This window comes from Triticum aestivum, chromosome 6A, assembly GCF_018294505.1.
Source record: "Triticum aestivum cultivar Chinese Spring chromosome 6A, IWGSC CS RefSeq v2.1, whole genome shotgun sequence".
NCBI lineage: Eukaryota > Viridiplantae > Streptophyta > Magnoliopsida > Poales > Poaceae > Triticum > Triticum aestivum.
The window spans coordinates 28,428,543-28,500,631 of NC_057809.1; the positions used below are offsets into that span (position 1 = coordinate 28,428,543).

Here is a 72,089-nt window from a genome sequence, read left to right on the forward strand (position 1 = left end):
ATTGACCGGAGAACGTCTCGGTCATGTATGCATGGTTCCCGAACCCGTAGGGTCTACACACTTAAGGTTCGATGACGCTAGGGTTATAGGGAATAGATATACGTGGTTACCGAATGTTGTTCGGAGTCCCGGATGAGATCCCAGACGTCACGAGGAGTTCCGGAATGGTACGGAGGTAAAGATTTATATATGGGAAGTCCTGTTTTGGTCGCCGGAAAAGTTTCGGGGTTTATCGGTAACGTACCGGGACCACCGAGAGGGTCCCGGGGGTCCACCAAGTGGGGCCACAAGCCCCGAAGGGCTGCATGGGCCAAGTGTGGGAGGGGACCAGCCCCAGGTGGGCTGGTGCGCCCCCCCACAAGGGCCCAAGGCGCCTAAGGGGAGGAGGGGGGAGGGCAAATCCTAAGGGCAGATGGGCCTTAGGGCCCATGCCTGGTGCGCCTCCCTCTCCCCTCCCCTTGGCCGCCCCACCAGATGGGATCTGGGCTGGCCGCCGCCCCTAGGGTGTAACCCTAGGTGGGGCACACCCCTCCCTATCCCCTATATATACTTGAGCACTTGGGGGGGGGGCTGCCAACACATGAGTTCTTGACCTCTCCCTGGCGCAGCCCTACCTCTCTGTCTCCTCATATCTCGCGGTGCTTGGCGAAGCCCTGCTGGAGTACCATGCTCCTCCACCACCACCACGCTGTCGTGCTGTTGCTGGATGGAGTCTTCCTCAACCTCTCCCTCTCTCCTTGCTGGATCAAGGCATGGGAGACGTCGTCGAGCTGTACGTGTGTTGAACGCGGAGGTGCCGTCCGTTCGGCACTAGGATCTCCGGTGATTTGGATCACGACGAGTACGACTCCTTCAACCCCGTTCTCTTGAATGCTTCCGCTTAGCAATCTACAAGGGTATGTAGATGCACTCTCCTTCCCTCGTTGCTGGTTTCTCCATAGATAGATCTTGGTGACACGTAGGAAAATTTTGAATTTCTGCTACGTTCCCCAACACCTCCTTACAAAGAGTTTTGAGACACTCAAGCTGACTTATCTTGAAACTCTAGCCAAGGCTTACGCTTCTCCTATTATCAATGTTGATGCTTGTACTACTAACTCGTGTAGTGATCTAGCGTCTATTCTTGAGGAGAATCGCTTTCTCAAAGCTCAAATTGAGAAAGGACTCATGACATGTGCTCAAGGGCAAAAGAACCTTAATGAGGTGTTGAGCCAACACAATGAGGTGTTTGCCAAAGAGGGACTCGGGTTTGACCCAAGCACAAGCAAGAAGAAGACGTCCTCTCAAAAGTGCACCACTCCATTAAAAGAAACTTTTGTACGAGAAGGGCACAAGGAGAAAGGTAAGGTTGTTAGTGGGAAGGCCACAAGGGGCATGCCTACTCTCAACAAGCCAAAAGTGTTTATGCCTCCATCCTATGTACTTCGTAAGACTAAGTATGGAGAAGTTTTTGCTAAATTTGTTGGTCCTCGAAATGCATTTCAGTTTTACGCTATTTGGGTCCCTAAGACCCTTGTGACTAACCTGAGAGGTCCCATTGCAAAATGGGTGCCTCTAACCAAGCCATAATTGTGTGTAGGTCGCTTTCTTCGGTGGAGTAAAATGGGTGATCGACAGTGGATGTACCAATCATATGACCGGAGATAGCAAGTTGCTCTACGATTTCATGGAAGCTATTCAACCATTTATGAGCATTATGTTTGGTGGAGGTTCAAAAGGACAGGTACTTGGATTGGGCAAAGTGGCCATCACAAATGACATGTCTCTTGCAAATGTGATGCTTGTCCAATCCCTCAAATACCATTTGCTTTCTGTTCGCCAATTGGCTTCTGTTGGTTATGATACACTTTTTGGACTGACGGATGTGAAAGTCTTTAAGAGAGATACTCTTGAAGTGGCCTTTGTTGGAGAGTTGGATGGCAACCTTTACACGGTTGATTTCTCAAAAGAGAGCACATTCCATGCAACTTGTCTAGTGGCCAAGGCCGACAAGGGGTGGCTATGGCATCGCCGGCTAGCCCATGTCGGCATGAGAAATCTTCAAGATCTCTTAAAGGGTAATCACATCCTTGGACTAAAAAATGTCTCTTTTGAGAAAGATCGTGTGTGTAGTGCATGCATAGCCGGGAAGCAACATCAATCAAAGCACCCACCCAAGAATATTGTAACTACTTCAAGGCCTTTGGAGCTCCTTCATGTGGATCTCTTTGGGCCTCATTCGTGGGATAGTCTTGGTGGAAAAAAAATATGGACTTGTCATTGTGGATGATTAGTCAAGGTATACATGGGTCTTCTTCCTCAAATCCAAGGACGAGACGAAGATCACCTTCATTGACTTTGCAAAGCAAGCACAACTCAAGTTTGACAAAGAAATTCTGGCAATAAGAAGGGATAATGGATCTGAGTTCAAGAACTACACCTTGGAAGAGTTCCTTAGTGATGAAGGGATTGAACATCAATATTCAGCTCCATACACTCCCCAACAAAATGGTGTTGCAGAAAGGAAGAATCGCACTCTTGTGGAGATGGCGTCCATGTTGGATGAATACAAGTCGCCACATAGTTTTTGGGCCGAGGCCGTCAACACTGCATGTCATGCATCAAACCGGCTCTTCCTCCGCACGATATTGGAAAAGACTCCATATGAGCTCCTAACCGGGAACAAGCCTAATGTCAAGTACTTTCTTGTATTTGGGTGTAAATGCTTCATCCTCACCAAAAGAGAGCGGTTAGGAAAATTTCAATCTAAAAACATTGAGGGCATATTTGTTGGCTATGGATCAAACTCTCACGCCTATAGAGTCTACAACAAATCCAATGGATGTGTTGTAGAAACTTGTGACGTGGTGTTTGATGAATTTAATGGCTCCCATGGGGAGCAAGTTGATCTAAATGATGTAGGTGAAGAAGATTCTTCTCAAGATATCTTGACGATGGGTGTGGGTGCACTTCTTCCAATGGAACAAGAACCTCAGGATGATGAAGAAGAAGATGAAGGCCTCACACACCATCAAACTACTTGAACACCCATACCACCACAAGCCCCTATTACTCAATCAATGCCCATAGTCCAAGTACAAGATGATGATCAAGCTCCTCTTCATGATAATCATCAAGAACAAGATTTTCCTCAAGGGCAAGAACAAGAAAGTGCAATCATTGGCAATGAACCTCAACAAATGCAAGAAGAAGAAGAAGATTTTCCACCACACATTAATGATCCATATGTAGACGACGTGGATGATGGACATGAAGTTGAACCTCGCAAAACCCTAACCTCCATCATGCCTCGAGTGGCCGGTCGTGTTGATGTTGATAAGATCCTCACCGGCATATCGGAAGGTAGAGTCACTCGTAAACAATTGACAAACTTTTGTGCTCACTTCTCTTTTGTGTCTAGTGTTGAGCCTCTCAAGGTACAAGATGCGTTGATAGACAACGATTGGCTCATTGGTATGCAGGAAGAGTTGAATAGTTTTGAGCGCAATCAAGTGTGGTCATTAGTCAAGAGGCCAATTATGGAACACAACGTTATTGGTACAAAGTGGATTTTCAAGAACAAGCAAGATGAGAATGGTGTAATCATCCGCAACAAGGCAAGGTTAGTGGCACAAGGGTACTCCCAAGTTGAAGGTTTGGACTTTGGTGAGACCTTTGCCCCCGTTGCCCGTCTTGAATCCATTCGCATCTTACTTTCTTATGCTGCTTTCAATGGCTTTACATTACATCAAATGGATGTGAAGAGTGCTTTTCTTAACGGCCCTCTACAAGAAGAAGTATATGTATCACAACCACCTGGGTTTGTTGACCCCGATCACAAAGACTATGTTGTTGGAAATATGCCCTAGAGGCAATAATAATTTGGTTATTATTATATTATATTTCATTGTTCATGATAATCGTTTATTATCCATGCTAGAATTGTATTGATAGGAAACTCAGATACATGTGTGGATAAATAGACAACACCATGTCCCTAGTAAGCCTCTAGTTGACTAGCTCGTTGATCAATAGATGGTTACGGTTTCGTGACCATGGACATTGGATGTCATTGATAACGGGATCACATCATTAGGAGAATGATGTGATGGACAAGACCCAATCCTAAGCCTAGCACAAGATCGTGTAGTTCGTATGCTAAAGCTTTTCTAATGTCAAGTATCATTTCCTTAGACCATGAGGTTGTGCAACTCCCGGATACCGTAGGAGTGCTTTGGGTGTGCCAAATGTCACAACGTAACTGGGTGGCTATAAAGGTACACTACAGGTATCTCCGAAAGTGTCTGTTGGGTTGGCACGAATCGAGACTGGGATTTGTCACTCCGTGTAACGAAGAGGTATCTCTGGGCCCACTCGGTAGGACATCATCATAATGTGCACAATGTGACCAAGGAGTTGATCACGGGATGATGTGTTACGGAACGAGTAAATAGACTTGCCGGTAACGAGATTGAACAAGGTATCGGGATACCGACGATTGAATCTCGGGCAAGTACAATACCGCTGGACAAAGGGAATTGTATACGGGATTGATTAAATCCTAGACATCATGGTTCATCCGATGAGATCATCGTGGAGCATGTGGGAGCCAACATGGGTATCCAGATCCCGCTGTTGGTTATTGACCGGAGAGTTGTCTCGGCCATGTCTGCATGACTCCCGAACCCGTAGGGTTTACACACTTAAGGTTCGATGATGCTAGGGTTATAGGGAAAGTATGTACGCGGTTACCGAATGTTGTTCAGAGTCCGGGATGAGATCCCGGACGTCACGAGGAGTTCCGGAATGGTCTGGAGGTAAAGATTAATATATAGGAAGTATGGTTTTGGCCACCAGAAGTGTTCCGGGCATCACCGGTAGTGTACCGGGACCACCGGAGGGGTCCGGGGGTCCACCAGGTGGGGCCGCCAGCCCCGAAGGCCTGCATGGGCCAATAGTGGGAAGGGACCAGCCCCTATGTGGGCTGGGGCGCCTCCCACCAAGGCCCAAGGCGCCTCCAAGAGGGGAGGGGGGCAAACCCTAGGGCAGATGGGCCCTAAGGCCCACCTCAGGTGCGCCTCCCCCTCTCCCCCTTGTGGCCGCCACCCTAGATGGGATCTAGGGCTGCCGCCACCCCTAGGGAGGAAACCCTAGGTGGGGGCGCAGCCCTCCCTCTCCCCCTATATATAGTGGAGGCAAAGGGGCAGCCCAACAGATGAAGTTCCTCCCCTGTTGGCGCAGCCCTACCCCTCTCCCTCCTCGTCTCTCGTAGTGCTTGGCGAAGCCCTGCTGGAGTCCCGCACTCCACCACCACCACGCCGTCGTGCTGCTGCTGGATGGAGTCTTCCCCAACCTCTCCTTCTCCCCTTGCTGGATCAAGGCGTAGGAGACGTCACCGGGCTGTACGTGTGTTGAACGCGGAGGTGCCGTCCGTTCGGCACTAGGATCATCGGTGATTTGGATCACGATGAGTACGACTCCATTAACCCTGTTCACTTGAACGCTTCCGCTTAGCAATCTACAAGGGTATGTAGATGCACTCTCCTTCTCCTCGTTGCTAGATTACCCCATAGATTGATCTTGGTGATGCGTAGAAAATTTTAAATTTTTTGCTACGATCCCCAACATATGTGTATAAACTTCATAAGGCGTTGTATGGCCTCAAACAAGCACCTCGTGCTTGGTATGATCATCTTAAGAAGTTTTTACTCGATGATGGCTCTGTGAGAGGGGTGATCGATCCCACTCTTTTTACTAAGAGGGACAAAGGTGATTTGATCCTATGCCAAATCTATGTAGATGATATCATTTTTGGTTCTCCTAACATTCATTTATGCAAGAAGTTTGCGGCATCAATGGCCAAGAATTTTGAAATGTCACTCAATGCGGATTTGAAGTTCTTTCTCAGATTTCAAATTCAACAATTTCAAGAAGGAATTTTCTTGTCTCAAGCAAAATACCTCACAGTCCGTTTGGATGTATATATTGAGCCCCAGAATTAGGATTTGGTATTCGGCAGCCCGAATATCATTGTTTGGATGGTCACGACATTCGGGCGTGGCATTCGAGCCGAATATCTCTCGGCCAGCGATAACACTCGCGCGACCCAATCCTTAATTCAGAGCTGAACCCCTCCGTTTTCCTCTGTATTCGCTCGCCTCACGTAACCCTTCGCTAGCAGGAGTAAACAGAAGCAGATCCTCGACGGCGGCACATGGCAGTGTGTCTCCCGCACTCCTCATTCTCTCCTGTCGACGGCGGCGCGAAGCGAATCCCAGGCCAACAGCTTCTCCGCCAAATTGAGGCCGAGGACAAAGTCTTGGATGGGAAATCGGGGATGGGCGCCGCGGCCCCGCTCCTGCCGCCGGCGCAGCAGTGCTCGACGCTGGAGGACTATGGGCCGAAGGCCTGCTGCTCGTCACATGGAGGCAACGGCCGGCTCCCACGCTGGCGACGAGGAGCGCGGGGGCATAGGTGGAGCGGGGGCCGATCTAGCGCGAACGCGGCGGAGATGTCGGCAGTCGGCGCCGGCGCGGGCCACACATGGAAGCCTGTGTTCGCGGTGAAGATTGCGTTGGTTCTCCTGCTTATCTCTATGCTCGCCTTCGTCTGCGAGCTGCACTACTTCATCGACCCTCCCTCTAGGCATAGATGTGCAAACTGCAATATAATACTTGACCATCCAAACAGGATTTGGCATTGTTGCTCCTCTTGGATTCCAAGTATGAAATACTTAAACATCCAAATACTAATGTTGGCATTGAAGCTCAATATCAATGTCTTGAGTATTTGGCATTGGAGCCAATACAATGCCAAGCCCTTGAATGTCTACATCCAAACAAAGCATCTAGGATATCCTAGCAAAATTTGGCATGACTGATGCCAGCCCATGTAAGACACCCATGCCAACCAAAATTTTACTCACTGAAGACTCAAACGGTATCCCTTTTGACCCATCTAAATATCGCTCTATGATTGGTTCATTGCTTTATCTTTGTGCATCTAGACCAGACATCATGTTTAGTGTATGCATGTGTGCTAGATTTCAAGCTTCCCCTAGGGAAAGCCCTCATAAGGCGGTTAAGCATATTCTTAGATACCTTGTTCACACCCCAAAGTTGGGTCTATGGTACCCCAAGGATGCTAAGTTTGATCTCATTGGGCACACGGATGCGGATTGGGCTGGAGACAAAGTGGATCGTAAGTCCACCTCCGGTGCATGTCAATTTCTTGGACGCTCCTTGGTAAGTTGGTCCTCGAAGAAGCAAAATTGTGTTGCCCTCTCCACAGCCGAAGCTGAATATATTGCAACCGCCAGTTGTGCAACTCAGTTATTATGGATGAGGCAAACTTTGAAGGATTACGGTATCACCTATAGACACGTGCCTCTTCTATGTGATAATGAAAGTGCCATTAATATTGCTGAGAACCCCAAAGATCATACTCGCACCAAGCACATTGACATTAGGTACCACTTCTTGAGAGATCATGTGGAGAAGGGTGATATTGACATTGCTCATGTTGGCACAGATATGCAACTTGCAGATATTTTCACCAAGCCATTGGATGAAGCAAGGTTTTGTCAACTTAGGCGTGAACTTGGTATCTTGGAGCTTGACAACATTATGTGAAATCTAGTACCCATTCATACTTAAACTTATGTCTTGTCTTTATTTAGGCATATATTTAGGGGGAGACACTCAATTCATGAGCACTCTCACCTTATATAATGCATAAATAGAAAAAACACTCTCAAAGTTATCATAGTTTTCGAACTAGGGTACTTTAACATGATGGAGTCGTGACCATGTGCTCAAAGTTTACATCTTTGCGGTACTATGTTCCATATGTTCAAACATGGTGACCTCGATCACCGCTTGTACAATGCTTGTATGGACCTTTCTTTCTTAAATAATGTTTGGATTGTTAATGCATCTTAGTATGGCCTTAGATGTCTCAGGTTTCTCCCCTATTAGTATCATGTAAACTCCTTGGCGGAGTCTATATCAAATTATACCTGTTGGCCCCCTCCTTCACATCTTTCCCTTGCCCTGGTCTTCTATCCAGTGGCTGGACATCTGGGCCTCGGCCGGACATCCGGGCCCTGGGAAAAATACCTTGCCACTCAAAAAGATCATCAACTAATTACAGTGGCTGGACATCCGGGCCCCAGCCGGACATCTGGGCCCTTTCCTCTCGCCGGATATCCGGGGTTACTCCCGGATGTCCGGCCCATTGGCACTGCGTCTTCTGCTCTCTGTTTTCACTTGCCGGATATCCGGGCTTAACCCCGGATGTCCGGCCCATCGCCCGCAGTCGCATATGCCTAGGGAGGGGTGTGGGATTTGGGGGCAGTTCCTCACTTCTTTCGTTCCTCTCCTCATCTCCCCTCACAGCCGCCGCCGCCGGGCCATCACTCCGGTGCTACCCCGGCCATCTCCACCGACCTCCGGCCCCGATCTCCTACTCACGGACACTTCTCCTCCCGATCTACGATTCTATCCAATCCATTTCTTGGGTGTTGTGTGAATCCCTCGGGAGGGACCAGTGTATCGTGGGATTCACCGCCGGAGTTCTTCATGGCTCGCACCAAGAACTGTGGTCCCAAGCGTCCCGAGGTGTCTTCTCAGGGTAAGATTGCTATCTCTCTCCTTTTTCCTCTTGCCAGTGACCAAAAATCTGATTAGGGTTACATTAGTCTTCATGTACATCCTGCCATATCTATCCTCTCACGTTTTGGTCCTATATACCTAAGGCCACAATCACCTCTATATGTACTCAGCTACTCAACTTAACCATGAGCATGTAAAATTTTCTTTTTATCTACCATTTGGACTTGTCCTATGGTCATAATAAAAAAACCATCCCATGGTTTAATTTGGCGTATCCTTGTTCATATCCTTTGGCTTCTCCTTATTGAAATATGTTCATTATCCATTCCAGTTGATCGCCGTCAAGGCTCAACCGACTCTGATGAGCATGCTCGGCCTAAGAAGAAGAAGACCACCACCAAGAAGAAGAAGCGGGCACCTTCCACCAGTCCGTCGGCCTCGGATCCCGATGATGCGGACTATGTTGGAGAGGAAGAGGATGTCAGTGCACCAAGACAGTCTGTTGGACAGTCCAAGCTCGGTACTAGGAGGGCGCCGGTGCCTCAAGTTCGAGGTTCTGCTATGCCCATTCCCCATGGTCGTCGCATCTCCATGGAGCTTCCTGACAGTGGAGGTCGCCCCACTCACGACTTCACAACTGTGGGGGCGGGGCAATATATTCAGTTCCGTCGAGATGTCAACCAATATGAGATGGTGGCTGATGCCGAAGATCCTCGGTTCGGGACTCATATGCAGCAGGGTCTCTATTCCAGTTTTGTCCATGGGCGTGGCCTTGCTCCTCACTCATACTTGGATCTCAACTTCCTACGTGATAATCCTGCCATGTTCCCTAATGATCCGGTCAAGATCATTGATGACACGACTCTTGGTCCCGCAATGACCTTCAGGTGTGATTGGAGTGATGCTGCCATCCTACAGTTCTATGCCACCTGTTTCTTTGGTCCGGACAACACTCTCACTTGGATGACCGATGACACCACATTGAGCATCGCCTATGACAGGTTTGTTCAGATTTTGGGTCTCTCCGGTATTGGCCATTGCATCCACAGTATGGATCCAGAGTACAAGCCCAAAGGAAGTGATGCTTGCTTGCCCCTTGTAAAACCTCCCTCTCAGCTCACTGATGAAGAAAAAGCATATCCAGTCAATGAGGTATCCATCTTTCGTGCTCCTTTCTTCATCCTCTATCAGTGTGTGCTTCGCACTCTCTACCCTAAGAAGGGAGATCGATCGAGGGCTCGCAACTATTGCATTGACTTAATGGTTCGTATGCATGAGAAACCCACTGAGCCTCTGGACACATCCAACTTCATTTGGCATGAGATCCGTCTTTGCAGTTTCATTCAAACGTGCCAGTTCCCTCATGCTCCATTTATTCAGGCTCTGATTGATCACACTGCTCCCTTTGAGGTGGTTAAGCCAACTGTGCACTCCATTTGGAAGCCTCCTCCTCATATGCGCGTGGTAGCTTGTGCTTCTCCTCAGCCTAGGAGGTCTGCTGGTGGGAGGACAGCTGCTCCTACTCAACCCACTGGTTCTTCTGTTCCATCTTCCTCGTCCGCTCCTCGTGGCCGGTTTGCATCATTCCTGGGTAAGGCTCAGTCTGCTATCATGAAGGCGATCACTTTTAGCTGCCAGCAGAATCATGATGTTCAGAAGCGTCTAGTCATCTCCAAGAATCAGCTAAAACAACACCTCCGTGACCGTGGGAGTCCCGTTAGTGATGATGATCCTCTTCCCGCAGCTCCATCCTCGTCCACTTTCGGCTTTCCATCTCGTGCTGAGTACCCCGAGTTCTTTGATGATGATGACATCCACCAGGAGTGATTGAGCCTGTTTAGTTCTTCGCCCCTTTTTTACTTGTTGCTGTCAAAGGGGGAGAAGTAGTATCTTAGTAATATGGTCATGCTATGAGATGTTATTCCAACTTTATGCTGCTACCTATGGTACTTGTTCGTCTGAGACTATGTTATGTTAATGTGTGGCCATGAAATGTTCTCAGTCTATCTGATGAGTTATGATGATTTCATATGTGCTTGTCTCTCACTTTTGTATCTCTTTGTGTTACATATGCTACCTACGAATTTTTGTGTTGGTCATTCTAATATACTCATCGCATGCACACAATGAGGGGGAGCTAAAAGCAAATTGTAACTATTTTGTATCCTTTTTGCTCTCATGATTGTCATTGCTAAGATTATTAATTACATTTATGATACTACATGTATGATTGTCATCAACAAACAAAAAGGGGGAGATTGAAAGTGCAATCATGCTCTTATATTATGTTTTGATGTTAATGACAATCTACATGTAGGGGACTAACAATGGTTGTCAAGTGAATCTCAGGTGTTGGTCCCCGGTTCGTCAAATTGTGCGTGGATCGAGAGCATACGAAGTGGGTTCTCTCAAGGATGAAGTGTTAAAATAATGTTACATCTTGTTTCCTTGAGTATAGGATCCCGCACTATTAAGAGGGGATCAATTGGGTTCGTAACAGACTTGCTCGAGTAAAAGAAATACTCCTTTCCATAGTTCTTTTTATCCCCTCTTTACTTCTAATCTTTCTGTCTCTAGGAGTGCCGGATGTCCGGGCCTCGTGCCGGATGTTCGGGCTGCTCCCTGGATATCCGGGCCTCTCGCCGGATATCCGGGCCTAGCCATTCCAGAATGCACTTTTGTGCAGTGTTGCTATCGGATGTCCGGCCCTCTACGCCGGATGTTCGGGCTCCCAGTGCTTGCCGGATGTCCGGGCTCCTTGCCGGATATCCGGGCATAGGTGTCCAGAGGATGTTTTTATGCTGGGCTGCGCGCCAGATGTCCGGCCACCTGCTGGATGTCCGGGCCTCCCTGTTATGTCGGATGTCCGGGCTTGAACCCCGGATGTCCGGCCCCTCTGTTTCCTGCTATGTTTTCTGCCTTGCTCTTTAAGTGGCTTGCCAGGCCGGATGTCCGGCCCCTAGCCCGGATGTCCGGCCTGCCCGTTCACTTGCACTACAACGGCGATATTTGAGCTCACACTATATATAGCCCTTCTCCCCCATGGGAGAGGGTCGACCATTCACTCTTGAAAAACCCTAGAACACATCTCACTCTCTCTCTTACACCTCCACACCAAATCTTAGATCCCCAAGGGATTTGAGAGCATTCGAGAGAAGTTGTCCAATCAAGTGATAGATCCACTCCTTCTCCATCTTTGCACCAAAGGAATTTGTGATTTGAGCAAGTCTTGAGCTTTTCCCCATCGATCTTGTTACTCTTGGAGGTTGGAGACTCCTAGGCGGTAGGAGTCTTTCGGAGAGGAATCGAGCTTTGTGATTACCCCCGAAAAGTTTGTGAGGGTTTGGAGACCACCCCAAGGTCTACCACTAGTGGTTGAGAAACGCCTTCGTGGTGTTGTCTCAAAGGGAGAATAGGGCGAGCCTTCGTGGCGTTGGTGTGCCTTCGTGGTAACATCCACCTCTCTAACGGTGACGTAGCTTCCCTCCAAGGAAGTGAACATCGTCATACATCCTCGTCTCCCGGAGTTGCGGTTATCCCTAACCCTAACTCTCTACTTGTGGTTACTTGTCTCTTAGCACTTACTTCATCACTTTGTATTTGCCTAGTTACTACTTGTGTTACCTGCTTAGTACTTAGTACTTCACCTACAATTGTTAGGCTTACTTTCACATTCCGCATTATTGCCTAAAAATTGTTAAGTAACAATTGAAAATTTCACTACAACAAAAACCCACCTATAACAACGCATATCTAGCAACGAAAGTCGAGATGCGTTGAGTTAAACAAACCTCCCACCTCCCCACAAAGGATAACCTCCCTGTATCCACCTCGGTCCAAATATCACGCAACCAACACGCAGCCAAGCAGGAAAAAAAGAACCCAATCTCTTATCTCCCCACCACCTCTCTCCCCGATTCACATCTCCCACACGAGCTCCACCACAACGCCGCTGCCGCCGCCGCCTCTGATTCGAGGAAACTCCGGTGCTCCCCTTCACCACGCCTCACCAGCTCGTCCCCCCTCTTGTTCTCCTCTGGCCCCGCCCCCAACCCCCACCGCCACGACGTCCTCCACGCCTCTGCACGGCGCGACGGTTCATTGTTGTAGCTCATGTGCTCGGCCCCGCAATCCCACTTCCACACGCGATCGGCTACCGGCTAGGCTCGATGGCGCTGTTCCACCTTGGCTACCTCGACTCCGATGTGACAGTTCAGTAAGGCACCGGCCCCTCCCCTCTGCTCTTGCCCTGCCACTGCTTTGTGGCATGGCATCTTGCCATGGATAATTCTTTGCCGGCCATTACGACAATGATTAATGCTGCCTTATCACTTGCCTGATCCGCCTTTGTGGGCGCTGGCTTGCACCGACAGCCACACCACTCCGTGGTTTGTATTCCTCACTATTCTCATATGTGCACAGAAATACTGCTACCTAGGGGTAATCCAGTCATCTGGGTGTACGCATACAAGTGATTCACCACATGGCTGTATGTGTTGATTCAGGAAAATGTGTGCGTTCTCTTTTTCTAAATAGTTCTATCTTGCGATACATTAGATTTTAATTTTTCATGTAGCTATGTGTGTGTGGATAATTAATTAATATATCCATGAAGATGATTAGACTGTCAATTGAATAAGTTGATAGTATCTCTGGATATCCTAGCTGTTAGTTTCTGACTATTTATCAAAACCATTCCTTCTAGTATCATTTAATAGGTGACCACTATTATGTACAACATCATGATTTTTTTCGAGAAAGAAAACAAATATCTTCTTATCGGTGTTATGAAACCTTACTGATTTCCTTGTAATAATCTATGAATAAGCCCCACATGCATCTCTACGTCCTATTATTTCTCTTTATCTTTATTTCATAATCCTTAATTTCATCTCTCCTTGCTAGTTCTGAAATTGACTTCGCATCAGCCAACATTTGTCTGTTTATTCTTTCTCTTAACACGTAAATCCTCAGGTTCAGAATGATGATACTAGCTAGTGCTTATGGTATGACTTATGATCCACTGATTTAGATATGTAAAACTTAAATGTTCTTGCAAGTACTTATGAAGCGAATCCATCATTCTTTGCAGTGCCAAAATTTCTTACATATTCATCTTTGGGAGAAAGATCAAGGCATATAGTGGGCTACTTCTGCAAAAGGAGGTACGACAGCATGATTCCAGCTGGGTAGTAAACGTGTAGGTGATTTACATGACATTATCTGCAATGTAATTTAAAAACCGAGGTTGAAAAAGTTTGTGTATTCATAATTCAGATTTGTCTTATTCCCAAGCATCTATATAAATTAAAATCATGTGAAAACATACTTGTTATCATTTAATAGAACCACCTAATTTAGCTTTGTGGGAACTATGTTCTCTCAACCTAAAAAGCACGGACACGGGGACGGAAAGACGGGGATACGCATACAAGGACACGGGATACATCATATTTCAAAAACAGTCATTCGGGGATACGGTGAGTATATATAAAATAAATAAGAAATATACAGAGTCAAAACAGAAAAAAACAATGAGACACTGCTGGGTCTGGATCCCACAGAGGATAGTTCGTATCTACGAACACCAGGGACCAGGCTGTCCTTTGATCTCACCCACGGACGGGTGGCCCCGGGGGTGGCGCTCCCGGATGCCATGCTCCCTAGAAACAAGTAGAAATCATTCAAGCGAGCACAACATGGGGAAGCAATTAGCAGCCTCTCAATTGAAGGAAATCATGTCACAAAGATGAAGAGGTTGAGGAGAGGCTGCTGGCCTTGGGGTTACCTGCTCGAGTGTGGTTGCCTTCGGGAGGAGAAGCTGCTGGGGGCGGTGGTCGAGTCCAGGTGGCGGCGGCGCGTTCGCTGCTGGTTAGCAGCAGGTCCTTCGTTATGTGGCGTGCGTGCGTACGAGAGTTTGTATTGTGCCGAGGCTATTATTGGGCCTCCCGAGTCCCTCAACGTATCCCAGCCGTATCGATGCTTTTTTCTATTTTTTTAATTCAGGAATCATGGGATGCTGCGGGATACGTGTATCCCAGCTTATCCAGGCGTGTCGCCGTATCCCGCTGTACTAGGACATCAAATCGGCAGATTTTGCAGTATCCATGCTTTGTAGCTCTCAACTTCAAGTACTTCTGGAAATTTGAAAATCTCTACATTTATATGTATTGTTTTGAGAACTGCAGATCTTTGTTTGCAATCAAGGATGCTATATTTGTCGATGTACATAGTTTTTGGCATGTACCTCACTGTATCTTCATTATATTCTTTGTAAGGTGTTTAACTCGTTTAACATAAGGACGCTCTTTTCAAAAGGCCCTCTTTTCTCCGTCTATATAGCATAGTGCTATGGCTGGGACTGTAAAAAGTGATCAAATTATGATATTTCATAGCTCTTTAGAGGTGATGGTATATGTTGGATGACGAAACAAGGATATTGTTCTGGTGCTTGCTTCGACTTGGGTGTTCAGAGAAGTGAAACTTTAACTAATCTGTTCAGGGAAGCAACATATTGCATTTAAAGTGAAGCTTCCTCTATGATATGGAGATGCAATCATCCATCTAAAGACAAGGTATGCTCATTTCTCTATTGTGTGAATTCAACATGGCTGAGCAACAATTTATTTGCTCATACTTTTTTCAATATTAATGCTTATTGCAGTTCCTGCTTAGCTTGGGAAATCCAAAGAAGAATGTTGCCCTTGCTACACTCCAGAGTACTGACCTATAATATAAAACAAAAAACTATGGGTGTTGACTTGGTACTCCCTCCGGGAGTAACTGTTTCTTGGTTGACATAACCACTAAAACAAAATTATTAGTCATATAGTAAGATTAACTATCACATGTCCTCCAACCTTTATATGTTGCTCTTTTGTTTAAATTTTACTTCCCTGTTAATTGATTTTCTTTGATGGTACCTTGCTATTCTCATTTCTTTGTTGTTGTAGATTGCCAAGATAAATCGATGATGCATGGCTCAGAAGTTGATTACAAGATCGAGAAGGTGGCTACTACTAGATAGTTTCAGATTATGTTTTGGAATGTAATTTTTAGGGTCAATGTTTCAAACACTATGTGTTTAGATGGCTGAGTCGTTCAGTGCAAGGTTGAGAATCAGACTATTACTAGATAGTTTCACATATTGTAATCTGTGTATCATGTTCTTTGTAAAGCAATCAAGTTGATTTAATATATGTGACCTTTCTTATTGTTATGTTTGTGTCTCCTATGCATTATCAACATTAATGCAATAAGTTCTGGATGCTAATATACAAAATACCATTAATTGTCCAAGCAATACGATAATTCTTCTAGGCATTACAATGGTCATTTTCTAGGGTAGCCACCAACGCATATGAAGTGTTGTTGTGCTCTAGCTCTATATGTTGCTATCTTACAACACTTATTTATGCCGTTTACCAACGCATGTATATATGTTGGTGTAGACCTTTGCAACGCCACCAACGGCAACACATTTTAATCCGTTGGTGTAGACCTTAGCAACGCTTATATGGACATATGACAACACATTGATGCGTTGCCAAAGGGGGGGGGGGGTTCTTGTTGTAGTGTTTGTAGTTGTACCTATTCACCCCCCTCTAGCTAGGTCCATCTCGATCCTTTCACTAGGCAATACGGATCTGTAGATCTTCTCCCTTGAAACCGACTATGTGTAACCCTAGCCCCCTTCGGTGTCTATATAAACCGGAGGGTTTAGTCCGCAGGACAAGATATACAATCATACCATAGCCTAGCTTCTAGGGTTTAGCCTCTACGATCTCGTGGTAGATCAACTCTTGTAATACTCATATCATCAAGAACAATCAAGCAGGATGTAGGGTATTACCTCCATTAAGAGGGCCCGAACCTGGGTAAACATCGTGTCCCCTGTTTCCTGTTACCATCCGCCTTAGACGCACAGTTCGGGACCCCCTACCCGAGATCCGCCGGTTTTGACACCGACATTGGTGCTTTCATTGAGAGTTCCACTTTGTCGTCACCATAAGGCTTGATGGCTCCTTCGATCATCGATAGCGATGCGGTCCAGAGTGAGGTTTTCCTCCCCGGACAGATCTTTGTATTCGGCGGCTTCGCACTGCGGGCCAATTCTCTTGGCCATCTGGAGCAGGTCGAGAGCTACGCCCCTGGTCATCAGGTCAGATTCGGAAACTTAAACTCTACTGCCGACATCCGCGGAGACTTGATCTTCGACGGATTCGAGCCCGTGTCAGGTGCGCCGCACAGTCACGACGAGCATGACGTAACTCTGCTGTCGGACAATGTTCGGGAGATCGCATCTGCAACTCCTTCGGCCTTCAATCCGGAGCAAATTGCGCGGAGGGATAGACCCCGCCATGGAGGCTGCACTCTCAGGGGCGATGGAGCCGGATACTGACCTCACCCCTTACGAGAGCCGTGTCGCCGAACCACTGGATTCGTCTCCGACCACGGACTCCGAGCCGCCTGCATCCGTGCCCATCGAATCCGACTGGGCGCCGATCATGGAGTTCACCTCTGCGGATATCTTTCAGCACTCGCCTTTCGGCGATGTGCTAAATTCATTAAAGTCTCTCTCCTTGTCAGGAGAACCTTGGCCGAACTATGTCCGGCTAGAATGGGATACGGATGACGAAGAAATTCGCTGCCCGCCCACCACCCACTTAGTACCCACTGTCGACGACTTAACCGACATGCTCAACTTCGACTCCAAAGACATCGACGGCATGGACGAAGATGTAGGAGACGAACAGGATCCAGCACCCACAGGGCGCCGGACAGCCACTTCATCACATGACATATACATGGTGGATACACCCAGAGAAGGCAATGGCGAAGATACAGCGGAGGATGGCCCCTCCAAGAAGCAACCCAAGCGCCGACGTCAGCGGCGCCGCCCTAAGTCCCGCCATAGAAAAAACAGCGATAACAACGCAAGAGAAAATAACACTCCAGTCGACTTCAGAGGAAACGACGACCACGTTGCCCCGGCAGCAGAGCAGGATGAAGCTGCAAGCGGCGAACATAGTACGGATCCGACGTCCGAACACGGCGACGCCGAGGATAACCCTCATCAAACCCCATCGGGGGAGGAAAACAGTCCAGACGAAGATGCACACATCATCCCGGAAACGCACTTGGAGCAAGAGAACCTCTGCAGAAGGCTTATTGCCACAGCGAGGAGTCTGAAGAAGCAGAAGCAAAGGCTTAAGGCCGCACAAAACACACTCAACAGCAGGTGGAACAAAGTGCTCGACAGCAAAGCAAAGTATGGTGGAAGTTACCACACAAAGAGCTATCCAAAGCGCAAGTTGTTACCCGAATTCGACAACGAGGCCTTAGAGCCCACACAGCCAAATAATGAAAATAACGACCAAATAAAAATACCAAAAATATTATCTTATCATATCTATCAGATCTCACTCTCGTAAGTGACCGAGAAGGGCTTGACAACCCCTTTATCGCGTTGGTTGCGAGGTTCTTATTTATTTGTGTAGGTGCATGGGACTTGAGCGTGATCTCCTACAAGATGATACCTTGGTTCTCAAAACCTGAGGGGAATACTTATGCTACTTTACTGCATCACCCTTTCCTCTTCAAGGAAAAACCAACGCAGTGCTCAAGAGGTAGCAGACTGCAGTTTACTAAATTTAGGCCCCTAAAAAAATTTCCTTTGGTAATTTTTCTATGGGGGGGGGGGGGGGGGCGCCCCCCTCAGGTTTGAATGTACCTCTGCCGGTGATTCTACATGCTCAGCAACACCGGAACTGATCCAAGACATTTTTGATACATAATCTTTCTGAAGTGCACCGGTTTATTCTCTGAATATAATCTTTACCAGCTAACCAAAACTCGTGTGCAGAAGCATGTTGCAAGAACCGAAAGTGCGGCAATGTACCAGCAGCTCCTTTGGGATCCAGGTGGCCCTGGTTTTCAATTTTTTTGACCAATGAAAACAGCAGGAGAGACTCCTACTGTTGTTATTTATTTATTTAAATGTTAACCAGTGGTTAACAATTTAGAAATGGTTGTTTTACATAGCTTTAAAAGAATATAGTAAGCACTCAACTAGCCTATGTAAAGCAGGAGATTAGATAGTCAAAGAAATGCTAAAACCTTCTAAAAAGGTTAATTTTTGAGGGTTGATCCTGTAACCTAATATCACAAAGTCTTCCTTGAGTTTCCTTAGCCACTCAGCATGGGTGGCCATCTCTTCATCAAATACCTCTCTGTTGCGTTGCTTCCAAATATTCCTGGAGGTCAGTATGGTTATCTCTTTGAACAGAGGTCCCTGCCAGCTTGCTTTAGCTCTCTCATATTTGTGTTGCATGTCTAGGTGGTTATCCCAATTAATGCCCACAACTTCTCAACACTTTGCAGCAAAAGGACACTCATAGAATAGATGGGCATTTGTTTCTAGTACCTCCATGTTGCACATTGGACAATTGTGATCTTCTCCAATATCAAAATGCCTTCTTAGAAGCATATCCCTCGTATTGACCCTATCATGCAACATCAACCATGCAAACACTTTATGTCTCATGATACATTTTGTTTTCCAAATGGAGGTGATGCATTGTGGAGCCAATACATTTCTGAACATGAAGTTGTAAAACTTCTTCGGCTTGAAATCAGTATCACCCCAGCAAAGAATCCATTCATCAGTTCCCCTGTTTTTCAATTTGCCGGGTATGAACCCCCTGAGATGATTGTAGGCAGTTGGGTACAGTCTACAGTGGCACACAGGTGGCTGGCATTTCTCTATTTGCTTGGCGATGTACGATCGAGATCCATAAGCAGATGACTCTACTTGCTACTTCCATCTGTGCAACAACTCCAAACCTGATGGAATGGCATGCGATCCTGCTGGATGTTTCAAGCTGTTGTTGAGGAACGATTATAGTTGTTGGATACCCTACCTCTGCGGTGACCACTATCCACAAGTGCCTTATCTTCCTCTGCTCACGTCCGGCGATCGCCGTGGCAACGGGTTGTGACAAGAGGTTAACCATGCAGCACACAACACCATTTGGTACAGAATGATTCCTGATTTTTCAAAGAGAGCAGAACTCAATTACAGTTAAGTTTCAGTCCCTCACACAACAATGATCATGATTCCTAAAGCCAAGCACAACTCTTCCAAACCAAATAATTATACGTGCAACTAATCCAGATTTCTAAAGGTAAAAAAAATGCATCGCCCAAATCATCTTCCAAGAATATCGCAAAACTACTAGTATTGCACTCATTTTGCGACATCCCCCGTCACATTAACCGTCCCTAGTTTATCAAGGATCCTCTCTTTTACATTCATGTATGACAAACAAATCAAGCAATGATTACTAGTGTTGTGTAAAATGACGATGAATATTGTGCTTATTCTAACTGGGCTTTGAACATAGCCCATACTATTCAGGACAAGTTTTCAATGTCTGGATAAAACTTGTGAAATTATTTGGCATGATCAATGCCTGCCATGCCACTATCTTTAGTTTGTCTCAACAGATTCACCAGTTTTTCGTGTAACTCGGACCGGGAGCGCCATCATTATAACTTTCCAAATGATAAGTATCACACGTGTGGCACGAAGCAACATGGTTCAAACGCCTTCATTACCATCCATTTTGCAACATCAAACAAATGACATCAGCGGAATATTTTTGGCTTTCAAACTTAAAAATATTTTATCTCTTAAATAAATAATTCGAGTAAAAATCCGTTTTTATCATTAAATCCATCTCGACGAGATCTTCAAAACTAGATCCCACATTGATATGTTTCGACGACTTTTTTTTACAAAAAATGTCCATGATGTTACACTGAAGTTGCCGTAGTGTTTACACTAAAGTTGTCATGATATGTTTCATCTATTTTTTTCTTCTAGATTTAAAACTACCATTATATTTCAACTACTTTTCACGGTAAATTTTATCAATTGACCATGGTAATTTTAGTACTTAACCACGGCAAATTTAATTCATGGATCATGGCAATTTTTAGTAACTCATGATGGCAATTTTAGTATTTTGACCATGGCAATTCTAGTATTTTAACCATGGAAACTATTTTTTGTATGAACCATGGCAAATTTTAGTGCATGTATCATGGCAAATTTAAATAATTCATGATAGCAATTTTAATTTCTGGTTCATGGCAAATTTTAGTCATTGACCGTGCATTTTTAAAGTAATTGACGATGAAATTCTTTTTAATTATGAACCATGTCAAAATTATTTCATAGATCTTGGCAAATTCTAGTAATTCACCATAGCAAGTTTAATTTTCTTAATTCCCTTTTTTATAACATGCCAAAATTTACTTTAAACGTAGAAGTAAAATTAGTTGAAACACTATGACAATTTATTTGCAATAGACACGACTACCTTTAACCGCCAAAAATTTTTATCGAAACATATCGATATGAGATCTAGTTTTGAAGTCCTCGTTGCGATGGATTTAATGATGAAAATAGATTTTCAATCAGATTTTTATTTAAGAGATAAGACATTTTAAATTTTGAAAATCCAAAAGATTCTCGCTAACATCACCTGTTTTCGTCCTTATTTGCATGCATGTTTAAAATAAAATAAAAAGGCTGACGTGGCTAGAAAGGCGTGTGGCTCGACCTCATTCAGCCCACACGTTTGGCATTTACCAGAGTCCTATAACTTAGGACGCTGATAATTGTCACACGTGTGGCATGTAGTAACATCGCCCACACGTTTTTTACACTAAAATTGTCATAAAAAAACAAATCTCAAAAAACTAAAACTTGTCGTCCATACAGAAAGTTGTCATGCTTCACAATTAAAGTTGTCATCCTCTTATAACTACAGTTGCCATCAAAAAATATGTGGGCGAAATTGCTTCATGCCACCCGTGTGGACGTTATCATTTAGGATAACTTATGATTTGTTGATTTTAATTCTTGTCCTTCCTTTCTGAAGCATATTATGAATCAGTAAAACAGAGTGAAGTAAAAAATCTAAAATTAATGCAAAGTGCCTAAAATGTGAAATATACGAGTAAACAGCGCGTGGTACATAAACTTGGCAGGCGAGAGCACTTTTATATCGTGCTTTCACTGCTGTAAATTTGGACTGTGTGCTCTTGAAAGCCAAGTTTACAGTGTTGAAAGCACGTTGTGGGAATTGATTTGGTGTTCTCACATGCCAAGTCCGTGTACCACGGGTGTAAGAATAAAAATCTTGGCGGAAGATAAATTTTGGGAAGCGACAGCGCTTTATATTTATGATGAATGAAGTATACAAGAGATCATCATGAAATGGTATTCGAAAATAGAAAGGAAAACCCCAAAATTGGTATGACAAAGTCAGCTCGCCCTCCGGTGAATGATCTAATCTCTCCCTACCTTCTAGGATGACCATTTTGGTTCATGTTGTTCCAACTACCAAGCTCAGCATGTCCTTGGTGACAACAGAGCATCCACGGGGCAGTCATGATAATAATCCGAGCCTCGATGTGACGCGGCATCAACCTTTGCCCTGCTTGAAGTAGTGCAAGATCCGTGCTGCCAAGATGTCGACCCACGTATCCGGTACGCCGGGCAGGCACCAGTGCATGCAGTCCTGCCCCCAGACTACCGCCTCATCCTTCTTCTCAAGCCAGACAGCCGGATGGGCGTCGGCGCGGAACTCGCTCATGTAGGTCAGGTTGAGCAGCTGGATGTCCGTCTCAACTAGCGCTTCCTGGAGCAATGAGTTCACTAGTCTCGCGTCTTTGTTCACTCCCCCGAACCTCGGATCAAACCAGGAATCGAGCTGCACAGGATTTTGCGGGGGTCATGAAACGAAATTTTGAGGAAAACGTTAGATCATGAAAAGCTTGGCCCTCGAATGGTACCTCATTTTGTTGTAGGAGCCTGTTAGAGACACAGCTGCCGTTGTGATTCCAATCGCCTCCATCAAAGTGCCTGGGTGACTGTGTGCGCCACAGCTTCAGGGTTTTACTTGGGACCTCCCTTTTGATGTAGGAGCCCATGCTTTTGAGGGCTATCTTCAGCCCATCAAAGATGCTAAGTGGAGGCTCAATTGGTTTTCCTCCTCGGTAGAAAACAAGGGGGGTCTCTTTTGGGAATTTATACGAACCCCACCTGATAGAGAGACAATCAATGACCAAACTGCAAATATAGCTTTCACATGATAAAGTAAATGTAGTTCAGTACACATCACTAGGCACTTTTTAACTCAGGGTTATTATGTCACATAATAAATAACATTTCAAGACTCAAATGAAGCTTTTTCTAGGCACAAACGGCTCAGTCTCCAAGTGACTCCAACATAGAGAATATGCAGTGTTAAAATTCGATTCAAACAAAAATCATGAGCAATCTCAGTAGCCCTTGAACGAAATTAAAAAAACAAAATTTCACCCTATGCTACCTGCACATAAAAGAGGGGAAGAAAATAACAAAAGCATAGAGTAAATAACTTAACCACTTACCAGTGTCCAGTGTTGAAAATGAGCACGTCATAAAACTTGGTGATATTTATCCAATCGTCAGCAGGAATGTCGACATCAACTTTGTAAGTTCCCTTTATTCCGTCCTTCCGAGGTTCAGAATTCTCTATAGGCTGCCACCTTCATATAATCGTATCAATAGTTATCGCCATGTCAGTTTTATGGAAGTATAATAAAAGTATAAAAGTAAGGATACACTTCTGTTGTGTCTAAAAGCACAAATGCATGCAGTATTGCAGTTGAAATGTCAGATGCTATCTGCTTAAGTCTAACAAGAATGAGCTTCTAAATTATCGGCATCAACGTCCACATTATTGAAGTTTATACATCAGGAAAGTGACGAAACTGTTCGTGCATCTTTAACATATGGATATATAAAATAACACACGCAATCAAAGTAGGACGAAATAATAAAATGTACTTAGAAATCATGAAAGCTAACCATGTGCCAGACAATAAAAATGCTTGGATGTTTCTATAGGTAGATCTCAGTTTCTTCATCAAAATGTAGAAATGGCAGAAAAGGTATTCTTACTCATTAATATACTTCTGTGCCCAGAAACTATTTTCGTGGGTGTAGATCTCAGAGAAAAAACAAAACAAAACAAAAGCATGTGTTGCAACCTAAAATAAAAACGAAAGCAATAGCGCCAGAATTCACTGCTCAGCAGACAACACTACAGAATTGTACTCGACCACTGCAGAGATTAACAATGCAGCGTCACAACACCATTTGCTACGGAATAATTCCTGATTTCACATAGAGTGGAACCAACATTTCAGTTAAGTTTCAGTCCTTTACCCACCAATGATCATGATTCATGAAGCCAGGCACAGATCATCCAAACCAAAATAACTAAAAGTGCAACTCATCCAGATTTCTAGAGGGTAAAAAATATGAAAGTGGTTTTTCTACACCCACCCTTGGTGCACCCACGTAAGAAAACATACCAAAACATTTGAAAAAATCTGAAACTTTGTGGGAAAGATCATCAACAAATGTTAGAGAAGCTTGCAAATTTTCGTGGTCAAATGACATCTGAGGAGCTCTATACAAAAAAGACAAAATTACTCAAAATGTATGTGCACTGTTTGACCAAAATTTTGTAATTTTGTTTTTTTGTACAGTTCTTCTCGGATGTCATTTGACCACCAAACTTGGCAAGCCTCTCTAACATTTTTTGGCAATCATTTTCATAAAATTTTAGATTTTTTTAAAATGTTTTGTTTTTTTTTGCGTGGGTGCACCGTGGGTACACCGAGTTGGGGTTCAACCACTACTTTCCCAAAAAATATGCATCACCCGAATTATTTCCTGAGAATATCCCAAAACTACATATAGTTTACTCATGCTTCGACATCTCACATTACAGTAACTGTCGGTTATTAACCGAGGATCCTCTATTTTACATACATATCACAAACAATTAAACCAAGAAAATTGAATTCCTATAAGCGGCTATGGACACCAAATAATTCTATGGTTGTGGTTAGCTCTCATCTTGATGAGATTTAACTATTATGTCTTTTTTAGGCGACCCTAGCATATATTTTTAGTTTTTTTCCTCTATTGTTTCACTTTTATTTTCTTCTCATCTTATTTTTTCTTTCTTGATATTTATATTTTATTAAAAAAACATAAATGTAGTTACGCGTAGCCAGCTGCTTGCACCTGCAATTGCGAGGACATGCAGTTGTGCGCAACTGCAGCTGCGCCCGGTCGGTGGACATGCAGTTGCATGACTAAGGGCATGTACAACGGCATCTAATCAGCCGTCTGTAACGTATGCCACCTCAGATTTTTCATTACGTGGAGGAGAGAGAGCTAGGAGAGAGAAGGAAGGTGTCGTTAATTCTGAAGACGGTCGATATCCCAACAGTCTCGCTACCTACCGATAGCCTCGTCCCCGTTGTACGCTCAGGGGTCGTTAATTTGCCGTTTCCATGCAGCAGTACACGATGATGGAGGTTCGCATGCAGCGGCCTGCCCACGATCGACGTGCTACAGATAGCAAAAAAGCAGATTATTGTAGATGATGTTTTTACTGCTATCTATAAACGATGTGGATCATCATTACAGACTGTAAGTGTCTAGACCGATGTATATGCCCTAACATGCCCAATGCACATTTGCATGTAGCCGATGAACATGCAGTTGCGTACAAATCCAAGGGCGTGGGACTGGTGGACATGCAGATGCGAGTGATCGGTGTGCATGCAAATTTCGAAGTACTCCCTCCGTCTTAAAATAAGTGAGTTAGTACAAACTTGAATCACTTATTGAGTTAGTACAAACTTAAGTCACTTATTTTGGGACGGAGGAAGCATGACTCTAAATTAGGAGCAGCACTTAGGGGAGGTACCTTTTGGCTCTCGCATGTATATACATCTTATATGGAATTTTTTTTAAAATAATTAAACAAAAAGTCAAAATAGTTTGAAAGTATTTTTAGATTAAACTTGACTTACTTGTGCACTAGTATAGAAATTTCACACACAAAAAACCAACGTTGACTTCACAACGAAAAAGACAAAATTTTGCTATTATAGGTCACTATTCACGCTATTTTGATCAAAAAATTGTCTTTTTTGAAAAGAAGTCAAAGAGGACTTTTCTTTTTGTGTAACTTTTCTTACTAGTACAATGAAAGATAAAGTTTATTTTAAAAATATTTTCAAATTCTTTTGACTTTTTGTTGAATTACTATTTTTCTTCATATAGGGTACATATGTACCGAGGAACCAAACTTCCCCTCCCAGCACTTAGCAGACACCGTAGTACTAGGACTCACGTGTACTTGGCGAGGAGCACGGCGCGGTGGTAGCCGACGACGACGTCCTCTCGGGGGAAGTGACCGCCCTGCCACGCGCCGCGCCGCTTCCACTGCCGCACGCCGGGGTCGCCCGACCAGAGCGCGCAGAGCAGCGCGATGGCCATGTTCTCCGACAGCGAGTCCCCCACGAACCCGATCCGGCGCCCCCTGGCCGCCGCGAGGAATGCGGCGGGGTCGACCCTCGGGACGACGGCGCCGGAGCCGCAGCGGGAGGGGGCCCAGGAGAGCGCGGCGACCGGGGGACGGCCGTTGCGGAGGCAGTTCCAGCTGCTGCGGTGGAAGGGGCAGGACTGGTTGTAGAGGGGAGGCGGCGGGGGAGACGGGGTCGGGACCCAGCGGCCGGCGGTGGCATCGGCGGGGGCGGCGCCGCACGGGATGCTGGGGTGCGGCGGGGGCAGGGGCGGGGAGGAAGGGAGGAAGAAGAGAAGGATAATGAGAGTTACTGGGAGGAGGAGCAGCAGAGGCAGGCGGAGGGCCGTCTCCGGCCAGCGATCCCCCGGCAGCCAGGCGGATGAGAAGGGAAGAGCTTTCACGAGAGAAGTATCCATCATCGGACGCATGAGGGAGAAGAAATTTGTTTCCTTTTATACATCCTTAGATTTTGTTTTCCTTTACATGAGTTAATTTTGCGTAAGGTTTTAATAGCTTTCCATAGAATTTATGTGAGGTTTTAATAGCTTTATTTTCATTTTGCATAAGGTTTTAATAGCTTTCCACAAAAATTATGTAAGTTTTTAATAGCTTTAATAGGTTTTAATAGCTTTATTATCTCTAATAAATTGAGAGATCCAAACTGGAACAATTTCCATTCTGTAATATTATGTGTTTAGTTCTGGGCCATAGTTCACCTCCGTTCAATTTAGTTGATCTCTTTTGCTTCATGCATTATATATTACAATGATTTTAATCTAGTGATACAGCTCATAGTTCACTTCAGTTCAATTTAGTTTAGTTAATCTCACAATGGTTTTTGTTTAGTGATAGGCTCACAGATTGACGACATCGTTTATCTGCTCTCAAAATTCTGTTTAATTCTGCGCCACAGTTCAATTCACTTTAATAGTTTGATTGGTCTCTTTTCCACCTGCATTATATTACCATGATTTCCAATCCATTGATATGCTCACACATGGACAATATCCATGATTTGCTCCCAAAATATGTTTATCGTTTTTTCCAAAATATTGGCAGGAGCACTGCCCTTTATATGACCAGTGATAGGTGCCAGTCAACCCGCCCAAATTTGGGCGGCCACCGCGCGTGCGTCCAATTTGGCAGCATCCAACACTTCGATCCCCCCGCGTGGTGCGTTGTCTTCCTCCCTCTCGGCCGTCTCTCCCCTGTCGAAGCTCGCATTCCTGCCCTGCCCGTTTTGCCTCGCCGTTGACGTTTGCCGCTGATGCTCGCCGCCGGCACTCGCCATCGCCAAATCGCAGAAAAAACCCGCCGACACAACAGTTTTTTGTCCCGCTCCCATGTTGCATCCATGGTAGCCCCACTGGGGCCACCGGCCACGAGAACTGCTTCCCCAACCTCTGTTGCAGCATCACCAGAGACATGTGCGCTCGCAACCCCCAACCTATGGTTCTAGCAAAAATATACGACGGTACAAGCAATTTTGGTCTCTGGTTCCAACATTCATGTAGGTTCCAACTTTTTGATTAATCCAGTTCCAGCTTTCAACTTCTTCGGTAGCAGCTCTATGCTCAGCCGGTTGCAGCATATGGCGCCATTGGTAGCAGCTCGTCTACCACCGGTATTTTGCAGTGCCGCCCTTGACAGTTTACCGTTGGTGTTGGTTGCGGCTTCACCTGACATCGGTTCCAGCATTGCCGATGGGAGGTTGAAGCCTTTTCCAGCAACGGGTCCAGTCCAGCCTCGCCGTTAATTCCGGCAAAAAAAGGAGAGGCAACAATGTCGTCCCACGGTTGCCGTGGTCACCACTCACCACCGACGAAGAAAGTTGGTTCCTGCAAACGAAGACACCGGTCACAGGAATTGCGGCGGCTGGTTGCAGCATCTCATGGCGCTTGCGACACCGGTGGCAGCAAACGTGGTCGCCGTTTCCAGCAACCAACTTTGCCGGTTCCAGCACCCGTGGTCACCGGTTGCAGCATCCATGTGTGCTCCCTGTCGCAGCTCATCGTTGGTGAGGAGCTTCCAGCAAAAACCTTCCGATGTTGGGTCCCAGCATGGCGCATCGTCCCCTTGAAGCCAGCGTGGGCACGTCCAAGTTCTAGCGTAGTGGTTTGGAGCTTGCAAACGATAGACCGCCGGGTCCGCACCCGCACGGCCCGAGTCAATAGCAGGGGTCTCGATTTTTTCGGCGCGCTGGGAAGGGGCTCGCCACAGTGGTGGCGGAGCTGTCGACGACGGCGAGCTCAGTGGTGCAGCCGTGCATGGAAGGGAAGATGCGAGAGATACAGAGAGGGAACCAAAGGGTTTAGGATGGAAGGAAAACGATGGGGAAGAAGATAAGGTTGGAGGGGCCCTGTGTGCGTGCGTGGCGGTGCAATGTCCTCTCATCTGATGGCTTGCGCGCGTCCGGTCGAAGACACGGCCCGGCCAGCCGGTGGCAAACTTTCCCCCCTTTATACTTGCATAAAAGAGAGAGAGTTTAAATTCCTCACTACCTTGTGTTAAAAAAATACCACACCTCAGGTGCACAACTGAAGAACATCAGCTAGCCCAGATCATCAGTGAGTATTGTCCTCACAATTTGACAAGCATCTCAAATAGAGAACCTTGATTTGCACTCATTTAAATCTGAGTTCTAGATTCTTCAGAAATACAAATTCAGTTTCTACACCTGATACGTCACTTCAGGCTCCTGCTGCTCGGCTACTGGCTGCCTCCTCCAGCGTGTTGTGCTCAATCGAACATTGAAATGCAGGCCATGTCGTGCTCCAGGCTATGTGTTGGCCACCCTTCAGTAGGTTGATGGCTTCTTAACGGAGGGTGATGTTTGCGCAACAGAAATATCTGTTTGATCCGAGGGTGAGTTCGCCAATAAAAAAAAAGATTGAAGGTAGTATAGTTCTAAGGAAAGTTATTCTTTTATCTTCGATATGGAATGTGGTATAGAATGTTTCGGATGGCTGGTGATGTTTATAGACTGTTGCTAGATTAATAAAGAACCCAAAAAAATCCTGCATCCATGAAAAACTCAATTTTCGGCAAGATAATCGTAATTCTTTTGTTGAAATGAATTGTATATGTTTGGTGCCATCTCTCGCTACACATGAAGCTCAACTGAATCGTATATGTCATGTACCATCAAGAAGTTGAGCTAATGCAATTTTTAATAGCAATGCCTGTTGTGCAGTGATGATTTTGTACTCCCTCCGTTCCTAAATATGTCTTTATAGAGATTCCACTATGAATCACATACGGATGTATATAGATGCATTTTAGTGTAGATTCACTCATTTTGCTCCGTATGTACTCCATAGTGTAATCTCTACAAAGACTTATATTTAGGAACAGAGGGAGTATTTAATAGTCAGTCTTAAAATTAATCATCTCATGCTGTGCATCACCTGATATGCATATATGTGTATCAGAGTGGACCAGAAAATCGAATACCTTGTTGAAATCCATTTTCACCAACCTATTCAGATGTGAGTGAGTATTGTCGGGTAAGCTTAACGTTGATATTTAATTTAATACAACACAGTTTGTATAAAGGGAATAGTAGTTTATTTTTTCATGTTTAACTGCTGGAGTCTTCCCTATTTATCCAGACATATGGTCATTAGGTTTTATTTTTCATCATCACCGACCACTGTGTTACTTGGTTATGAAGATCAAGCTACAAGAGAGCCAAGTATCTTTGCAAGTTCAGAAGGTGTTTACTGAGTCTGGGCTAGTGTAGTTTTTTTGCCTTTGATGTTCATATTCACTTCATCCGTATCTCTTCTTTTGTGTTCTGTTTATGATGGTCCAATTTGACATGTATGTAGTAATATTTTTTTGAGGTGTTGTAAGTACTCCCAGTACAACTTTATACAAAATTAGCGACAATTAATATGGACCAGACGGAGTAGTATATTTGGTTGTGCTTGTAGATGTCTTAACTTTCTCACGTAATCAAATACTGACATTCTTGAAGGGGTTGACATCAACATTGTGCAGATTTGGAAACAGATGAGAGTTAAAGGTCGTTACCGCAAAAGTCATATTTTATATCCATACATATGCTATGAAGAGAGGGAGGGAGATTAGCAATGTACCATTCGTCCAACATTTTGGCAAGCTCTTTTTGCTTACTCGGTGATGTTCCCCAGATCTCCATTTGCCTATAAACACATTCAGGAACATTGATATCAGGGGAAGCGCTTTTTGTGCATTCAATACAAAAGCAGCAACGATCGTGTATGTATAGTAGTCACAATTGACAACTCAGCTACATCAACTGCATACGTCTAGAGTCTTCAAGCATGAAACCATGACTTACCCAAGGGAAATTCCTTGCATTTCAAAGACATTTGTGTGGCCATGTATAGTAGAGAAGCAGTGGAAGAAAACTGAAGCTTGAAAGTTTGGTAAGATTGGCCTACACAGCATACCTCAGGTAGTAAGTTCTGTAAGCAGATGGGCCATCTTTGAAGAGGGTGGACAGGCCATTTCGAATTAAAAACGTCCTTATCTGTCAGGTAGAAATATAAGAAGGTAGTTACAAGATACATATTCATCTTCCATGCACAAGAACAGAAAATCTAGTTAAGAAAAGGAAGTCCAAAGAGAAACTAACCAATCCAGGGTAAAGAGCATAGTATTCATATTTCAACAAGTGACCACCGAGCAAAGTGCCAAAATAAGCTGAAAACAATGGCAAAGTACCTTATAGGTCAGGAATTTTAGTTTAACCATCAAATTTGAATCCTCATCAACCAGACCATCCTTAGTTGACGATCTTGAATTCGAAACACCATTGATATTTTCTGGTAAAGCGTTAAAACTGTCTTTGGGAAGTTCAGCAGCCTTGAACAGGTTTACATCAACAAAGAAACCTAACCATGAAACATAGGTCAGTCAAAGGTGCATCGATACAGGTATTAATTGCAAGAGCTGAGAATTAGTTGTCAAAGGAGGTGAGAGTTTTATGAAACAAAATGTTCATCTTACCTCTGTACAGTGGCCACAACTCTTGATTTTTCCTAGAAAGAAAAATGCAGGATTCATGAGAGCTAATAAATATCAAAAAGAGAAAGCTAACGAGACACTTTATCCATTTCATATTACAAGGCAGGCGTGGGAACTAAAGAAGCCATTAATAGTATAGGAAAATGACCATGGTAGACAGGAACTTGTTGTATAGGGAAGCAGAGCAAATAGTTAGTATGCGTATGTGACCATAAATGGCGAAGGGAGATGAGAGATAAACTATGGCAAAATCTGACCTCATCTCTTGCTGATAACGTCTAAAAGCAGAATCCTTGTGCACATGGATAACCATCTTGTAATACAAGTTATCATTTGAAAGAGAATCAATTTTTTGGTAATTCCTATAACATTTGAAAGCTGCAGGGAGATTTCTCTTCTTCATCAGACGGATCATCTCCTGTAACAGTCCAGAACAACAAGCTATTGACTTGCTGACGTTGCAGTTATCATGAATTTAAAACGGAAGCATGTCTATTACAGTCAAGAAGAATCTATCGTTGGACAAGAACCAATAACATCTGCTAACCTGTAATTTCTTAGTTGCATAGTCCGTGGGATGTGCTTGCAAAAAATGAGTGAGAACTGATCTATCAGTATTTCGAGATTGAGCGTCAAGACCACTGTTTCCAAACCAATCGCAGTGGTCTGAACACAATGATGATCCAGCATTTTCAAGAAGTGCTTTAATTTGCTGTCATGTAAAAATAGAAGTTACAGCAAGGTAGAACCAATACAAAAGTTAAGTCATGAAGGAGATGGGAATAGAAACTTCACAACATTAAATAATACCTGCTTCTCATCTGACCTATTAGTAGCGCATATTTCTCATAAACTTGGTCCTAAATCAGAGTCGCCTGCATATAATAGCAACTTTCTGAATCAGTAGAACATATAAAGTGTTCACAAATTCACAGCTCAGAAGCATCAAACAATCTCGGAACATGTTTAAATGCATCAGAAAATCTTTGTTAGGATAGAAGCATAGTGTTAGTGTACTGACATTAAGGTTCCCAGATCTGTGACACCCATTTCCAGGAGTCAATGTTTCCTCTTTTTTGTTAGTTTGAGCTTGAACCACATATGATAGGCTGAGCTTAAAATCACCTGCTGAACATAAGTTCATACTCCATGAAAGTGCGTTATATCGACTAGACGGGGGGGGGGGGGGGGGTTGAATAGGCGTTTTTATGAAAGTCTTCAAAATGTGAGTAAATAGCATAAAGCTACTACTTTACAGGCTAGGGTTCCAAAAAACTACCGGTTTTCAATTTTTTCCACATAACTACCAGATGGGTGGTCGGCTATTTCAAAAAACCCAAATCCCTGAGTCTTTATCAGTTGATCGCGATTATGAAAATTGAGGCCCACATGTAAGATAACCGTTTGTTTGACCATTTACTTTGACCGTTAACTTACATGTGGGTCCTACATGTAAGTTTTGTAAAAAAGCAATCGGGTCCCTACAAGTTTTCTAAAAAAGGTATCAGGTCCCTGTGAGTTTTCTGGAAAAGCAATCGGGTCCCCGAGGCAAGGCAACGCTGTCTCCTCCGGCCGGCAAGCCGCGCCCGCGGTGGTGGAATCCACGACATGCACCACCTGAGGCCCGCGAGCCGCATCCCGCAGCGGCCGGGTCCCGCCGCCCCGTCGTGCCTTGCCTGCGGCCGCCGCCCCGATGTGCCTCGCCCGTGGCCGCTGCCTCGCCATGCCTCTCCTGCGCCACCTCCACGCCGTGCCTCGGCGGCCTTGAGGCGGCGAGATCCGGCAAGCCTCGTCCTTCCACGCGCGGTTGCCGACGAGCTTCTCCCCGGCACGCCCCTTCATGACGGCGGCCTCCTCGGGACGGCCCTTCCCGTGCGTCGCACGCTGCAGAGCCGTTGTGGTCGTGTCAGTCGTCGCCAGGCCGCAACATCCGTCGCCGGCAGCCCCTGCCTTCATGCCCTCTGCGTCGGGTTACTCGGCCATCCGGACAAGGTCGATGTCAAGCGCGAGTGCGGCTCCGGGCAGCATCTACCGGGAGAGAAGGGGAGTAGAGGGAGAGAAAGAAAGAGAAAAGGAAGAAGAGTCAGCTTACATGTGGGCCAAACGTGTAAGTTGACGGTCAACAAACGGTCAAACTAGCTGTTTGTTTAGGAGCGGGTCCCACCTGTCATAGACCTGATTATATGTCAACCACCCGGCAATTTGGGTTTTTTGAAACAGCCGACCACCCATATAGTAGTTATATGAGAAAATTTAAAAACCGATAGTTTTTTGGAACCCTAGCCTGTAAAGTAGTAGTTTTATGCTATTTACTCTCAAAACGTGAAAGTTTCGAAGACAAACGATAGAAATGAACCTATAACCATGCAGCGGAAGGTAGACTACACTACGCAAACCATAGTCAAGTATTCAATGAAGTGAAAGCACAATGACTAATAGCAGCTAGGTAGTAAGGATCAGGTAGGAAGATATTATGAAGCCAATCAAAACAAGCAGTCACTCAGTGAAGACAAAGGATAATGCAATCATACAATGACTTCACAAGGACCAACAGTAAGTAAAGGGAAGGGAAGGATGAAACCAGTGACTCGTTGAAGACAATGATTTGTTAGACCAGTTCCAGTTGCTGTGACAACTGTACGTCTGGTTAGGGCGGCTAGGTATTTAAACCTGAGGACACACAGTCCCGTACACCCAGTCCTGAACACGCAGCTTAGGACACCCAGTCCTCACCGTATTCCCCTTGAGCTAGGGTCACACAGACCTCGCCCAATCACTCTGGTAAGTCTTCAAGGTAGACTCCCAAACCTTCACAGACTTCGTTCACCGGCGATCCACAATGACTCTTGGATGCTCAGAATGCGACGCCTAACCGGCTGGAGGATTCACAGTACTCAAGTGTAATAAGTCTTCAGATCACACAGACAGGAAGACTTAAGTGATGCTTAACACTCTTTGGCTCTGGGTGGTTAGGGCTTTATCCTCGCAAGGAATTCTCTCTCAAAGGCTTCGAGGTGGGTTGCTCTCAAACGACAACAGCCGTACTTTAACTCTGAGCAGCCAACCGTTTATGGTTGTTGGGGGTGGGCTATTTATAGCCACTAGGCAACCCGACCTGATTTGTCCAAGATGACCCTGGGTCACTAAGGAACTGACGCGTGTTCCAATGGTCAGATTTCAAACACACACGGCAACTTTACTTGGGCTACAAGCAAGGCTGACTTGTCCAACTCTGGACAAGATTCGCTCTCATAGTCTTCACTCGAAGACATATGATTTTGATTAAGCATCACTTCAGTCATTCTGACTGGTTCTCTTGGACCCCACTTAACAGTACGGTGGTTCCTATGACTCAACAAAGAAGAAAAAGAACTACGAAAGATCTAAGTCATCGAGCTCCATAGGCTTCATGCGATGTCTTCTTTTGTTAGTCTTCAATGTGAATATCTTCACATACCACCTTTGACTTCAATGTCTTCATACATTTTTAGGGATCATCTCTGGTAGGAAAACCGAATCAATAAGGGACTTCTACCTGTGTTATCGTGCAATTCTCACAAACACATTAGTCCCTCAACTAGGTTTGTCGTCAATACTCCAAAACCAACTAGGGGTGGCACTAGATGCACTTACAATCTCCCCCTTTTTGGTGATTGATGACAAACTAGTTGAAGTTTTCAACAGGGAATATAATATGTGAAATTGTAAAGGATAAGGAATTGTCTTCATAAGTTGTAAGGGCTCCCCTAAAGATGTGCATATAAGTAATTTGCTTTTGGAATGCAAATGCACATGGCATGTTGTACTTGTGGAGATCCTCTTGAAGACTAGGCAAAACATAAAGTAACCGCCCATATGGACCCGCTTGAAGACTATCAAACTCATATGCTTCTCCCCCTTTTGTCAGTAAGGACCAAAAAGGTTCGAAGACATAGAGCATCTACTCGTTCCCCTGAGGAGTAGGTGAAGTAGCAAGGTCGTCGGTGTTGTTAGGCGGTGCAGACGAGCTCGGGGCAGTGTCGACGCGTGCTGAAGGAGGGGGCGGTGAAGTAGCATCGTCTTCGTCCTTGATCACTCTGGCATTCACAGTTGCCGCAGAGGAAGAGAACTCAAAGTCTTCAAGAGAGGGAGTTCGTCGTAGCACAGCCCTTCGGGGAGGTGTGGAGTCAAACTTGAAACGTTCAGAGAAGCCATCCTCTTGAAGATCATCCTCAGAGCACATAAGCGTCAGCCCTTTCCATGTACGCCGACAAGTTTCATGGGCAACAAAGGCATTCTTGGTGGCAAGATTGCGAATGCGGTTGACATCCACCAAAAGGCTTTTCATTTGACGCTTCAGCCAGTCATGATGCCGATCCTGTTTCTGATGAAGAGCAACCAGAAGCTCTCGGTCATTGAGAACACGAGATCGCTTCTTGGGCCGTTGGGCAATGGTGCTTTCAGTGGCTTCAGTGAGGGCACGATGAGGTGCACGTGTAGTGCCAGCCAGAGGATAAACACGAGTGACTGCTTCAACTCCTTCAATGTTTTGATAGAAACTTTGATGCTCCGCATTCTCAAGACTAAGAGGCTCCTTGGCAGGCTCTGGATAGAGGGCATAAAGATTCGATGATTGCGAGCAGAGGGCTGATATGAGATAGGTGAGTGGAGTTTGATCAGCCGCATTATCCATGGAGCGTAGAACTTCAAGCCAAAAAGATCAGATCCTGAAGCAGCAAGCTGGCGGATGAAGAAGTCTTGTGCGTTGAAGCATTTGCCATGAAGAATATAAAAGACCAAAGTCTTCATTGCACCTTCCAGCTTTGCATGTGGGGAATGTCCTTTGATGGGCCAGAGAGTTCGCTTTAAAATGTGATAGATGGTCCTTGGCAGATACTCCAGGTCTTCAACAAGGAACTCCTTAGGATATGCAGCGTCTTGTGGCAAAGGCTTCATCATGCTGAGCATCTGACTCATGTTCGGTTCAGGCTTCTGAAAGAGGCTCTCCATAGCTTCACTTTGAAGTTGACATCCAGGTTCATAGAGATCTCCAGGAGTGGGCAGACCAGTGAGCTCAATGATATCAAAGGCTTTGGCTTCGTGATAAACATTTCCTATCATCCACTCAAGGACCTAAGTCTTCGGATCTCTGTTGTAACCACGTATGTGAAGAGTGGCATAAAATTGGAGCAGTAACTCTTCGTTCCAGTGTTCTTGGTCGGTGACGAAATGGAACAATCCAACCTCTTTGAAGCAGTCCAGAGCTTCTTCCAAGCAGGGCAGACCAGCTATTGCTTCGGTGTCAAGACGCATATGTGGGAAGATGCGACCTTGATTGTACAGAATGCAGGAGTAATAGCTTCGCTGCGGATAGCTCCAGAACCGATCAGAAGATATTCGTTCCCTTGAGTAGGGGTTCTTGGAGCTATTGAAGAAGGTGTGTCTGCTTTGAAGCTGTTGACATTGAAGGATCCAGGTGCTGATGCAGGACCTGGAAACCTGGGCAACCTTGGTATTGGCTTCTGTACCTGAGGCTTATGCTCTATATGATAGTCAAACTGAGAACCAACAGCAGGCGCAGGAACAGAAGCAGTATCATCATTGGCTTCGCTGACTTCTGGTTCTTGGGTTGGTGTAGGCTCCACATTTTCTTCAGCCATGACAGCGTCAGTGGCTTCATTGGTGTTGGTGGAGGCAGCCTCAAGATTTTCTACCTCCACTTGATGAGCTGGAGGGTCGGGCACAGACACGTTCTCCGCAAGAACAGCTTCGTCAGTAGTTGGGGGAGAGGGGACACGTTCTTCTTCTTGTTCTTGTGGGTGATCAGCCCATGATGCATCCTGAGCAATTGGCGTCAGAGGACGACCAATGCTGATGAGTTCGTTGTGCGTAAGCATAGGCGATGATACCTGTTGGTGCTCGATCTGAGGAAGAACTGCATCATCTTCAACATGGTCATGGTGACCAATGTCTTCAGCAGCAGTGGGATCAGCTGCTGGAAAGTCTTTAGCTTCATGAGCCTCTGTGAAAGCAGGCTCATGGACAGTCAGTTGGCGCTCTTGATGTTCAGTGGCAGGGCGAACCATGGAGATAGGTTCAACAATTAAGGGCTCTGTGGGAGCAGCCCGTTCCTTCTTGGTCTTCCGCTTCTTCTTGGAGGGAGTAGGAGCAGAGGCTTCAGGATGTTTCCTCTTTCTGGCTTCAGCCTCAGCAGTCCTCGTCTTCTTCAGTTCTGAAGCGGTAGACCTGGCTTTTGGCTTCGAGCCAGTCATGCTGGTTGGGAAGACAATGGGATGTGCTTCTTGCCTTGGTGCGTCGGGTTCGGCCATAGCGGGCTTCTTCTTCTGCTGCTTTGCAGCCATCCTGGGGTCGATGCCAGGACGACCAAGGGCCTTGCGCTTCTCAGCCTCATTGTAGGCTTGCACAGTCTTGTCAGCCAGGATCTTCATGCGCTCACGAGAACCTTGAGCTATGCATGTTTCTTGAGAAAGGCTTCTTTGAGCTCGTGTAGCATGATCTTGAAGTTCTTGACCTCTTGCACGCTGAGCTTGGCCATATGCTTCTTGAACTGAGCTTTCTCAAAGTCAATCTTCTGCTTCAGTTCAACGATGCGCTGGGCTATAGCTAACTCTGAAGCAATGGCGCCATGGAAGGCGACACTGAGACCAATTGAAAGTTGCAGATCTTCGAAGCTGAGGTTAGGCGTGTCAAACCACTCATCAATGAAGTTGTGGATGATTGCCACGTCAAAGAGAGGCAGATCATTGAAGATTTCTGCTTCTTCTTTGCTCTTGATCAGTTGCTCAAGAGTGTCATCTGCTAGATCTTCATCACTGGACAGATCAATGGCATCGTTGCGCAGAATAGCAGCAACAGTCAGTTTTTGGCTGGTGTGTGTGGCAGAGGCATCTTGACTTTCTGGGGCTTGAAGATGCGTGACAGATCTTCAGACTGCACACTGTCTTCAGGAGGTGCAGTAGCCAGTGGCTTCGCCCGTGAAATTTTTGGTGGAGAGGCAGGCTTTGAAGCTTTAGGCTGCTTCAGTTTCTTTGGCTTCGGCGCTGCAGGCGCTTCATCTGATTCAGCGTCATCTGCAGGCTCATCCACGTCTGTCCCTTGAACCACGATATGAGTGATGAGACCTTCCAGGTTGTAGAAGGGCCCAACAAGATTGGGTTCAGCTTCGCGGGTCCCATCGGCACGGGGAGCAGAGGGACGAGGGTTGAAGTCTAATCCCAAAGACTTCTTGTTCTGCTTCGCCGAATTCTAGGCAAACTGGAAGTTGCGCTTGAACAGATTGTCGTCACGACACCATAGTAGTGATGATGGGTGTGCATCTGCAGGCTGTGGTCCTCGGACCATGCAGGGATAGAAGCCTTGTTCAATGGCTTCTTCTCTGGATCTGGGTTGAAGATTTTTGTATAGGATGTCTCCCCACGGTCGCTTGATGGCATTTTTCTCAGCATATTCCTGGGTCACAAACCGGTATTTGAACCATTGTTCTGCGCAATATCTTCAAATCCATTGGATTCGGGTCTTGCGCTGATTGTAATCCTCTTTAGGATCTGTCTTGTAAAGCTCTGAGAGGTCATCAGGCAAATTTCTTGATGTTCCCCCTCGACGCTGTCTGCCACCCTTCCTTACTGATTTCTCTACAGCCATGAACTTCAAACCGAATGGCTTCAATATGTTCAAAGGCTTCAAGGGCTTTCGCTTGCTGAACAAATAGGAACTGGCTTCGGGAGAATTTATGTGATGCTGTAAGAATTCTGCAAATGAATGCAGACTATGAGAACCAAGGGATTCTCCCACGGACATGTACCTGTGACAGCATTAAGGTGCGAGGGAAGGGGAAGAGGTCATATGCATTCTCAGAAGATTTTGAAGATAAATCAGTTTAGAAGACATTGACCTCATCGTGCGAAGACATTCACTCATAGATAAGGAGTTGGTTCCAGATTTGTACGAATCCACGGATCAGTACAAGTGAGGAATCTAACTACTTTGTGAAGCATAAGTGAATATACTAGGCATATTATGAGATGCAGTATGAAATAGAACCAACTTGTGTGAACAGAAACTGCTTGTGGTAGAAAGTGACGAATCTATAGGATCAAGGGGGCTGTAAAAAGGAAGTTTTATTTACCACACGAAGAACTGCTAGACAGAGTGGAAGAGGAGGCCGAGCAGTTCGATCGTCCGTGCCCTAACTTGGCGACGGAGGACACCTACGGCGACGGCGGAGAAGACGATGTCCGCGGTCGGCGTGAAGACGGCGTCGGAGAGGTTGCGGCAGCTAAGCGCTTCGTCGCCGGCGTCGTCGAGGGCTAGCGGTGGCGCTAGGGTTCGTGCGAGAGTGGAAGAAGAGATAATGACTATGGTGATGCATGTATTTATAGGGACAGGGGCAGCTCAGTGTTATTACATAGGTGCCCCTGGCGATTCACATCTGAGAAACACGTGGCCATCATGCAGCATATCGGAGGTTGTTCCACGTCCCACGCACGCCTGGATTATCGGGTGGTCGTTCCCACTTCTCCGGGTTTCAGGTGAAGGAATTAGCATTGAAAGTGGACTTAATGTTTGTCTCTGTATCTTTTGCTGATAAGGACGTAGAGAAGACATTTGACAGTTTCAAGAGAATGCATATGATTTGGAGAGATAGAGTTTGAGATAGAAAGCATAGAGAGGTTAGGGTCCAATCACATTCACTTAGTTCAAAAGATTCAACAAGAATACATAGCTATAAGTGAATGTTGTAGAGGACAGAACACTAGTATATATATATATATATATATATATATATATATATATATAATCAACATAGTGAAGATAATCATGAAGACATGTTGAGATTGAAGCCAAACCAAATGTGAAGACATAGCAAATGTAACGCCATGAGTGAAACACTTCAAACAGAACATTTGGTGGTGGCGTTACCCACCGCATAGAAAGTATTAGACCCAGACACGGCGCCCAATTATCGTGGCGCTCCGAAGTCAAATTCCTCATTAATGTATTCACACTTAGAATGTATTCACACTTAGAATGCATGTCTTCATTGATTGAAAATATACTTTACTTCGTGTGTTGCACATCTAAGTCATCAATATGCATAAGTGTTAGGATGTGTGCCTGATCACAGGACATTTGAGAATTCCAAGATATTTAGCTCATACCGTAACTTGCAAAATCTCTTCTCATCCAAGGGCTTGGTGAAGATATCTGCCAATTGCTCTTCAGTGTTGACATGTATAATATCAATATCTTCCTTCACAACATGATCTCTGAGAAAGTGATGACGAATCTCAATGTGCTTTGTCTTCGAGTGCTGAACTGGGTTGTTGGCAATCTTGATGGCGCTTTCGTTGTCGCTGTAGAGTGGCACTTGCTTCAGATGAATGCCATAGTCTTTGAGTGTTTGCTTCATCCACAGAAGCTGAGCGTAGCAAGATCCAGCAGCAATGTATTCAGATTCAGCAGTGGCGAGAGATACACAGTTATGCTTCTTTGAAGACCAACATACAAGTGATCATCCCAGAAAATGACATGTTCCTGATGTAGACTTGCGATCAACCTTGTCACCAGCATAATCAGCATCCGAGAATCCAACCAGATCAAACTCTGAGCCCTTTGGATACCATAATCCTAGAGTTGGGGTGTAAGCCAAATATCGAAGAATTCGCTTCACAGCTAAGTGATGCGATTCCTTTGGTGCCGCTTGGAATCGAGCACACATGCAAACACTAAGCATAATATCTGGCCGAGATGCATATAGATAAAGTAAAGAACCAATCATGGAGCGGTATACCTTTTGATTGAACTCTTTACCATTGTCGTCGGGACCCAGATGATGTTTGGCTGGCATTGGCGTCGTGAAGCCTTTGCAGTCTTGCATACCGAACTTCTTCAGGCAATATTTGAGATACTTCTCTTGAGATATAAAGATGTCGTTGCGTTGCTGTCGTATTTGAAGACCAAGGAAGAACTTCAGCTCTCCCATCATGGACATCTGATATTGCTCTTGCATCATATATCCAAACTCTTCACTGTATTTCTGATTGGTGCAGCCGAAGATAATGTCATCCACATATATTTGGCACACAAACAGTTCACCATCATGTCTTCGTGAAGAGAGTGGGGTCGAGGAAACTAGGTGTGAAGCCTTTGCTCTTCAGGAAGTATTTGAGTGTGTCATACCAAGCCCGAGGGGCTTGTTTGAGGCCATACAGTGCCTTGTTGAGCTTGTATACCATGTCACCAGGCGGTTGTGCAACATACACTTCTTCTTCAATCTTGTCGTTGAGAAAAGCGCTCTTCACATCCATTTGATATAGAAGTATGTTATGATGATTTGCATAGGCCAGCAGTATGCGTATGGCTTCAAGTCGAGCCACATGAGCAAATGTTTCATCAAAGTCAATCCCTTCAACTTGAGTATATCCTTGAGCAACGAGACGAGCTTTGTTTCTGACAACTTGACCATGCTCATCTTGCTTGTTGCGATATATCCATTTGGTGCCTATTATATTGTGCTTCCGAGGATCAGGACGCTTAACCAGTTCCCATACATTATTCAGCTTAAATTGTTGAAGCTCTTCTTGCATAGCTTGAATTCATTCAGGTTCCATGAAGGCTTCTTCAACTTTCTTGGGTTCTGTTATTGAGACGAATGCGAAGTGCCCACAGAAATTTGCTAGCTGTGTTGCCCTTGAACGAGTGAGTGGACCTGGTGCATTGATGCTATCAATTATTCTTTCAATCTGCACTTCATTTGCAACACAAGGATGTACAGGACGAAGATTTTGCTCTTGCTGATCATTGTCATTGTTAGATGGATTGTCTTCAGGCTGAGCATTGTCTTCAGGTTGATCAGGTGCGGAGATGATAAGTTCCTCTTCAGGTTGAGCTTCAGAGGGTATGATTTCTCCAGTTCCCATAAGTTTGATTGATTCACTGGATGGAACTTCATCTAGCACATTTGGCAGGTGCTCTCTTTGTGAGCCGTTAGTTTCATCGAACCGCACGTCCACAGTTTCAACCACCTTATAATGAAAGAGATTGAAGACTCTGTAGGAGTGCGAATCCTTTTCATATCCAAGCATAAAACCCTCATGTGCTTTTGGTGCAAATTTTGAGGTGTGATGTGGATCCTTGATCCAGCACCTGGCGCCAAATACTCTGAAGTAACTGACATTTGGCTTCTTGCCAGTAAGGAGTTCATAAGATGTCTTGTTCAGAAGCTTGTGAAGATAAACACGGTTGATTGTAGGACATGCAGTATCAATGGCTTCAGGCCAGAATTTCCTTGGAGTCTTGTATTCATCAAGCATCGTTCGGGCCATCTCAATGAGTGTTCTGTTCTTGCGTTCGACGACGCCATTCTGCTGTGGCGTGTACGGAGCTGAGAATTCTTGTGTGATGCCCAAAGTATCAAGATATGTATCAAGGCCAGTGTTCTTGAATTCAGTGCCATTGTCACTTCTGATGTGCTTTATCTTGGCGCCATAGTTGTTCATTGCTCGATTGGCGAAGCGTCTGAAGACATCCTGCACTTCAGTCTTATAGAGGATTATATGCACCCAAGTATATCTAGAATAATCATCAAAAATGACAAAGCCATAGAGACAAGCAGTAGTAGTAAGAGTTGAGTAATGAGTGGGACCGAAAAGATCCATGTGGAGCAGTTCGAAAGGTCGAGTCGTTGTCATGATTGTCTTAGAGGGATGCTTGGCCCTCGTCATCTTTCCTGCTTCACAGGCACCGCATATGTGATCTTTCTTGAACTTGACGCCCTCGATGCCTATGACATGCTTCTTCTTTGCAAGGGTGTGCAGGTTCCTCATGCCAGCATGCCCTAACCTCCGATGCCAGAGCCAGCATTCTGAAGCTTTTGCCAGAAGACATACGGCAAGCTGTGGTCCTGCTGAGAAATCTACCACGTACAAATCATCTTTCCGATACCCTTCAAACACTAGAGACTTGTCAAATTCCATTAGAACAAGGCAATGATATTTTCCAAACATCACGATCATGTTTAAATCGCAAAGCATTGAGACAGACATTAAGTTGAAACCAAGGGATTCAACAAGCATGACTTTATTCATGTGTTGATCCTTTGAGATTGCAACTCTACCTAGACCCAATACCTTACTTTTACAAGTGTCAGCAAATGTGATGTGACTCTTGTCGGATGGACGTAAGGTTGAGTCCATAAGAAGGCTTCTCTTGCCAGTCATGTGATTGGTACACCCACTATCAATAATCCATTCTGAAGCTGCTGGTGTCGTACCCTACAGTGCAGTTAGGGGGATAGGCTTCACGAAGAGAATTGTGAAGCAAAAACATTTGACGAACCAGTGGGTTATGAAAGCTTAGATCGAGATTTGGACTGATAGGGCGAGTAGCAAGCGATTCAGGAACAAAGTACATAATAAGACCATTTGGGCATTTGATCTTGCGCCCTACAAGATGTTTAAGGTCCCCAGCAATAGCGTCAGACGATTTTGGTTTTCTGCTGGAGACCCTCCCCTGCAAAAGAGAGTTAAGCTTTCTTAGCCACCCACATCTTCAAGGGTGGCTTTGAAGCAATGAGTCTAAGTGCAACATCTGAGAACTTTGGCTTTGGAGCCCTAGCAAAAAGTCTTATGAACATGGCGGTTTGATGAACCGCACTCATATTCATAGGCCTGAGTATGGCTTCCCTGCAAAACATTTGCGTTAGTGCGACTCAGGTGAGTCCTCTGTCTGTATGAACCCTTTGGACCGTATGAAGCCTGTGGTCTGGGGTTTGTCTTCTTCACCTGTGGTGTCATGATGACATTCACAGGAAGATTCTCCAAACACCTTTTCGGCACCCAGATCTTCTTCATAGGCGGTCCGTTCCTGCAGTTAGTACGAATATACCTGGCAAACACTTCACCATTCTGATTCTTAAACAGTTTATAGTTTGCATCAAAGGATTCATCAATAACAATGGGATTAGCACAAGTGAAGCCAGATAGGGTGGATGGATCCGCTGAAGGTTCCTTTGCAGCAACCCATGTGGTTTTGGGGCACTGCTCAGGTTTCCAGTAAGAGCCATCAGCATTCATTTTCCTTTCGAACCCAACACCCTCTTTCCTAGGGTTTCGGTTCAGGATCTGCCTTTTGAGGACATCACATAGTGTCTGATGCCCTTTGAGACTTTTGTACATTCCTGTTTCAAGCAGTGTCTTCAACCTAGCATTCTCATCAGCAATAGCAGTGGTATCCTCAGCAGAGGGGTTAGTTACCACATCAACAGTTGAAGATATTGCAATAGTAGCAGCAGTAGAACATTCAGCAACAGAGGTAGCGTTATCATGCTCAATGCATTTAAGACATGGTGGTTCAAATCCTTCCTGAGCGGAACTGATCTGTTTGGCGTGAAATGACTCGTTTTCCTTTTGAAGATCTTCATGAGCCGCTCTCAATTTCTCAAGATCTTGCTTCCTTTGAAGATAATCATAGGAAAGCCTTTCATGAGTTGTTGAGAGCGTTTCATGACGACTTTCAAGTTCCTCATACTTAACATGAAGATTTTTTATGTCTTCAATTAAGGACTGAGATCGAGTCATTTCAGCGTCTAACAGATCATCACTTTTGTCTAACAGTTTTTGAATATGTTCCATAGCTTTCTGTTGTTCAGTTGCAATTTTAGCAAGTGTTTTGTAGCTGGGTTTGGAATCACAATCAGAGTCATCTTCACTAGGTGTTTGATAGTGAGTAGTGCGTGTGTTTACCTTGGCACCGCGTGCCATGAAGCAGTAGGTAGGAGCGGAGTAGTCCTTGTCATTTGCATCGGTGTCGGTGATGAAGTTGTTGTCTTCAGTGTTGAAGATGGACTTGGCAACGTATGCTGTAGCCAGACTTGCAACGCCAGAATCGGACTCCTCCTCAGACTCCACCTCAGACTCCACCTCCGCCTCCTCAGAAGCGGACTCCTCCTCTGAATCCATTTCCTTGCCAACAAACGCACGTGCCTTGCCAGATGAGCTCCTCTTGTGTGATGAAGACTTGGAGGAAGACTTGGAAGAAGACTTATAGTATTTCTTCTTCTTATCGTCAGAGTCATACTCCTTACTCTTCTTCTTCTTTTTCTTCTTCTTCTTCTTCTTCTTCTTCTTGTTCTCATTGTCCCACTGCGGACACTCAGAGATGTAGTGGCCAGGTTTCTTGCACTTGTGGCATGATCTTTTCTTGTAGTCATGAGCAGAAGCTTCATCATTCCTTGAGCTTGATCGTGAAGACTTTCTGAAGCCTTTCTTCTTGGTGAATTTTTGGAACTTCTTAACAAGCATAGCAAGCTCCTTTCCAATGTCTTCAGGATCATCATGACTGCTGTCAGATTCTTCTTCAGATGTGGAGACAACTTTTGCCTTCAAGGCACGAGTTCGCCCATAGTTGGGACCGTAGATGTCTCTTTTCTTAGAAAGCTGAAACTCGTGTGTGTTGAGCCTCTCAAGTATGTCAGACGGATCGAGTGTCTTGAAGTCAGGACGTTCTTGAATCATCAGGGCTAGGGTGTCAAACAAGCTGTCAAGTGATCTCAGGAGTGTCTTGACGACTTCATGCTTGGTGATCTCAGTGGCTCCGAGAGCTTGAAGCTCATTTGTGATGTCAGTGAGTCGATCAAACGTGAGCTGGACATTCTCATTGTCATTTCTCTTGAAGCGGTTGAAGAGGTTGCGAAGGACACTGATTCTCTGATCTCTCTGGGTTGAGACGCCTTCATTAACCTTGGAGAGCCAGTCCCAGACTAGCTTAGATGTTTCCAAAGCACTTACACGGCCATACTGTCCTTTAGTTAGATGACCACAGATGATGTTCTTGGCAGTGGAGTCCAGTTGAACGAACTTCTTGACATCAGCAGCGGTGACACCTTCACCAGCCTTGGGAACGCCATTCTTGACGACATACCATAGGTCGACATCAATGGCTTCAAGATGCACGCGCATCTTATTCTTCCAGTAGGGATATTCAGTTCCATCGAAGACGGGGCACGCAGCGGAGACTTTAATTATCCCTGCAGTCGACATAGCTAAAACTCCAGGTGGTTAAACCGAATCACACAGAACAAGGAAGTACCTTGCTCTGATACCAATTGAAAGTGCGTTATATCGACTAGAGGGGGAGTGAATAGGCGATTTTTATGAAAGTCCTCAAAACGTGAAAGTTTTGAAGACAAACGATAGAAATGAACCTATTACCATGCAGCGGAAGGTAGACTACAGTAGGCAAACCATAGTCAAGTATTCAATGAAGTGAAAGCACAATGACTGATAGCAGTTAGGTAGTAAGGATCAGGTAGGAAGATATTATGAAACCAATCAGAACAAGCAGTCACTCAGTGAAGACAAAGGATAATGCAATCATACAATGACTTCACAAGGACCAACAGTAAGTAAAGGGAAGGGAAGGATGAAACCAGTGACTCGTTGAAGACAATGATTTGTTAGACCAGTTCCAGTTGCTGTGACAACTGTACATCTGGTTAGGGCGGCTAGGTATTTAAACCTGAGGACACACAGTCCCGGACACCTAGTCCTGAACACGCAGCTCAGGACACCCAGTCCTCACCGTATTCCCTTTGAGCTAAGGTCACACAGATCTCGCCCAATCACTCTGGTAAGTCTTCAAGGTAGACTCCCAAACCTTCACAGACTTCGTTCATCGGCGATCCACAATGACTCTTGGATGCTCAGAATGCGACACCTAACCGGCTGGAGTATTCACAGTCCTCAAGTGTAATAAGTTTTCAAATCACACAGACACTAAGACTTAAGTGATGCCTAACACTCTTTGGCTCTGGGTGGTTAGGGCTTTATCCTCGCAAGGAATTCTCTCTCAAAGGCTTCGAGGTGGGTTGCTCTCAAATGACAACAGCCGTACTTTAACTCTGAGCAGCCAACCGTTTATGGTTGTAGGGGGTGGGCTATTTATAGCCACTAGGCAACCCGACCTGATTTGTCCGAAATGACCCTGGGTCACTAAGGAACTAACACGTGTTCAACGGTCAGATTTCAAACACACACGACAACTTTACTTGGGCTACAAGCAAGGCTGACTTGTCCAACTCTGGACAAGATTCGCTCTCATAGTCTTCACTCGAAGACATAGAATTTTGGTTAAGCATCACTTCAGTCATTCTGACTGGTTCTCTTGGACCCCACTTAACAGTACGATGGTTCCTATGACTCAAGAAAGAAGAAAAAGAACTACGAAAGATCCAAGTCTTCGAGCTCCATAGGCTTCATGCGATGTCTTCTCTTGTCATAGTCTTCAATGTGAATATCTTCACATACCACGTTTGACTTCAATGTCTTCATACATTTTTAGGGATCATCTCTGGTAGGAAAACCGAATCAATGAGGGACTTCTACCTGTGTTATCGTGTAATTCTCACAAACACATTAGTCCCTCAACTAGGTTTGTCGTCAATACTCCAAAACCATCTAGGGGTGGCACTAGATGCACTTACACTCCATACTTTAATGTTCGCTGGAATCATTTCTTTTGTATTCACTTGTGCAGAATTGGTCAAATGGGATCAACCTCTGTGATCTACAGTTCCAACCATGATATATCAATTGCTAATCATTAAAAATAGTTAAAATACATATAGTTGTGTGGGCACTTTTTTGGAAAATGATGAATCTCCATATATGTATTGGATTATTAGGTCAACAATATGTATTGACTATATGTATCAGTGTTGCAAAGTTTACCATGCTCAAAGTCAGAAGCAGACTAAGTGACTAACAGGAAAAGCACTACCATGTGGTATAATATAAAAACAAAAGAAGGTCGCCTGGTTTTCTTCAGATGAGAGGAAGTTTTATTAAGTGACTTCAAAAAGTAAAGAAACTTAAAATGGAGATGAAAGCTTGGCCAAGGTCATTTATAAATAAACTAAAACCTTCTTAAACAGCCCATATATTCACTCAAACAACAAGAAAGCCTCATTATAGTGGCTTACCTCCATCTAATGAAGGTTGTCGACAGTTCCTCAAACCTTCCATTTGAACTAAACTTTCACGACTAACAATACGGGCAACCAGACCTTCAAGTATCTCACCTTGCACCATTACATGATCCTTTGACCCTAGAACAAATAGTCAGTACTTTGATGGTGGGGAGAGATGAAAAATATACATTTCAGTTTAGAGCAGCAGTAAAAGATAAACATTGCCAGGAAATAAATAATTTTTCGAGATAGTCATACCTCGCACAGATATGTCAGCTATTTCACCAAGGACATTACAAATTGGTGTGGCAGTTCCCTCTTCACATAATGCATCATAGGCAGCAAAGAATGAAGTGGCGGATTTCCTAATGGAGATGTAAACAGAAAGCATAATGATGTTATGAGCGGCCCCAGCGCCAAATGCATATGTACGCATCTGCGAGTGATACTTGCATGCCATCAAACAGATGAATGGCATGAAAATATCTGCACAGTGACATAGACACACACAAAAACCTAGCTGTTGAACAATTTCTAGCAATAATACAATATAGAAAGTGCACTGAAGAGCTCAGATAGGCTATAATTCAAAGGATGCACATGATGTGAAGAGTAGTCGATGATACACACAAGAACGAAACAAGAATTCAGTAACATGGGCTGCCTGATCATCGTATTCAAGCAACACTTAATGTGGAAATATAATAACATTGCATTTGTTTTCAAAACACTGGACAATTGCAAAACATGAGATGCCAAAATCAACAACTGGTTACGAGGTCTTCTACTCTTCTGTACAGTGTAACTACATGAGGTATCATTATTAAAGTCTTTCACCCTTTCTTATAGTCCCATTTAAACAAGTCAGCCAAACACTCTAGATGGAAAACTTCCCACATGAAATTATCAGATGAGCACCTCGTGGAGAATAGCCAGACATGGTTTGTTGGTAGGCGCCATTTCCGACAAAATTCAATCAACTTTGGAGTAGAATAGAATTGAGGCTTGCCATCACCCAATTCTGTCACAGCTGTAATCACAGCTACAAAACCAAAATAGAATTGATAATGTGGAAATTGATGAACTGGAACAAATGCAGCAAGTGACTTCATAGTTCAGAAGGAAAATGAAAGAATAATACAGCATTTATAGCCTGAATACAGTATCAGAATGAACTAACGATGACGAAAGTATACACTGAGCACTATTTATTCAGGAGAAAAATAGGCATACCATAATCATCCTTAGGCCTTTGCCCATGGTCTCCTAATACAGCCGTGACAAGTTCCATTGAAACGCTTATTCGGTTTTTCTAGAAGCACAAAACAGAGGCAAAATAAAAAATCTTAAGAGAACTGCTGAATACAAAAGGCACAAAGGATAAAGTAAGCATATGCTTGTTTGTGCTTAATTCCAACAAACTAGCTCCAACAGTCAACTAAGCATCAAATTGTGTTGTAATTTAATTGCTAGGCTTTAGATTTTATATTTGCTGATGTGATTTTGTACTAATTAAGAAAGATGTCAAATTAAAGAGCCACGCTGACAAAAATACAAGTGCAAAAATATATATAAGAAAATAACATTTCCCATAGTTGCACCCATACTGTGTGCTAAAGAATTGACGTGTATCAAGTACTGAAAGGCTAACAAACACATGAACATGGAAAACAGAAGTCAACAAATGAAATTCTTGACAAAACCTGCATTGGGAGTGGAATACTGGAATACCTCGAGACAATCATTCAATTCTGCTTGCATCTTAGGAGCTTCTCTCCCCTAAGCTTCACGAAACAAGTGACCCAAAACAAAAACGCCCACAGCAGTGTAGCTATAAGCAGAATTTTGCCTTCAGTCAAAACACAAATAGGTCAAGAAATTATGCAGATAAAAGACCAGAACTTACATATTTCCAAGGCTGTTCTTGGCATATGCACCACCACGGTCACCAGCATACATGAACAAAGACCCTGAATGCTTTAGCGTAACCTAAGAAAACAAAATATCTTAAGCAGGATAAACACATCTTTTTAGGCAGCAGAGTAAACACATCAAACAATCAGTATAAGCTCTAATTTTAGAACAGTTAATTAGAAGGGGGGAAATGAAAAATTAGGTATACCTCCATGGTAGCTAATCCTTGTGACACCATCTCAATCATTCGGGTTCTTGACTGCAATCACACAGATGGTAGTTAATATCCCATTCAGGACCCCAAATGAGCGAGAACCCGCTGTTACTTAAATATGTACCGTATAGTCAGTTCATTAATATATTTTTCATTAAGAACAAAAATACATATGTTTGTATTGATCAAACCCATCAAGGTTACCGACATCAGGTTCCACCATCCAATGGCTGAAAATACATTGGAGTGCATGGATGATTCAGAAACAAAACTCATATCGCCACAGAGCGACCGAAACCTAGAAAAGTGAGCAATACTTACTGATTTTAAAAAGTTAGAAACTAGGCTCCTGTCACTCTTTTAGAGTTCCAAATCATACGAGAACAATCACTGGAAAACATAATCTATCTATTGTTAGATTTACTGAACACAGTAATAGTAGAGTCGTAACACGGTATTTTCCAGACCAACTTAGAAACAGGCACAGCACATTAACCGCAAACTGAGCCCAGTTCAGGTGTACCAGGAGCATTAAGGCAGCACTAGCTAATGTAACTAATTAAAGTTGGGTCGTCAAAGTAATACTGACTAGCAGCAAACGACCGAGACGATGAGGGGAACCCAGCGAAGCACGCACCTCCTGATCGGATTCCTCGTTCTCGAACTTGGGGTAGAAGGTGGCCCGGATCCGCGCCTCGGCGAAGGTGCTGGTGCTGTCTAGCGAAAACTCGTTGAACAGAGCGGAGAGCTCGTCGCCGGCGCCGCCCTGCTCGGCCGCGACCCCTGCGGCGTCCGTGCTGGGGGGCGCAGCGTCCATCTTCTCGTCGATGCCCCCGGCGGCCGTGGACGAGGGGGCGGGGGTGGGAGCGGCCGTCTGCTGCGCCTGCTTGCCCTGCGAGGAGAGTCGCGGTTAGGTTCGGGGAGCCGGAGAGGAGGAGCAGGGTCGAGAGGCGGTGTACGTGGTCGCGGCGAGGAGGCAGTGCAAGTCGGCGGGGGTAGCGGCGCCGCCGGCGCGGCGCACGGCGTGTTCCGGCGGATTTGGCGGTGGAAGGACCTTCAGTTGACGGTTTTTTTTTCAGGCAAAAAGGGGCGGGCACAGATCGACGGGCCGCGAGAGAATCGGGTTGGGTTTGGGCTGTTGACCATAGCGAATAAGGCCCATTTCTGGGCACATCTACTATGGTAGTGTACCAGTCCGTGTATGTGGCCTCAGATTGCTTGGAAGTAGTGACGAGTATACAAGCTGAAGTTCCTTATCGGTATTATGCTATCATGCAAGACATGCATCAAACACCAGAAGGGGCTATTTCAGGATATCAAGTTCATTTATAAAAATAGGAAGTATAACGGGGAGGCCCATGCCTTAGCAAAGGCAGCTGCTTCTCTTAGTCCCGGGCGCCACGTGTGGCTTAGCTGTTTGTCCTATATAATATGTATCCCAATGTGTTTGAACGCTTAATAAAGGATGTAGTTTGTTAAAAAAAATATACATTATACGGACCACATACATAATATATAGTTTTTGCGTCCTGACCTCTCAAAACTGATAATGCTTCCGAAAACAAAATTAAAACTATTGCATATAGATTATTGATGATTGTCATTAATAAGCTGTTCCATCATCATCTTTTTTTCGAAGACGATTTGCTGGTTCCTGTGAAAAGGACTCCAACAAAACCAACAAAAAATATATATGATGATAACGATGAGCGGTTGAACTTCATTAACAGAAAAAAATCACAGCATTATTCTTTATTTCGAAATTGCGCATCAGCTGGCGCATTAGCATGATCACTTGGAACACGATAAAATTGATCAGGGTGTATGGGACGGCAAAGGAGGATGGGCCGGCGTCGCCGATGCGCCTGGAGAAGAATATGCTCTTTTGCACGCATCCATGCATTCGTCCACTGAAATATAGCAGAAGTCGTTTAGTAAACAGCAGTCTAGACCATTCTTATGCACGCACAGTCCATGTGGTAAATGAATCTTCTTGTTGACTTGGTCATCCATGATTCGGCCTATGGGACAAAAAATATATATCAACCGTTAATATCCACAAGCTAGCATTATTTGTAAAGACAAATATGCACGAGTAGGGCATACTAGTTTGCAGAGACGAGTGTTAAACTCGTTTTCATTTCTATCATTTTGATGCGATTATAATATTAGCTAAAGATTTCGTTATGGTGAGGAGGGGAACTACTAGTAACTCAGGACGTGACTTACAATGTACATGCATAGAACAGTACATCAGAAGCAGCAGCGAGAGCAGTGTTGGTGCATTAGCAAGGCCGGTGCGCTTGTCCATCAAGATGATGCAATTAAAATTGCAAATTCTTCCTTGAGGAGTGTGTATGTATGTTTTCTGATCGAAATACACTACAATATGCTTGCTCTATCTACAGATTGTTTCCATATATATACACACACACACTGTGTGAGAGAGAAAGAAGCAGAGAGAGAGAGGGGAAAAAATCAATTCAGGGATACAATACCATACCCAACAGATATGTTTACCAATATACTATATGATTACTTAGAATACATTAATTGTAACCAATGTATATCCTTAGAATACATTAATTGTAACCAATGTATATCCTTAGAATTCAGGCTGCAGGTGAGACTGACCGTGGGCTCCCACCACAGTCCACTCAGTTCCACCAAGATTTGGTGGGTGATAGCCAACATCCCAGTACGATTTAGGTAGATTAGATGGGCATAAGTGGGATCCCACTTCCCTGAGTACTTAGCACTACTGGCTAGCTACTCAATCACACTTGCCCACTTCGCCTCTGTGAATCACTGGAAGTTTACTGCCATGCTTGATGCAGAAAGAACTCTAACTACCGCACATGGTGGTCGTCGTGCTCGTGCTTCATCAGTGGCTTACCTGCTGGAGGTTGCTTGACTAACAGAAAGAGCGCGACGAGCGCAACAGCCTCGCTCCACAGTGATGACGGCCATTCAAGTACATGCTCGTCCAGGTGCTCGTCGATGCGCGCGGCGGCTCCATCTACGCCGTCGTCCTCGCATGCATGGGACAACCAGGCTGCGCCCCACATGATCGGATTCCTCGTTCTCGAACTTGGGGTAGAAGGTGGCCCGGACCCGCGCCTTGCCGAAGGTGCTGGGAATGCAGATTTTGTGAGCTTATGCACCCAGGCGTCACTATCCTAACACTTCAATGTTGCTTTGAGATCTGTGCTACACAACTACCTTATTACATGGAATTTTCTCTTTTTTGTTCCTCTCATATAAAACATGTCTTGAACTTCAAACTTTGCAGTACAATATAACTTTGTAACTAGAATGTGAGATAAAACTTTCAGATTTTTTTGTCCGACATAAATATGAAAAATAAGATTTTTTTAATCAAACAAATCTCTTTTTTATATTTATGTTGGACCAAAAAATCTGTAAGTTTTATCCCACATTCTACATAGAAAGCTTTGTTGTGTTGCAAAGTTGAAGTACAAATACATATTCTATATGAGAGAAGCAAAAAAGAGAAAATTATTTGCACGAATCGTGATGCAGGAATGAGTGGTTGGATAAGGAGTACCCGGGTGCATAAGCTCTAAAACATGTTTTCGAAGGTGCTGCCGTTGTCTACCGAGAACTTATTGAGCAGAGCAGAGAGCTCGTCGCCGGCGCCGCCCAGCCCGGCCGCGACCCCTGTAGCGTCCGCGTTGGGATCTGCAGCGTCCATCTTCTCCTCGATGCCCCCGGCGGCCATGGACAAGGGGGCGGGGGTGGGAGCGGCCCTGTGCTGCGCCTGCTTGCCCTGCAAGGAGAGACGCGGTTAGGGTTCAGGGAGCCAGAGAGGAGGAGCAGGGTCGAGAGGCGGCGTACGTGGTCCCGGCGAGGAGGCATTGCGAGGGGCGGGGGCGGAGATGGAAGTCGGCGGGGAAAGCGGCGCTGCCGGCGCGGCGCACGGCGTGTTCCGGTGGAAGGACCTTCGGTTGACTGGGTTATTTTTTCAGGCAAGCGGGCGGGCACGGATCGACAGGCTGCGAATAAGCTTTGGGTTGGGCCCGGTTGCCTTGCCCATAGCGAATAAGGTCCAGGGCACATCTTCGATCCATATTACATATTAATTGTCGTTCATATATGCCTGAAAAAAAATTAATTGCCGTTTTCAAAGGCATTATCAGTTTCGGGAGCTCAGGGCGTTTTTTTAGATTAAAACTATTACATGTAGACTCTTGTTGATTGTCATTAATAAGTGGTTCTAGCATCATCTTTTTTTGTTTGTTTCGGGACGATTTACTGGTTCCAGTGAAAAGAATTTCAACAAAACCAGCACAATTATATATGATGTAACGATGAGCGGTTGAACTTCATCAGTAAAATGACCATAACATTGGTCTTTATTTCAAAATTGCGCATCAGCTGGCGCATTAGCATGTTCACTTGGAACACCATAAAATTGATTAGGATGTATGGGATGGCAAAGGAGGATGGGCCGACGCGGCTGATGCGCCGAAAGAAGAATATGTATCTTTGCACCAATCCATGCATTGGTCCATTGAAACATAGCAGAGGTTGTTTGTTAAACAACACTCACAATGAGATGCATCTGCGCAGTCTATACCACTCTTATGCACGCACAATCCATGTGGTAAATTAATCTTCTTGTTGACTTTGCCATCCATGGTTCGGCCTACGGGACAAAAAATATAAATCAACCATTAATATCCATAAGACCCCGTTGGTTACCAAATCGAATAACGACTATGGATCTAGCAGGGCGAATACACACACCTAAATCGGAACAGGAATAAACTACAGACAACCTTTGTGGTAGTGCATGATCAACTAGAGAACAAGCTAGCATTATTTCTAAAGACAAATATGCACGACTAGGGCATACTAGTTTGCAGAGATGAGGGTTTAACTCTTTTTCAGTTCTATCATTTTTATGTGATTATAATAGTAGCAAAAGATTGTGTTATGGCGAGAAGGGAAAATATTAGTAACTCAGGACATGACTTACAATGTACATGGATAGGAAAGCACACCAGAAGCAGCAACGAGAGCAGTGTTGGTGCATGGGCAAGGCCGGTGCGCTTGGCCATCAAGACCACGATGCAATTGAAATTGCAAATACTTCCTTCGCGAGTGAGTATGTATGTTTTCTGATCGGACTACCCACAATATGTCGCTCTATCTACACATTGTTTGCATATATATATATATATATATATATATATATATATATATATATATATATATATATATATATATATATATATATATATATATATATATATATATATATATATATATATATATATATATATATATATATATATATATATATATATAAAAGAAAGAAAGAAAGAGAGAGAGAGAGAGAGAGAGAGGAGGATATCCATTTAGGGATAGAATACCCCACCTCTAAAAATATGTCTACCAATATAAATGATTACTTAGTATAATTAATTGTAACCAATATATATATCCTTAGAATACATTATATCCTTATAATACATTAATTATATATATTCTTAGACTACATTATATATATATATATATATAACACTATATATAAGGTCACGCTATTTAATCATCAATGCACCGTAATTTTATATTTCGTAAGTTTTGTCTTATTTTCCGACGCAAAAAGAGACCGTAAGAAAATATTTTATGTTATGTAAAATTATAAACGTAAAAACACCTAAAATACACATAAACTGTAAATTTTCTTGTCTTATGACCTATATTTTTATTTTCTCATGTCAAATTTTACGTAGTGAATCAATAGAAATGTAACTATTTGAATTCCAAATGTAATTTAATTATGAAATGATTGTAAGATTTCCTCGGGTGAAGAATAATTTATTCTGCACTATATATAATATTATATATATATATATATATATATATATATATATATATATATATATATGGAAAATCCATCTTACCACCTGGTGGTAGTTACTCCACATGTCTCATATACTATCATGTGGTACTATATATACTATTTTATTATTTTAAATATATTCATATACTTTATCTAAGATATTGCAAAGCAAATTCCATGAAAAAATTGCATATGAGTCCATATTTTTTGTTATATTTGTGAAATACGTATATATTTGTACGTAAAAAAGAGCATACTCAAAAAAGGTATATACTATCTTAAAATTAGTATATATACTACCTAATCATTGTTATATACTATATACTATACGTACATACTTTCGGTTTCGACAGATACTACATACAATATACACAACGCAAGTGGTGGTAACTACCACTGCTTGTAGGAAACATTTGTCATATATATATATATATATATATATATATATATATATATATATATATATATATATATATATATATAGGGATTGACTATTCGTCACCCTGGGTGAGGAATAGTTATTCTTCACCCCCCTCTATTTTACCATCAATGCACTGTAATTTTACGTTCCGTATGTTTTGTCTTATTTCTGACGTAAAAAAAGACCGTAAGAAAATATATAATCGCCGTAAAAAATATTTTATGTTATGTAAAATTACAAACATAAAAACATAGTGTAAAATACACATAAATTGGAATTTTCTTGTCTTATGACCTATATTTTATTTTCTTATACCAAATTTTACTTAATGAATCAATAGGAATGTAACTATTTGAATTCTAAACGTAATTTAATTATGAAGTGATCATAAGATTACCTCGGGTGAAAAATAACCTATTCTGCACCCTGGGTGATGAATAGCATCACTATATATATATATATATATATATATATATATATATATATATATATATATATATATATATATATAGACACACACACACACATTCTTAGAATACACATTTTTATATATAGGACAAATGTTTCCTACCACTGTTAGTTACGCTCATGTGAGTCTTTTATGTTGTATGTATCTGTCAAAACTGAGAGTATGTACGTGCAATATATGTCGTATTAAGAATATTTGGGTAATATATATCCGACTTTTTAGGCAGTATGCACTACTTCTTTGCTATATTGTTTTATACGTACAAATATGAAGGTAATTCAAAATATATATATGAAAAACTGTGGGCTCACACGAATATTTTTCGTGTAGTTTGCTTTAAAATATCTTATATATAGTACCTGCACATAATTAAAATGGTAAAGTAGTACCCCAGGTGATAGGATATATTTTCCATAACTGGGGCATCCCCTAGGTAACTGGGCACCTAGCTGGGTTTTCATTAATGCATCATGGTTTCCAAACCCATTAAATTTTGCATGCAAGAGTTTCCATATATGATATTACTTCCCTTTCAAATTTACCACATATGCATTTGTATCCAAATAATAAACACATGCGCATCAGCTGGCCTCACCGTAGCATTGAGCCGCCGTCCGGGTCTTACATGTCACCTGCGCCTCTGTTGTGGTCCTGTGTTGAGCCGCCGCGCTGGGTGTTAGGTAATCTTGTCCTAGTCATAGTAAGAGTTAGAGTCTTGTGTAGCATCGTTAGTACGTATGTAGTATTACTTGGTCTAGTTGTGTGCGATAGTAATACATGTAAGAAAGCTTGTGATCAATGTCGCCGTGTAATTAGATTAGGAGAGTCCGGTTAGGACTTGAGTCATGCACGTGTAGTACTAGGAGTCCTAGTTATAATCGGGTCTTGGGTCGGTTGGTTCTGCATATATATGTACCGTGACTAAAAAAAGAGAAAAAGAAATAAAGAGAGGCATGACACGTGCCTTTGGTCAAAAGTTTTGCACGTATGTATTCATCGTGATTTTATATAATCGATCCTGTGGACGAAGTTCCAACAATGGGCACCGCCCAGCCTGCGCACCTGCGAGTGCCGCCCTCGTGGCTACTGATCTCTGCTCCGAGCCGGCCACGCCACAGCTGTGGCCCTGCCTCGCAGCTGTCACCAAGTCGCCCTGCGACCTTGTCAAAGCTTCCAACAGTACGTGGAGCCGCCTCTACTGATGAGAACATGGTGGATGATAAACATACGCTGGGGAGCCACGCTGTCTGCAAGTGTTCCAAATTCCTTCTTAACCTTAGCAGCTCTTCTTGCGGAGAAAAAGTTGTTTTCAGATAGATATCTAAAGATGAAGCAGATCCGCTGCTATAAGCAGGGCCATGCTGGCAAAATTCGGGGCCCTGTGCGAAACTAAAACATAAGGCCCTATCTCATAAAAGAATAAACTAACAAATAATTATAATGCATATATGTCTCATAGAGAAAAATGTAATGTATATAATATAATGTCTTATATAACAACTGACATAAAAAAAGTCATACCTATCCAACTTCCAGTTGCTATTTATTTGAACATCCTTATTCTTTTAGTATCTTTTAAAATAAAATCTTCAATGATATCCTCGTAATTAATCTTGTTCAACACTTCACTCTCAAGTGGTATTGTGGCCAAATCATTGAGTCTTTGTTGGTGTCATAATAGTACGCGTATAGGACTTCAATAGCTTTAAGGTAGAACTGTTACACTCTAACGAAGTAAAAATCCTTGTCAATAGTTGAAAATTAGGAATTAGAAGTAGGAATCAAAGTTAATGGAAAAGAACTCGCTAGTCATTAAGCACCTGAGGGCTACAGTCGGTCACCAATCAATCTGATGAGACAACGAGTCTAAAATTTAAGAAGGGAGGTGAGCAAGGCAACGGCAGCGGTGGCGGCGGCAGCGGCCTGAATCCGATCGCAGGCATGTCCGATCGATCTAAGGCGACGAGATGTTTCCTGTAGCGACGCCATCGGCCGACGCGACTGCGGTTTCCCGTTCCCCGATCGAGTGTCCAAGAGTCGAGATGATCCCCGTTCTCCGATCCCGATCGACTATTATTGTAGGCTACGAGCCTACGATCCTGTTGTTTTTTTTAGACCGACGAGGGCTCGAGGCAATGATCCCGTTTCCATCTAGTACGTACAACGTAGATCGAGCAGTTTAGGACGAGGAGACGATTCTGTTTTGGCGCTCGATGGCCTCCTGCAAAAAAAAAAGCGCTCGATGGCCTCATCGCGCCAAGCGGCCTAGTGCGCTAGCGCTTAGTTCTTTTAATACTAGGCCTATATAAATAATTTGAGGCCCCTCAAAAATATGGGCCCTGTGCGGGCCGCCAGCCCTGGCTATAAGTTAAACAACGGAAAGGATTTAAAGAAATCCAGGTAACCGTCTGTATGCATCACAGTATAATGGATAAGGCTGGCTGTAATGGAAGTATCATAGGTAATATCATGCATGCCAACTAGGCAAAATTTGATGAGGTGACATAGAATTAAATGAAGAAAGAGAGGGTTGAGTATAATATCATAATACCGTATCATATTAAATGTTGTACTACTATGTGTCATGCATGCTAATAAATAAAGTCATCTATGATACTAACATATGATACTATGCACTACGGATGCAGTATCATACACTAATATCATATAGATGATATTAGTATATGATACTTGCCATTACGACCAACCTAATGGGCATGCACCTTCAAGCTTAATGGGTACTATTTGGACGTGGTGTCACACTTCAATAAATTTGGAACCTTTCCCGGATCACTACTTCCAATGAAACGATCTGGTGAAGACCGCACCGAACATCCGCCCCGTACTAAGCCATAACATGTGTTCAAGCCGCCGTTTCCGCTGCTGTTGCCGTAAGTCGGCCACACCTATGCTACTACGGTCAACAGCTGTGCCCCGCGACCGCACTTCAACAACCCGCCGGAGCGCCCTCGTCGGAGCGGACTCACCTCCAAATCGCCGTGCCTTGAGCCGGTCCTTTGCTGCAGCTGGCCTGCGCCATCGCCTCTGAGCCACCGTGTCACGCTTGACCCACACAGCCGGCCTGACTAAGTGCCCAGCCAGAACTGCAAATCAACACCTTCCAAATATCAAGACAAAAGTAGGGAGGAAAAGAGAGAACACGCAGTACATGTATCAGTTGATGCTGGCAGTCTGCGTGCAGATCATCTACAGTCAAAGTGAATCAGGTGTTATTTACCCTATTTATTTTAAGTACATATTAATTCATCCAAGCAAAACTACTTTGCCTTGCTGTATTTTATATGCAGAAGAAGTATTCATTATAAAGTGGCGTTATAATGCGGTGGCCATCCTTACTCAACGGACTCCCGCACCGGCTTATAATGCGGTGGCCGACTCATCCGTCCGCGCCGCCTTACAACGCCATGGACGACTCACTCATCTGCCCTCATGGCGGTTCACGCGTCCGCACCGGTTTACAACGTCGCGGCCGGCTCTTCCGCCCGAGCTGGCTTACAACACTGCGCCCGACTCATCTGTCTGTGCCACCTCTGATGTTGCGGTCGTTTTACTGTCCGCCCTGTGGTCCGGCCTATTCAACGTGCCGGGTTGACTAACGGACACCGCCGAGGATCATAAATATATCAAGTGAGATCCATCCAGTATATTTTTTATTGCTTTCTTCAAAAGAGCAAGTACTCGGGCTTGCAAGTTCTCCAGTGCAGGACAAGTTATATCACTGAGATGTTGAATGACTCATACCAGTTTATATCATGGTCAAATATGGAGAATCTCAAGACAACTCCTCGAGTCGTCTTAAGACTCGGGGGCTACAATGACATGGCTCGGGAACTCCGGGTCATTGGAGGGAATGATAACCCGATTCCGGAAGACACCGCCATATTGATGAAAATTTAAAGATCGTCAGAAAATTGTGGGTTCAAAATAAAGATTCCGGTTTAAAATCCGGTTCAAGAGACATCTCTCTCCTGCAAAGCTTTGAAGCTCTCAAATCCGGTTCAAACATCCGGCTCAAGGTAAATTTTTCTCTTACAAAGCTTTTAAGCTCTCAAATCCGGTTCAAACATCCGGCTCAAGGACAATCTACCTCCCAGAAAGTTTTGAAAGCTTTCAAATCTGGTTCAAAAAGAATTAATCTCTCGCAAGGTTCGAGTTCTCAGAAAAGTTAAAGGTGGCCAAAGAGAACTTGCTGCCATGATGTGCGGGTCATACATGGATATCCTGCCTTACGGCTTACTTTATCATGGTCACTTGGGGGCTTCCTGTTCAAACATAGGTCGTATTCGAACAAAAGAGAACATAGCTGTCGTAACCCTTTTGATTGGCGCAAAGCCAAACTCACTAGGGGGCTTCTTGATCGTATCCGAATCATAGCTTAACCCCTTTTGGGTCCGAATTGGATCGTATTCGAATCAGGGTCGTGAAAAACCTCTCAAGGTCATTTGGGGGCTTCCTGTTCAAACGTAGGTCGTATTTGAACCAAAGAGAACATAGCTGTCGGTACCCTCTTGATCGGCGCAACGCCAAAGCCACTGGGGGCTACATGATCATATTCGAATCCTAGCTCAACCCCTTTGGAACGGTTTACTGATCATATTCAAATCATAAACCTCGATTTTTATTTGATTTAAGTTTTTGCAAACAATCTTTTGGGTTTTGAGACTTTTTGCTCATATCTGAAGCATATAAGTGTGGTTTTGTTTAAACCCGGCTTGGCTTTGGACGATAAGTCGCCAACATGTGACAATCATCATATATCTGGAAGTATTGGCTTCTAAGGATTGGGTTATCACCCTTACTGCACAGGTCATGTAAACCGGCAGTACGAATTAAATATCACAATGGTTATATGTGGGATATTATGATCCGCCCTGCGGTAAACCGCCAAGGGATCTTGTGATTTACTTGTGCAGGATAAGACTACATTTGAGTGGTTACCCGCCCTGGCTTTTGACGTTAAGTCGCCAGGGCATATGTTGTTTAACCTTTGTGCATGATTTACAGAGCTATGACTTACATAAATGATTAAGTTCCAGCCCATCATCAAAGATTGAAATTGGTGTCTCAAAAGGGTTATCAATTCTTGATTTTCTCAAAGGCTATAAACCGCCGGGTTATAAAAATTCCGGCTTACAATAAAGGTATATTAAATCGCCATCGGCCAAGAGCCGCCGGGTATTTAAACTCTGGATTTACTTGTCAACAAATAAGGTATTCAAAGTCGCTTTGGCGCAATGGCTATTATTTTATCAATGGATATGATTTATTCTACAATGGAAAGAATAGTCTCGAGTTGCTGCAGGCTTACAACTCGGCACTTGGGGGATATGTTATTCAGTTTGAGATTATATCAAATATGCATGTCCCATGTCACTGCTAGCATGCACCATGGCACTTGGGGGCTAATGCAAAGACAATTTTACTGGCCTCATTGAAGACCCGACTCATCACATCATAATGAGCCGGCCCTTGGGGGCTACCAATTGCTCCTGTCAACAATTCAAGGTACACAAGTTTTATTCCATTATATTGAAGGGTCCACTGCTCAATTGGTAAAGCACAAGGCTCTTAACCTTGTGGATGTGGGTTCAAGCCCCATGATGGGGGTTACATCATATGATGTTCTTTTCAAAAGAAGTGTATATAAAGTCCCAGCTCAATATTATCTTACTGAGCCGGCCCTTGGGGGCTACACGTTGTTGTTCAAGTCTATATGATCATATTTATAAAGTCCCTGCTCATTATTGCATAATGACCCAGCCCTTGGGGGCTACACTGGTTGAAGTTTTTTATGAGTATAAGGCAATTACAAGTCCCAGGTTGCTGCAAGCATGACAACCCGACACTTGGGGGCTACATATATGGAGTATTTAGTTTTTACTAGTGACTAATTAAGATGAACAACATGGATTTCTTCAAAGTGGCAGTATTTATATTGAAGCAAGTCTTAAGTCATCACTTTGTTTCTGCTCAAGACTTGGGGGCTATAGGTAATATGGATATAAGGGAGAAAAATCTTCAAATTCTCAGTTTTGAGTAAACCAGATTGACCCGGCGTCACCAATAACTATGACCCGGCGTCAGCAACAATTATGACCCGGTGCTATCAATATTTACAAACCGGATATTTTGGCAATGATAAACCGGCAAGTTCTACAAGCCGGCTGAAAGTCAGATGAGTTTTTCAAGACCAATATTTTTTAAGCCGGCGCTTTGGAAGCCGATTCAAGTGGATTATTTCTTACAATATTTCTCTATAAGATACCAATATGTGCAAATTGACTCTGAAGCTGGCCTATTGACCCGGATTTCTCAAAAGAAGTATCTGGATTTTTTTTACGTTGACAAAATTGAAACATATCTGCTAAGGGAGATTTGCTATGAGATCATGGACATGTATATATCAACAAGGAAATGACAAGGACTTAAGGATGATCAGGTGCCGGCTTACAAAATATTTAACCCGGAGCACAACCTGTCAAATTTGTTCTTGTGTTTATATTGCAGATTAGTTTAACATGGATAAATCCAAATTAAACTGTGGGCTAATGTCGGGGATATACCTCGCGGTGTAACTCGGCTGGATGTATGATCCGGATGGATCTTGGCGACTCACTGGTGACCCGCCCGGAGCTTGGCGACTCACTGGCGATTCGTCCGGACATGGAGGTTTACATGTAACCCGCCTGGACATTGTGACTCACTGGAGACTCGGCGGGCGGATCAGACGGACGACAAGTCCCAAGGCCCAGCAGGCCGGCTTATACTCTGGTGGGCCGGCTTAAGAGGAAAGGCATAAGAAATATTTACCTTACAAGGAGTTAAGACCCGGACTTGTATTCGGTTTGTATTAGAAGGTAGACTAGTCCTAATCTTAATAGGACTCCACATGTAACCCGCCCCTCTAACTTATATAAGGAGGGGCAGGGCACCCAAAGAGGGGACAAGCAACAAGAAACAATCTCTAGGGCTAGACACAAAGGGGGAGCCAGCTTATGCGGCGACTCTCTCATGATCATAATGAGATCTAGCCACAAACAATATGTAGGGCTATTACCGGATGATGTTTCCCGGGGCCTGAAGCTGTCTAAATCCTTGTCTTGTGTTGCATCTTTCGATTCCGCTCAACCCCTCTCAATCTACTATAAAGATGCGTTGACCTCACGACTAAATCCTTACACTACGGCATCTGCCGTGACAATTCCACGACACCATGCGTGCACGATCTTCATTTGATTCTTTCAAAAACATAAGTTTGTACCTTAGCAGATATGACGTGTCGATGATATGTGACCTAGAAATGACATACCCGAGGTACGATGTAGAGAAATCATACACCCAGAAACACGTCCCAAAAATGATATACCCCAGAATAATAATTAAAGCGTGACATACTCAAAAATTATATACCCAAAATCAATATACTCGAATGCAAAATGTCCAAAATTTTGTGAGTATGGACTATCGTTCCGAAATACTTCGAAGTAGGTATATATATCTCCAAGATATTAGTACGTGCATGCATACATATAGTACTATGCATGAGAATTACGCATGCATACCCCCCAAAAAGTAATAGTGATCTATGCATATACCTTACACAAATTATACCCCAAAAAGATGTTACATATTTCAAAATTCTGATATTAAGATATCCTACAAACAAAATTATGGGTAGATACCCATATTATATTTTGTAGCATATTCTCGTATTACAAGGTATAAAACATCATAAAAAGTGTGCAACAAGCTTTATAAATAATCTAATGAATCAGACAACATATAATAATCTAATATCATATTCTAATACGTGGAAACATGCCCGAGGTATATATCAATCTATTATATACTTAAGACAGAAGACAAATAAGACACCACATTGATCCACATATATTAAATTATATCAACCATTAATTTTGGAGATTAACGGTTAAGATTTAAAAATGTAAACGTTACATACAAATATTGTGTACGTGCCTTCTTATCACTAAAAAAATATCATGTACACACTAGAAACGTCTAAAACTATCCCACATGTAGTGGACTTGCCTGGGGACGTATTACGGTGGATTTGGCTGGGTACGTATTAGGTGGAGTGCTTACTAGCGTGCTCCTTCGCAGAGGCATGTCAAGAAGAAGCGCCGGGCTAGCGCAATAGCAAATCATGAGCTGGCCGATAACGGAGGTCGTCAAGATCGCATCATGCTTAGGCGCTAGTAGAAAAAGGGTCAAATGTGAAGCACATTAGTATCGGTTTGAATTTGAGCCGACACTAATGTGTCCATTAGTGCCGATTCCAACGACTAGGCGAGCGGACATCATTAGTACCGGTTCGTGGCGAACCTTTAGCACCGGTTCGTGCCATGAACCGGTACTAAAGTGAGTGGTTGTCACATCCCTAGCTTCTGGTGTTGCCTAGTGTTTGCATCTTGCTTGCATCATGTTTAAATTTCTGAAACTTGAACTGAGGATTGTTGAAACCTCAGAAATCTGATTAAAAGAAGGGCAAGCACCCTTTAAATAGCATTCTGTGAATCCAAAATGCCCTAAAAATAGTTTTCTGAATTTTGGCAAGAGTTATATATCAAACCAAAATTCTGGAACATTTTTAAGGAATTATTTGGTCTCTGAATTTAAATCAATAATCTATTTGAATTTGGGGATATATTCATAATATATAATGAATATATTTTCAAATGCTTTAAAATGTTTTATGTACTTTTGGAATAGTCCAGAGAGGTAACATAAAATATCTCAAAGTGTTTTGGTGCTGTTTGGAATTCATTTTGAATTTTAATCAGTGGCAAAATGTATAAATAAAAACAAAACAAAACAGAGATTAAATTAGAAAAGGCAGAGGACTTACTAGGTCCTTACCTGGCGCCCACCAACCGGCCCAGCCCAGCAGGCCCAGGTGCCACTCGTCCCCAACCTCCTGCCAGTGGGCAGGAGGGCGCGTGCCGTCGCGCGCTGGCCACGCGCCGGGCCACCTCCTGCTTGCCGCTCGCCCTCGATGCCCTGGCCTTCTCTGGTGACGCCATACTACCCCCGAATCTCTCTCTCTCCCTCGTCCCCAATCCCCCCGGCTCTCTCCCTCTCACCCGCCGAGCGCGTCCGTCGCCGCCGTTCACTACCTGCGTAGCCACCGCCGCTCCCGTGTCGCCCTGAGCAGCCCAAGAGGCTCCGCCTGGTCCCCCTCTTCCTTCTCGCCAAGCCACGCAAGCTGAGGATCACCATGCCGTCGTCTTCGAGCTCGTCACCACCGCATCTGCTCGCCTGGCTTTGCCGGTCGATTCGCCGCCGTCTCCGCCTCCCCGAGCTCGCCTTCTACCGCATCCAACCCACCGTGAGCTCCTGCACGTTTCCCCCCTAACCCTGTGGCTTGCCGCTCGCCGTAGCCGTCGTTTCTCTGATGGCCGTAGCAAGTTTCCGCCTGAGCTCGCCGTCAGCGTAGCTCTGGTGACCATTTGGTCACCCCGGCAAGCTCAACGCGTTCATAGTGCCCCGTAGAGCATTCCTAGCACAAAAAGTAGCCCGCTCGCTCTCTGCAGCATCGACCCGTGGTCGCCCGAACTCCGGCCGCCGCTGCCAAGCTCGCCGGCGTCGTTTCCGGCCTCCCCGCACCCAACCGCCTGCACCACTCGACGCGCGTGAGCTCCAGCTACTCATAGATGGGCTTCGCCGTTGATTTGGTCGCTGGAGGAAGATTTCCGAGCCTCGCCGCCGCGTCGGGCCTCGCCGGCGTCGAGTCGCCGGTGGATTAGCCCCGGGTTGACCAGGGATTTGACCCCCCTGGGTCACTGACATACAGGCCCCGCCCGGCTAACCAAGTTAGTTAGGGTTAGCCTAAATTAAATTAGCCAGTAAGCCACTGACATATGGGCCCCATTGCCTAACTAATTAATCGACTAACAATAATAGATTAAGGTTAATCTAATTGCACCAGGCCCACGCGTAAGCTTTGACTATGCTGAGGGGTATGTTGACCCGGACCCACTGGTCAACCTCTGTCCCTGCCCTATTACGCTGACGTGCGGGTCCCACTTGTCATGTTTGACCTGGACCGCGCCCTGTTGACTTGCTAAGGTCAGCATGACGTAATGCTGATGCTATAAATTATTTTCTGGATTTAAGTTTATTCAGGAAATTCCAGAAAATAGTTAAAACTTCTAAAAATCATAGAAATTCAACCGTAACTCCAAATAAGATAAATTATATATGAAAAATTATCAGAAAAATTCAAGGAATCCATCTGTACCATTTTCATGCATGTTTGAACAATGTTTATCCTCTGTTTTGGACAAAACCAATAAAGGGCATTTAAATAATCATATATGGAGTTGAAATTTGAATCTTGTATTCAAACCAACTTCATTTAAATCATAACTAGATGCATTAGCTCAAATCACAGCATATTGCCATGTCATGATCATGCATCATATTGTCGCATATGCATTGATTGTGTTATTCTCTATTGCCGGTGTTTGTCCCCCTTTAGTAGACGTGGTTCCGATGATGTGATCGATGACACCGTTGAAGAACTATATTATCTTCAGAAGTGCCAGGCAAGCAAAACCCCCTTGTTCATTTCGATACAATCCCACTCTCTCGCTCCTGCTCTCTTTTACTGCATTAGGACAACAACGATTCAACTGTTACATGCTGCGATAGCTGAACCCCTTCCCTCTGCATGACCTGTCATTGCCACAGTAAATAGATGAAACCCACTAGCATGAGTAGGATTTGTTTGAGCCCTAATGTGCCTACTCATTCATGCTTGTTTTCATGCCTGCTACTGCTTAGAGTTGAGTCAGGTCTGATTCATCGGGAATGAATTGGAACGTGGTGAACATGTCCTACTGTTGAGAGCTAAGTGTGTGAACACGATTTGGTAAAGGTAGCGGTGAGAGGCCATGTAGGAGTACATGGTGGGTTGTCTCATTGTAGCCGTCCTCAGGAACTGAGTTCTGTGTTTGTGATCCTTGAACAGTTACTACCACACATTGGGTTCCGGTAACTCGACCCCTCTTGACTTATTAATCAACTCGACCTCTGTCCAGGAGTTGTAACTAGTTTTTGGTGTTTGCATGTAGTGTTAGTAGTCTACCAAGTGGCACCCGGTACAGGTGGGCTTGGGACAGACTAGGCACAGTGGCACGGTGTACCAAGTGGCACCCAAATGGTGGGCTTGGGAACCCTGCACACATCGTTTGGGGCCGTGAGCGACACCCCGGCCAGATCTCCTTGCGGATGGAACCCGAATAGGCGATAAACCTGGACTAGAGACTTGTTGGTTAGTCAGGTCGTGGCCGACTCCCTCGCCCGGCTTCCGCTTGAAGGTTGCCGAGGTACATGACGTGTACCTATTCGAATAGCCAGATTCCTCGGATATGGAAACTTGGACCCCTTGCATAGTTCATAGACAAGTGAAAGTGGATACTCTAAAACTCGCAAGATAAGCGTGAGTGCTATGGATGGCGTTCCCGCAGGGAGACGGGAGCGGATCCATAGTGGTGTATTGGTATGGTGAATATGTGGACTCGTGTGCGCCACCTCAAAAGAGTTACTTGCAGTCATAGTTCAGGTTAGCCACCGAGTCAAAGCTGGCTTGCTGTAGTTAAACTCCACCACCCCTTTGTTGATACCGATGCATATGTAGATAGTTCTGATGTAAGTCTTGCTGGGTACATTTGGACTCACGTTTTCCTATTTTATGTTTTGCAGAGAGACGTCAGTCTCGCTAGTAGTTCCGTATGGACTTCGACGGTTAGCTTGTTACCTCAGCTACGATCTCATACCCTTGGGAGGGTCTTGTAGATAGTCAAGGTCCTCAGCCTTCTTCATTTTAGTTGTCTGTACTCAGACAAGTTAAGCTTCCACGTGTGCTCTGATTGTATGCTATGATTGTTGGGTCATGAGACCTATGTTTGTAATATCTCGCTCCTCGGAGCCTAATGAATAAATACTCTGAGTCGTAGAGTCTTGTTGTGATGCCATGTTGTACTGCACATATTGAGCATATTGTGTGTATGATTGAAATGCTTGGTATGTGTGGGATCCGACAACCTAGTTGTTTAGCCTTGGTAGCCTCTCTTATGGGGAAATGTAGTCTTGTGCTTCCATGAGCCATAGTAGTCCGCTAAAGCCCGATTCATTGGAGTCCTGCTAGCCCAGCACTACTGCTCCGGAACACTTGACTGGCCGACATGTGATTCACTTTGTTCCTGTGTCCCTTCGGGGAAATGTCACGCGGTGACATCCGGAATCCTTCCTAGCTTGCTACAGCTCGGTTCACCGGAGTCCTGTTAGCCCAGTGCTACAGCCCGGATTCACACGCTGCTGACCGACATGCTCGATGTTGATTCATGTATGCCTGTCCCCATAAGTTAGTGCCACTTTGGGTTCACGACTAGTCATGTCGGCCCGGGTTCTCTGTCATATGGATGCTAGCGACACTATCATATACGTGAGCCAAAAGGCGCAAACGGTCCGGGCCATGGTAAGGCGACACCCATGGGAATACCGTGCGTGAGGCCGCAAAGTGATATGAGGTGTTACCGGCTAGATCGATGTGACTTGGAATCGGGGTCCCGACAATGGTGGCAAGAGGTTGTCAGTCCGGGGACCCTCCAGCACCTTTAGTACCTGGTCATATCACGAACCGGTACTAAAGGTCGTCCTACATACACCCTTCGTCCACCCGAGCTCGCTCTGTTCTTCCCCTTTCCCCTCTCCTCTCTGTTCTTTCCCTCTTCCTCTCAAGCCCATCACACATTTTCCCCAAAATTTGTCAAGATTTGAAGGCCCCCATCCATTCAAATGATCACAAAGGTTAGCAACTTTGTCCTTTCATCTCTCATTGCTAGATTAGCTCTTGCAATGCTTTATATAGTGATTGATTTTTGAGTTTAGTAATTTGGGAGGAATTATATATATGTTCTAGTATTTGATTTTTATGCAATCTGAGGTCAAAAATAACACTTAGTTTGCATATGTAGGTGTGGTTTACTTAGTGCCTTCTAAATCTCCGTCGTAACCACTGTCGATCGCCCGCAACGTCCCGTCACCGGCACCACCTTGTGGTGAGCCTCTTTTTCATGAATGTTTTATATAAAAAATTGATGTTTGTGTGATTTGGATATATAGTTACTCATATAATTATCTTACCCATACGTTCTTTGTTATACATAGTGCCATGGTTTTGATATCCGTCCCCGTCGGCCCTCATCCGGGTTATGATTCGGATGTGGTATATTCTCTTTTAAAACTATTTGTTTCATTTCGTGTTTATGACAAATTATGCCCATCAAGTTGACATAGATATTTCTATGTAGGAGGTAGTTGAACCGGAAATTCCAACCGACCCTATTGTCGGGAGGTTAAATTTAGTTGAAAGAGAAAACGAGGATTTGAAGGAAAAATTGAAAAGCATTGAGGGGGAGAAGATGGAATTGGAGTTGCATGTTGCCGATGTCGTCGATGATCACAAGATTAAGATGGAGAAAATGCGCTTGAAGATTAGAAAGATTAGAAAATATGCCATTCATAGTGAGGCTTGGTATCATTATGCTGTTGGATCAATTTTTACCTTAGTTGCGATCTTGATCGCATTTGTTGTTGCATTTAAATTCTTTAGCTAGAGAGTTATTTGTTTGTTGCATTTAAGTGTTGTATGAACTTTATGTAAGAACTTGTATTAATTTGGTCTTTTTCGGTGTTGTGTAATGAAGCTGAGCCGACAATGGATGTACGATGACCGATGCTCTCCCGAGTTCATTAATGGCGTGCAAACTTTTCTGCTTGCGGCTGAGGCAAACAAGCGGGCAGATGGTTTTATGCCTTTTCCATGTGTTGGATATAAGAATGATAACAATTACTGTACGTCAAGAACCATTCACGTCCATCTATTTAAGTCCGGTTTCATGACCCGCTATAATGTTTGGACCAAGCACGGAGAAAGAGGGGTTATGATGGAAGACAATGAAGAAGAAGAGGATGACGACAGCTATCCTGGCCATGATGGGTTCCCTGAATACGATGATACAACAATGGGGGAAGAAGCTGAGCTGGTAATGCGGGAAGAAGCTGAGCCGGCAATGCGGGAAGAAGCTGAAGAAGAGGCATCAGATGAGCCCGTTGATGATCTTGGTCGGTCCATTGCCGATGCAAAGAGAACCTGCGCAAGTGATTTGGAGAAGAAGAAGTTGCAGTGCATGTTAGAGGATCACAAAACATTGTTGTGCCCGAATTGCATAGGTGACAAGAAAAAGCTGGGCACCACACTAGAATTGCTGCAATGGAAGGCAGAGAATGGTGTATCTCACAAGGGATTTGGAAAGTTGCTGGTAAAGATAAATAATATGCTTCCAAAGGACAACGAATTGCCCGAGAGTACATACGAAGAAAATAAGGCTGTCTGCCCTTTAGGATTAGAGGTGCAAATACATGCATGCCCTAATGATTGCATCCTCTACCGCGGTGAGTACGAGGATTTGGACGCTTGCCCGGTATGCGGTGCATTGCGCTATAAGATCAGCCGTGATGACCCTGGTGATGTCGAGGGCGAGCGGCCCAGGAAGAATAATCCTGCCAAGGTGATGTCGTATGCTCCTATAATAGCACAGTTGAAACGTTTGTTCCAAAACAAAGAGCATGCCAAGGCGATGCGATGGCACAGAGAAGACCGTAAGAAAGACGGAAAGTTGAGAGTACTCGCTGACGGGTCAAAGTGGAGAAAAATCGAGAGAAAGTATGGGAAGGAGTTTGCAGATGACGCAAGGAATATATGGTTTGGTCTAAGCGCAGATGGCATTAATCCTTTTGGGGAGCAGAGCAGCAACCATAGCACCTGGCCTGTGACTCTATGTTTGTATAACCTTGCTCCTTGGTTGTGCATGAAGGGGAAGTTCATTATGATGCCAGTGCTCATCCAAGGCCCTAAGCAACCCGGCAACGATATTGATGTGTACCTAAGGCCATTAGTTGAAGAACTCTTACAGCTGTGGAATGGAACAGGTGTACGTGCGTGGGATGAGCACATGGGGGAAGAATTTGACCTAAAGGAGTTGCTGTTCGTGACCATCAATGATTGGCCTGCTCTCAGTAACCTTTCAGGACAGACAAACAAGGGATACCGCGCATGCACGCACTGTTTGGAC

General features: G+C 44.3%; 1 protein-coding gene, 1 long non-coding RNA gene and 1 pseudogene across 3 annotated transcripts; 1 reads left to right on the top strand and 2 right to left on the bottom strand.

The window, feature by feature from the left end:
- The first annotated feature begins 13,342 nt into the window (after positions 1-13,342).
- Positions 13,343-15,786, top strand: LOC123130120 (uncharacterized). Of its 2 annotated transcripts, none has more exons than XR_006463739.1 (3): positions 13,343-13,756; positions 15,094-15,166; positions 15,545-15,786. It is a non-coding gene; the product is annotated as an uncharacterized lncRNA (long non-coding RNA). The 2 variants fall into 2 exon arrangements; XR_006463740.1 differs by lacking the exon at positions 15,545-15,786 and adding an exon at positions 15,256-15,537.
- Positions 15,787-22,087: 6,301 nt separating this feature from the next.
- Positions 22,088-26,460, bottom strand: LOC123129357 (protein trichome birefringence-like 12). The gene is made up of 4 exons (XM_044549551.1): positions 25,868-26,460; positions 23,058-23,195; positions 22,458-22,707; positions 22,088-22,375 (listed from the first exon to the last, which is right to left on the bottom strand). Exons 1-4 carry the CDS (start codon positions 26,458-26,460, stop codon positions 22,088-22,090), a joined length of 1,269 nt encoding a protein of 422 aa, XP_044405486.1.
- A 2,984-nt stretch (positions 26,461-29,444) lies between these two features.
- On the bottom strand, positions 29,445-53,216 carry LOC123129358 (tRNA ligase 1-like; annotated as a pseudogene).
- Positions 53,217-72,089: the final 18,873 nt, after the last annotated feature.

What these genes read in the sequence shown, in the direction of transcription:
- LOC123129357 (XM_044549551.1), bottom strand. Translation starts at nt 26,460, where the DNA reads ATGATGGATACTTCTCTCGTGAAAGCTCTTCCCTTCTCATCCGCCTGG. An exon ending in ATTTTCAACACTGGACACTG is followed by an intron (nt 22,708 to 23,057) that starts GTAAGTGGTTAA and finishes TCTCTCTATCAG; the next exon opens with GTGGGGTTCGTATAAATTCC. An exon ending in GGCTCCTACAACAAAATGAG is followed by an intron (nt 22,376 to 22,457) that starts GTACCATTCGAG and finishes AATCCTGTGCAG; the next exon opens with CTCGATTCCTGGTTTGATCC.